General features: G+C 39.0%; 1 pseudogene across 1 annotated transcript; it reads right to left on the reverse strand.

Annotated features, from left to right (window-relative positions):
- Positions 1 to 35,411: 35,411 nt before the first annotated feature.
- LOC309959127 (UDP-N-acetylglucosamine--peptide N-acetylglucosaminyltransferase 110 kDa subunit-like) lies at positions 35,412 to 38,566 on the reverse strand (annotated as a pseudogene). The gene has a single exon. The product of its transcript is annotated as a UDP-N-acetylglucosamine--peptide N-acetylglucosaminyltransferase 110 kDa subunit-like (transcript).
- Positions 38,567 to 72,089: the final 33,523 nt, after the last annotated feature.

Genomic DNA, 72,089 nt, shown 5'->3' on the forward strand with positions numbered 1-72,089 from the left:
GCGCAGATAAGTCTTTAGTTCAATCAGACTGAAAGGTGAGATCAGAGAAAAGCTGGAGTGTCAGATTTCTTCTAAAAGGTCCTGCCTGATTGTTACTAATAGGGCTACTACAGTACTAGTTAGTTCATTAGTCATGGATTGGATGTTAGAGGAGTGAAACAATGAGCAAGATGTAGCGTTGGCCCTTTAGCAGTGGAGTGAGAGGGAAGACGCACAGCAGATGTCTCATCCTGCACGTGACATGCTGTGACGGGCATATTCAGGGCGTTTGGTCAGTGTTTGTGGAAGAAGAGGGGGAGCTGTGAGGCAAAGAAAAGTCATCGAAAGAGGCAGTCCCTAAGCTAAGTTGAAAAGGACTCATGAAAAACTGGTGAGTCAGCCGGTGAAGGGAAAGGACACTCAAGGCAGAGAGGACAGAGGAAGTCCAGAGCCGTGAGTGTGCGAGGGGTGTGTTACGGAGCCACAGGCACAGGCTCTGGAGGATCAGTGCAGTGTCCCCAGGCAGTGGCAAGTGCCCCTAAAGGAGGCAGCGAGGAGGAGGAGAGTGGGTCTTAACCACCCATGTGTGTGGAGCTGGTTTCCTCAGAAAATAGCTAAGAATGGAAAGGACAAGTTCAGGTGGCATTTTAGACCACTGACGTCAGCATGGATGAGGAATCTGAAGAAGCCTGGAGACAATTATGCCCCACTCTTCTGAGGAGCAGCGTTTTTTATTTTCAAGAGGGACTTTCACACTGCCACCTCCTCTCCCGTCCCTACTGAAAGGTTCATAGGCCGGCAGAAGGGAGAACCTGGCTTAAGTAAAGTTAATCAGGTTTCTTTACTGTACAGCTCCTCGGGGCTGCTGTAGGCTAGTGTTCATTCTGGATCGTCACAGCAGGCGCATGGTACACAGCCATCCTCAAAGCTATTTGACTCTAAAGTCTTCTTTAATAGGAGTGTCTAACAACTGGTTCCACCAAACAGCAATTTGGTAACTTCTAGACCAGGTAATAGCAAGAAGAAAGGGGTCTGAAATAAGGTATAGATGAAGGGAGGATATAAGTTCTAATTGTATTTGGGAAATTACAAGCAAGGCTTGATCTTGGGAAGTAAGGAAGAAGTAGGAGGCGGAGGCTGAACCCCCATCTGTGTGACTAAGGTTGGGTGGTTCTATCACTGAGTTTGGAAATAGGGAATAAAGAACTGAATTGGGGAAAAGACTTTAGTTCTGGACATGTAGAATTTTAAAGCACCTGTAGAATTCAGGAGACAAACTGGTAGATAACTGGACGTGCACGTGAAGACATGGAAAGATAAAAATTTGAATGTCATCAGCACATATCAGCAGTCATTAAAATCATGAACATGGATGAGATTTCAGAGAATTGTGAGTACTGACAACGTTTAAGTAATAAGCAGAGAAAGAATTCTGGGAAGGAGAGAGGTGATAGAGTTTCAAGAAGGAGGAAGTAGATGACAGCATCATCCTTCAGAGAATGTGAGTGTCCATTGGATTTGGGCAGTCAGGTCCCCAGTGACCTTAGAGCAGTTCAGTGAAGTGGTAGACAAGAAGCCAGACTGCAATAAATTGAGGGCATAGGGCTGCCTGTGGGGGCCAGGCGGGCCTAGTGAAGACAGTGGGAATAGGCTGCTCTGAAGGAGTTTGGATGAAAAGAGAAAATAATTAGCAAAAAAGAATTTTTTAGAATGAGAAGGACTTATATTTTATATGTTGAATTGAAGGAACCGATAAAGGAGATCCTGAAGATGTAGATAATAATTTAGAGAATTGGGGAAACATGGACATATGAATAAGAAAAAAACCTTGCACAGTATATAAAAATCACTTGTATCCTTCGAGTTGGATGGATACTGGTAAGTTTGGGAGGAAATAAAGGTAAGAAGAGATAGAAGTTAAATGAGTTTATACTGATAGCCTCAGTTTTCTTTGACACAGATTTTCAGAGACACATATATACACATACATAATTACAGTTTTAAAATTCTTTCATAGTTACATATTTTATTAATCACGTCTGAGAAAAGTCATTGATTTTCATTTTGTACAGCATTATCTTGTAAGGACAAGATACAGTGACAACTTCCAAGCTTTTTGCATGTCAGAGCTGAAACTGAAAGTATCTCCATAATTGAAATTTCACTTATTTGTAATAAGTTTATCCTTAGGAGGATACTTTCATAGTGTTTGATCACAGGTGAGTTTGGGCATTGCTATCACTCAATAATGTTAAGCATCTGCCAGGTTCTCTCCTATACTATATATTAATTTTTTCTCTGTTAAGCAAATATTTTTTGGCGGCCTGTGGGAATAAGATACACCTAGGTCCTCTTTCCTTGGTATATTCACAGAAGCCTCTGAAAGTAAATTTCCAAGTCAGGCCATACTAAGGCCTGGCATAATAAGTTTTCATTGTTAACAGTTTTTTTTTGTGTTTGTGGGGTTTTTTTGTTTTTATTTTTTTGAAGCAAGGATAAGACACTGTCTTAACTCAGTAGTTGTCCATTCATTAATAAGTCAAAGAAGACATTGATGAAGCATGGTATTTTGAATATCCTTTCCACAGAATAGGTAATGGGCCATCCTGAAACTCTGGTGAGATGTTTATCATTTTCAGATTTTGGAGTGGCAGAGAAAACCCTATTACACCTTGAATTATCACTAGAAACATAAATTCAGCCAAATAAAAACAGTGCCTCTGCCTACTGAGGTTGTCAATTTCCATCTCAACAAAAGTGAACATTTCTCCTTTAGATTAAAATCAAGAAAATCCCCTCTGTCCAGGATGCAATAATGGGGTGCAAGAAAGAGGAAAACTGAAGCTACCCCCTCTTTACACCTGAACAGTGAATTCATTCTGATATCAAATATTTTTTATGATTCTGTTATGACCAGGTGCTTTATTGTTTAGAGATCAAGTTACTGTTCATTCTTTGTAAGTAAGAAAAATCCATGTTTTAGGACTCTGAATAGTACCTTTAATATATTTTATATATATATTAAAAATAAATATATATATTATATGTAATATATATTCCATCTATTCAACAAAATTGTAATTTTCATCATCTCTTATGAATGATGAACTGTATTCACTCTTTGGAAAGGGCTTATAGGGAATTAAGTTCTCCATTTACTTTTTATATAAGACCATGGAAACCAAATTCTCAACTGGGAGCAAACTTAGGTTTTGCTATGAAGGTTTATGCTTGCCTGGCCTTAGAGTGATAGGCCACGAACTCAAGGTGGAGTATTTTTCCTCTAAGTTACTTTCATTGATGCCACCCTGAACAAATTTGGAGGGAGTATTTTTTGAAATAGCTTTATCTCAGTAACCCTTTAAAAATGCTTCAGGGTATGGGGAACATAACTGTCAAAATGTTCAAGCAACTCTTGTTGATTTAAGTGTAATTGATCAGGAGCAATACAGGAAGGAGCTGGGTACAAAAGACAAAAGGCCCGAGGCTATTTCATGTATTGTTTTTGGCTTATTGTACAAAACAGAGAAAGTCTCATACACTCAAGCAGCCAAAGTCCCCTACTGTTCCCTCCTTTTAGTAGAAATAAAAGAGAGCTAGTTTCTCAATAGCAGCATTCTATCCTTAAGTGGGTACACAGTGATATTCTAATGGTCTCTGGAGCAGAGAATAATTCCGTGGCAGCTCTGACCTCCAGTCACCGGGTTCTCTGTAACTTAGTCTTTCATGGCCAAGGACTATAATCATTATTTCCATTTATATTTAGCATCTCAAAATTGAAAGGATTCCATGAACAACAAAACAGTAAGTGATTTCATGAAGTGTTTTAGTATGGATAAAATAATAAACTATAAAAATACAAATCATACTAAAGCTTTTTCTTTCTGGAGAACTATATTCAGAAATTAATGTAAGCATCTAAGGTGCGCATGTGTGTTTCTTCACCCATGATGTTTGTGTGTGTGTGTGTGTGTGCATTTCACTGCTACAGGAGACATGCAAAATAATATCAGATTTGCTACTATATGAAGTTCTGCTTTCTCACAAGAACTGTGTCCTCGCAGGGTTTGTTCAGGAAGGTGAGTGCCCTACCACCACATCGCAGTCATATCTCATCACCTTCGGAAGGAATAATTTACACTTTAACCTTACATGCTGGCATATTAAATTAGTATTACTCATCAGAACTTGCTTATTAATAAAACAAGCTGAATTAGCCACTGGAGAATCATATTTGGAAATTCAATGACAATTTTACATTTTTAATAAAGGCTCAGAAATATTATTGCAGAGCAGGTAGTACAGAAAACTGTGGTCAAATTTGACATTCATTAATAATTGAAGTGTGGAACGTGACAGGTGAAAATTGATATTGATTTCTTTCCTCTAATATTTGGAAGAGTTCTAAAAGATAAATAAAATGAGATAACAAGACATATCAAGTCTCACTGATTTCTTTGATCAACTCCTCCCCACATATCACTCCTTCGCCTACCATGTTTTCAATAATTCAATGCCCATAGTCTTTCCAGTTCAGTGCATTATAAAACACACTCAAGCTCGGTTTCAATCATATTAGACTGAAAGCTGAACTTTTTATGAAGGATTATTTAAAACCAAATGCATCTTGAGCCCAACAGCCTTTGAAACCAAACAATCCTGGGAGTTCAGTAAGGAAATGTCAACACTGTGGAGAACTTTTAGATTCAGAAAATTCAGTAATCCTATTTGATGTATGTTAACCGTATCAATATTAACAAACTTCTGCTTGATTTCAGCACTGATTTGAGAGCTGAGTTACTACTGGTCTTGTATTTTAACTAGTTGTGAAAGCACTGAGAGAGTTGTTTTTGGGTTGAACTTGACCTGCCTCTGGGAATGCTCTCTGTTCTATCCATCTTGAAAAGCTGTATAGAGGTGCATGTCTCTGCCTTCCTTCTTCTCATCTGCACCACTTGGGAAAACGAAAGATGCTCAAATATAGATGTGAACACTGCAGATGCTCTGTTTGGCAATGGTGTCTTTCAGCTTCCCAATAAAATTTATATTGCTGACCACCCATTTGACTGAAAAGTGACTCATTTTACTAACAGGTAACTGGCTTGAGATGCCTAAAGAAATAGGTCATTTCAAATTTCCTTTTTAAGTCATAGCTTTGTGTTGCAACACTACTTGTTCAAAAGTTAGAGCATGAAGGTTCCTTCCTATGACCTCCAAATAATTAATCAAAATGTTCTGCAATGGGCTATATAAAAAGCAAGCAGAATATTCCTAATTATCAATCTTTCTCTTGAGTCATATAGTTCTTGTAATTTCAAGGAAGAGAAACTCAAATGTAAAAATGTAAAGTGTTACAATAGCCAAGCCTACCAGCACTGTTATCTAACCATTCAGCAATTTTTTTTTTCATTCAGCAATTTTCTCTGCCAAGTCACTCTGAACCTTCGACTACTGAGAATGTGTTTTTAATTAATTTTTAAGGTTCTCCTCTTTTGAGTTAAAAAATGGTCACAATTTTTATAAGTAAAATTAAAGAAAAAACACAAAATAGAACATCTGAGATATTTCCATTAGGCATTATGTATATATAAACATATATATGTACATAATTTTAATATCTATACATATGCACTGGTATAAATCTCCATCTTCTGTGTCAGTCGGACATAGGTCCATTTTCTTAGGAATAGGGAACTCTTTTCACAATGGAAGTGAGGAAATTGGCTGGACCATCCTTCTTGAATATAATTCCATGAAGCTGCCATTTAAGGTCATCTGGATCTTGGTTCCTTCTAGCAATCTACTACTCCAACAGTGTGTAGTTAATCAAATTCAGGTCTTTCTGAAGCCAGGCTAGAAATACAAAGTGAGGTGGACGACTAAGGTAACTGACCAAAAAGGAGGAAAGGAAGACGAGCAAAACAATTTCCCAATTTCATTTTTTCCCATATTCTCTGTGCTTGACAAGGGAAAAAATATTCGGGTCTGAGTTCCTTTCATTCTTAGCCATTGTTTGTTCAAAGTCTGAGAAAAAAAAAAAAAGGTAAAAATGAAAATATGGAGTCCAGAATTCCGTTAGCTCTCTTGCATGTAATATCACAACTTAAAAGGCCTTCCAAAATGGAGGGATAAACTTTTAAAAATATAGCCCAATCTTTTCAATCTAAATAGGTAAACACTAAAAATATATTTTAGAAATCCAGCAAACACACTCACCACAGTCAAAGCAAAGGAAGGCTTATGGCTTACCAAATGACAGTGGCTGTTTACAAGAGAGAGAAAGAGAATACTCCAAAATTCTATCTGACCTGGCAGAGCTCAGCACAGCTACTATTCTTCTTTCCTAAAATCAAGGCATAAAGAAATTGAATAAAACTTGCCAAAATGTCACCCGCTGCCTCCAAAAGCAGATTAAAGAAGGGAGTGTCCAGAAATCAGGATGAAGAAAACTGCTTAGAGAAGACCCTTCTCCTATCAGTGGGCCACCAGGGTTTATCTGGGTAATAAAATGATAATAGGCCTTTCTGTCATCTTCTTTTTATAATTTATACATTTAAATTTCAGTTAACATTTTAAAAATATCCAATCAGAATGACAGGCATTTCCAGAAGTGTCAGTTTTTTTAATCCTCACCCTTTTACAAATGTGAAAACTGAGGCTCAGTATAGCTGTCAAGGGATTTTCCTAAATCATTGAAACTGTAAATTTGGGACCTAAGTCTAAATCAGTTTCTCATTTTATCTTGGCTAACTTCTTAAAATTCTGTTTAGGGACATGGCGAGGGGGAAGGGTAAACTGGGATGAAGTGAGAGAGTGGCATGGACATATATACACTACCAAACGTAAAATAGCTAGCTAGTGGGAAGCAGTCAAATAGCACAGGGAGATCAGCTCGAGGCTTTGTGACCACCTAGAGGGCTGGGATAGGGAGGGTGGGAAGGAGACACCAAAAGGAGGGGATATGGGGATATATACATACGTATAGCTGATGCACTGTTATACAGCAGAGACTAACACAACATTGTAATGCAATTATACTCCAATAAAGATGTTAAAACAATATATATGAAAGCTATATTATAAAACAGATACAGTGATAATATATCTGAGAGGTGGAATTATGGCTGCTTTTTTATCTATTTTTGGATTATTTGATTACATGATTTCTCTATAAAGAATATGAATCTCTTGAGTAATAAAAGTTACTGAAAACCAAAAAAAACAAAACAAAACAATTCTGTTTAGGAAGAGAGGATAGAATGAAGGCTTGAGCATAGAAATCATGTAGAAATCACTGAAGATAGTGGGTCTGTAGTGCAGTTTCATTTGTAGTGGGTTTGGCTTACATTCTTATATTTAGTTTTATTTCTATACAACTATCAAAGAAGGAGAAAGAAGTTGGGTAATATTTGCACTTGCAACTAATCAAAGCAGCATTGCTTTTAGCTTTAACAAAAAGATCGTTCTGTGATCTCAGATTAACATCTTTATTCTTTTTTTTTTTTTTTTTTGTCTGTGTTGGGTCTTCGTTTCTGTGCGAGGGCTTTCTCTAGTTGCTGAGAGCGGGGGCCACTCTTCATCGCGGTGCGCGGGCCTCTCACTGTCGCGGCCTCTCTTGTTGCGGAGCACAGGCTCCAGATGTGCGGGCTCAGTAGTTGTGGCTCACGGGCCTAGTAGCTCCGCGGCATGTGGGATCTTCCCAGACCAGGACTCAAACCCGTGTCCCCTGCATTGGCAGGCAGATTCTCAACCACTGCACCACCAGGGAAGCCCAACATCTTTATTCTTAAATGGAGCATAAATAACATTTATTGCCTAAGATTATTTGCAATAAACAAGACTGTTTACTGTTTACCACCTAGCAGATGACTATTTGTAAGTCTCACTGAGTATGATAAAAGCTTATACTGAGCTCTCATTTTACCAGAGTGAATTTAAATTAACTGCAGCAGCCAGAATTAATGAAACCGGGTAAATGATGCAAAGATATTCCACAGGGTATTCTGCTTTAATTAGAGATAGAAAATGTGAATCATTAGAGGTTTTTAAAAATGTGGTATTGTGGGCTTCCCGGGTGGCGCAGTGGTTGAGAGTCCGCCTGCCGATGCAAGGGACGCGGGTTCGTGCCCCGGTCTGGGAAGATCCCAGGTGCCGCGTAGTGGCTGGGCCCATGAGACATGGCCGCTGAGCCTGCGCGTCTGGAGCCTGTGTTCCGCAACGGGAGAGGCCACAACAGTGAGAGGCCCGTATACCGCAAAAAAAAAAAAAAAAAAAAAAAATGTTGCATTGTATTACTTTCTCATATTTTGAATCTAGGAATACAGATGAAAACTAAAAAATGTTAGCCACTTCAGTTCAGGTTGTAATGTATATCAGCTCTGAATTTATATTGAGTGAATAGTAAAGAGTCTGAATGAAGAACATAATCTGGAGGCATTCAGGTACAAGTAATAAACTTTATTAGAAGTTGAGTATCTGTTAATTAGCAGGCAGCTATATAACTTAACTGTAAAGCCACTACAATTCAAACATTGTAGCATTACTACATGAATGAGCACATATACAAATTAAACAGAAAAGAATATCCACAAATAGTTCTAAGTATGTCTGGGAAGTTTGATTGTGACAAAGTCAAGGTATAATCTTTAAAACTGATGCCTAGAAAACTACACACCCATTGAAAACTAAAGTCTGTACCTCATACTACATACCAAAATAAATTACACCAGTTGCACATGTAAGAAGCTTGCAAGTTGCCACTTTACCCTAGCAAGATGCGTCTTTTACAAATGTTTTCTCCCACTCTGTGGCTTGTCTTTTCATTATATTGATAGTGATTTTCACAGAGCAGAAATTTTCTATTTTAATGAAGTCTAGCTTATCAATTCTTTCTTTCATGGAGCATGCCTTTGGTGTTATATTTTAAAAGTCATTGCCATACCCAAGGTCATCTAGGTTTTCTCCTATGTTATCTTCTGGGAGTTTTACAGTTTTGTGTTTTACATTTAAGTTTGTGGTTCATTTTGAGTTAATTTTTATGAAGGATATAAAGTGTGTGTCTCGATTTTTTTTTTTTTTTACTGGGGACATCCAGTTGTTTCAGCAGTATTTGATGAAAAGACTATCTTTCCTCCATTGTATTGTCTTTGTTCTTCTGCCAAAGATCAGTTGATTGTACTTATGTGGGTCTATTTTGGGGCTCTTTATTCTGTTCCATTGATCTAGTTGTTCTTTCACCAGTATCACCCTGTCTTGATTACTGCACCTTCATAATAAGTCTTCAAGCTGGGTAGTGTCATTCCTTCAACTTTGTCCTTCAATGAGGTGATAGCTATTCTGGGTCTCTTGCCTCTTCATATGGACTTTAGAATCAGTTTGCCAATATCCATAAAATAACTTGCTGGGATTTTGATTGGGATTGCACTGAATTTCTATAGATTAAGATGGAAAGAACTGACATTTTGATAATACCGAGTCTTCCTATTCATGAACATGCGATATCCCTCCATTTATTTAGTTATTCTTTGTCTCCATTCATCACGGTTTTGTAGTTTTCCTCCTATAGAGGTTGTACATATTATATTAGAGCTATACAGAAGTATTACATTTTTGGCAATGCTAATGTAAATAGTGTCGGGTTTTTTTAAACCTATTCCACTTGTTCATTTTTGGTATATAGGAAAGCAATTTCCTTTTGTATATTAACCTTGGATCCTGCAACCTTGCTATAATCACTTATTAGTTACAGGAGTTTTGGGTCAACTCTTTAAGATTTTCTACATAGATGATCATGTCACCTGTGGACAAAGACAGGTTTATGTCTTCGTTCTCAATCTGTACACCTTTTATTTCCTTTCCTTGCCTTATTGCATTAGCAAGGACTTGCAGCACAATATTGAAAAGTTATAATAAAAGAGGACATCCTTGCCTTGTGTTTAATCTTAGTGGGAAAGCATTGAGTTTCTCTCCAGTAAGTATGATGTTAGCTATTGGTTTTTTTGTAGATTGTATTTATCAAGTTAAGAAAGTCCCTCTCTATTCCTAGTTTACTGAGAGATTTTCTCATGAGTACATGCTGGATTTTGTCAAATGCTTATTCTGCATGTATTTATACGTTTTTTTCCTTTTTTTGTCTTGGTTGGATTATATTAATTAATTTTCAAATGTTGAGCCAGCCTTACATACCTGACACAAATCCCGTTTGGTCATGGTATATAATTGTTTTTATACTTTTTTGGCTTCAATTTGCTAACATTTTGTTGAGAATCTCTGACACACTTTTTATCACATTTCTACTATAAAATGTTTGGGATTCTAATGAATTTAAGCTATTAATTAGTCTTATCAAATTGTGCTTTTCATTCAAAGATACACCATAGCAGAACCCTGAGGGAATGGATGGTGAGTGGTAAGGCCTGAATTTATACTTCTTTTATTCTTTATACCCTGAACCTGTCTCTCAACAAGTGTTTATGGTTGATGTTTATTTTTTTGGAAATTAGACATAGCTCACTCCATTCATTCATTCAACAGATTCTACAGCAGAAGGGAGGCTTCTAAGGACGTAGGGTGTATTAGTGGGGCTGCAGGTTATTACAGGGAATCCAAGCAAGGCCTCATAATGGAGATGGTGATATTTGAGAAAAGACCTAAAAAAGTGAGTGGATGAGTACTGTAGGTAGTAAAGACAACAGCAATTCAGGAAAAGGGAACAGCCAGTGAAAATGTCTGCCTACTATACTTGTTGAACATCAAGGACTGAAGAGTATAAGGTGTTTGGAAAAGAGTGAGCAAGGAGTAGAGGTGGAGGAGATGAGATCAAATATGTAATGTGGAGGGTAATCATGTAGCAACTTTCCAGCATTTTAAGAACTTCAGCTTCAACTATGATGAAGGGGAAGACACTGAAGTCACATAATTCTTCTGACTTAGGTTCTTGAAGGGTTCTCCGGCCACTGTGTTAAGGACACAGTTCAGAGGGATAATAATTAAGATGACAGACAACGAAATCTTAATCCTGAGTGGTAACAGTGGAAAAACCGAGAAACTGTCAAATTCTGGTTCTATCTCAACGGTACGGCTGACACATTGTGCTTCTGTACTGGATGTGAAAGGAGAGGGAAAGAAAAACGTCAAAGATGAATCACATTCTGTAACTGAGCACCAGGAAGAACGGAGCTGCGCTTTTCTGTTTTGGAGAGTCTACAGGAAAAGCATGAGTGACTATGTGTGTATTTGATTGCAAGGTATATTAAGTTTGGGATGTCGATTAAATGACAAAACAGAGGTATTCTGTTAGTAACCAGTCTTGTTAGGTGGATCCAGTCCGTAAAGGACAACCATCAACCTACCTAAGCTGCTCAATTTGAAGACCCATAAAGGACTTTGGGGCATCAGTGTGAAGAGGGCCTCCTTTTGCGTTTGTGTGTATGTGTGTCATTTGCTTTGACACTGTGGTTAGGCTAAAGTAGCACTCTTCTGGGCTTTCATCTTTGGCAACTTTTTTCTCACCAAGAAGCTTTTTTATTGGGTTGATGCCAAATGAGTATTTGCCTGATTCTTCATGTCCTGATTCTTTAATTATTTTCCTAGTTTGGACAGCCACAAATTTGCTTAGTGTTTGTTAATTTCACCCTTCAACTTGGACACACTTGAAGCTAAGTGAAGTCCCACCACACTGATGGTAGACTCCATCTAAGCATGCTCAAAAGAGCACAGAAGGGCTTCCCTGGTGGCGCCGTGGTTGAGAGTCCGCCTGTCGATGCAGGGGACACGGGTTCGTATCCCGGTCCGGGAAGATCCCTCATGCCGCGGAGCGGCTGCGCCCGTGAGCCATGGCCGCTGAGCCTGTGCGTCCGGAGCCTGTGCTCTGCAACGGGAGAGGCCACAACAGTGAGAGGCCTGCATACTGCAAAAAAAAAAAAAAAGCACAGAAGGTTGTCCACGGGGAGGGTACTATCAGAGGCTGATTGACAGTCTCTGTGTTGTAGACCAACTTAAGGGCAAACACATACGGTTCTTACGCTTTCCTACTCCTGATAATAGGCAATGGCAGGCTCTGGATCACAATGTTTGAACCCAGCAGGAATAGTGCCGCACTATATGTGGCATGACTATGATAAGGGGTATGTATCTTATCTAGCATGTATCTTCTTTTTTATGCTACACAAATACAAGGCTGTCACTTTCTGAGACAATAAACTTTCTCTGGTTGTGACAGATTCAAAGCAGATGCCAAGTTAGAAACATTTCTGAATTAGGTGATTTGGGATCCTTGACCAGGTTAAAAAAAACAAAACAAAACCGTTTTTCTTCTTGGTTTCACATTTAAACAATATGAGTTAGTCTAAACTATATGACCAAAAAATCGAACTACTAAAATAACAGGCTGTTATCATTATTGTTTTGATATAATAAATAATAGAAGGATATTGTTTTACTAATAATTACCAGCATTTAGTAACGACAAGCCAAACATTAAGCCTTTAGGAAATTTGTGAACTCCTTCATTTCTTACAATAACTGTCAGATTGGTACCAGTATTTATCCCCATTGATGAAGAAACTCAGTTTCAGAGGAAGACACTGAGACACAGAGAGGATAAATGTAACTTGTCTATAATTGCCCTAGCTGCTATGCTAGTCGGCTTCATCAACCACTATCACCACTATCACATTTACTTAATTGGACTTTAGATTCAGATAAACAATTTTTCCTGGTTGCAAGGAGATCATTTAACAAGCCCAGATTGCAATGCTTGAAATCCAAGTCTGAGCCCAAATCTTAGAACCCTAAACCATGTGATCACTAAAAATACTGAGTATCTATTCTGCGCCGTATAATAGGAGGTTGTTTTTTTTTTTTTTTTTTTTTCGGTACGCAGGCCTCTCACTCCTGTGGCCTCTCCAGTTGCGGAGCACAGGCTCCAGACGCACAGGCTGTGCGGCCATGGCTCACGAGCCCAGCCGCTCCGCGGCATGTGGGGTCTTCCCGGACCGGGGCGCGAACCCATGTCCCCTGCATCGACAGGCGGACTCTCAACCACTGCGCCACCAGGGAAGCCCAGGAGGTTGTTTTTAAAATAACAGGTCCTATTAGGAATAAGTGTACAAATGGCATTCTAGGAGGGAATATATCCAACAGGTGTTTTAAATTCCTTTAGTGGCAGTGAAAAAGTATGAAGGCATTTCCTGCAATACTAAATGAGCTGATTTGCTTTTGGTGGGTGAACACTGAACTTTGTTTACAAAACTTAACCTGAAAGCATTTTCTAAGTATCCTGCTATTACTCTACTCAAAGTTAGCCTTGTTATCTTCTTTAACAAACAAGAATGGTAAGACACAGTCTCAGTTAGTATAGTATGGATAAATCATTTTCAGTCTTGGGTAAACTTGTACCTTAACGAGTGTCTTCAATTTTGGGAAGACATGAATTCAGAATTGCCATTCTCTATGCATATTATTGCCATATAAACTAATTCCAGCAAGACAAAGCTATAGTTAGGTAGATCCTTTCATAAAGTGATGCAGTCACTCAGGAATACTTTATAACCTAAACCGACTGGACAGCCAGTAACCAATGAATTATCCTAATACTGATTCATCTGAGAGGTCCTTTATTCCAATGACTTTTGCTGCTATCCTTCTCTTTTCCTTTTGGGATTAAGAACTATGCATAAAGTCTTACTTACTCTAAGGTTCACCTTGTACCTCTCCTGTCATACAACTCGTCAGTTTCCCCATCATATGCCACCAAATGCCAAAAAAAAAAAAAAAAAAAATCTGAGTACTCTGCGGTCATGGCACAGGTATTTCTAAAGAGATGAACACCTGTTCGAAAATCACTAATCTGAGAATAAATATATGGGGAAATGATTGGAATCAACTGAAACCGTGAGAGGCCAGCAGGCCAGATATGTGTGTCTGTATGTGTCTTAAAGAATAATGTTCTCTATGAGAAAAAATGCTTTAGTGCCCCAAACTTTAATCCAATTAATATGCTGGAATATATTTCAAGACCACTTGTATATATGTGTATGTACATAATTTCAGCATTATATATTGTTTGTGTTATGTTCTCCCTTCTATTCATGGGAATATGTTGCCTTTAAAGCTTAACATTTCTTGTCGATTTTGTACATGGATGAATGTTCACACAAGGATAAGTTGTTCAAGGATTTCTTTCTCCAATACCATTGATATGAATTCCTGTTACTTAATTTCTTTTTGATAGATTTGCAGATGACAGTCCAAGATAGTTCTGCCAATGGAAATCACAGGACTACCAAATATGGCAAAGACTTTGGAACACTTACAGTGTGTTTTCATGGTCTGCATCAGAATTCTACAGAAGGCTTTTGGCTGAATTGGCAGTGAAATGAGAATGGAAAGTTAGTGTATCATTTACTTTTCAGTTTGGTATTTTTTCTTTTCTAGTACTCTACTATGTATTAGAAATTACATAAAAATCAGGAGAAGATAAATGGTTAAGAAAAATATAACCTGTCATGTTAAGGACATTCAGCACTTACCTAGACTCACAGGTACCATGAGAGAATGTGAGACCTGGGTTATGAGAGCTAACCTTGTTCCAATTCCCTCATTGTATTGATGAAAACCTTTGAGGCTCAAAGAAGGAAGTGACCCTGCCAGAAGCATACCATGAATCAGTGATGAAAGGGAGACTCCTTGGCTTCTGTAGATCCATGCCTCTGTGCACAAGGTATTAAAGAAGCATTAATTAAGTGCCCCTTTACCTAACAACGTGGAGCTTAATCATAGGGTTTGGGCTTCTTGTCTCTTCTTTTCTTTTGCTTTCTCTTTTACATCCTTGGGGGCCTTAGTTTGTAGTTGCTCTCTTGAACTGGATTTAGAAGACATTTATTTTCACTAGCCCTTATTTTTTTGGATTGTAGGCTGAATTTTTAAGAAGTTGGGGAAGGATATTGAACTGCCAGAAGTTAACAGATTATTGGCAAAGAAATAACAATAATTATAATGCCAATTTCCCTGGGTATTCTCTGTGTACTTTAGGTGTAGAAATAGTATTTGTAAAGTGATTTCAAAACGTGCAAATATTACCTGTGGGATATAACCTACTGGTTAAGAGCACTAACTCTGAAATTAATTTGCCTGGATCTTTTTTCCCCAGCTCTACCACTTATTAGTGGTGGGACTTCAGGAGTGTTTCTTCTTTGTGTTTCACTTCCCTTTTAAAAATCAAGGGGTTAATAACCTCACCCATTTTACAAAGCTGTGGCATGGAGTTAATACATGTAGAGTGGTTAGGAATCTATGCCACACTTAAGTCTTTGAAAATCAACCTTACTATTGTTGTTACTATTATTATTATTTCGTTAGCTGTCCTTGCAAACGTTTGCCAGCAGTACTCACTTGCTTTTCTTTTTGTTGTATATTCTCTACATCCCACTAAAGCTTTCTACCAAACCCTAAGAGGCTGGTTTCAGATATTTTACACCTCTTTACCTGTTTGTCACAGCAAAAGTAAAAGGAGTTTGGCTCACCTTGATTAAACGAACCAGAACTTTGGTTTTCTCCCATTCATACACACTGGTGAACAGATGTGAAAAAGCGACTCCATGGGGCTTTCAGTCTGGAGCCAAACATCCAGGTTCTGTGTAACTCGACACTATTATGCACACATGTTGGTCCCTTAGGACCCAAAAGAATCTCAACTAAGCCCATCATTATTTCAGGAATATGAAGAATGCTTTTTGTGAAGTAGTTGAACATAACAGAAATACAAGAAAAGGCAGAGGTGTTTCGTATCACAGCTTTTTGAGAAATGCCCAGAGCTCTAAGATGTAGCTGACAATTTCTGCATGAGGTAAAGCTTTCAAAGTTAACATAAATTTCACCATAAATACATTTTTTCATCAATGGCAATAATGCGGTGACTATATTGCTCAATTCTACACAGCGTCAGCATTAAATACATTAAAAGAGTAAGTTAAAATATCTGTGTGATTGCTTCTGACATAACCCCTGGATCTCTTTTACTTCTGTACTCCATAAGTTATAATGTGGAACATTAAGACAAATTATTTCTAAACACTAACAAACAATGTAGCAATAAGTGGCAGACAATCAAGGGGAATTTTGCCATAGCAGGGTGTTTATTTTGGTACAAGCAGGAATGCAAATCCAAAGAATGTAATTTAGAGGAAACTCTGTCCTGTCTATTCTCTAGGAACTAGAACAAGGAGACTGAGAGAAGATGATTGTGGGTAAATCAAACCGTTTTCTCCTAATTACAGCTGAATAACTGGGAGCAAACTCCCACGGAAGGTTGTGATCTGCTTGAAGAGAGCTAGGAGGGTGCCCTGGTTAGGGTCTTCCATATACAGTTATTTAAGCTCAGACTTGATCATCTGTCAGGGATGCTACAGTAGGGAGAGTTTTGCCATAGCTGTGAGACTCAGCAAGATCACTTCCAACTCTAAAACCTACAATTTTAATCACCAACACCAGCTGTCATTAAGCGCGACCTCAGATAACTCCAAATCTGTTCATCTACTCACATATTCTTTACACGGTCAACAGACCTCGAGTGATTACTACATGTCAGACACAGTTCTAAGACACAGAATAAGGGATAAGAAAGGTAACAACCTCTGTCACTGTGGGGCTTGAGTTCTTTGGGAAGAATTTCATCTAAATACAAATAGACACAAAAGATAATATTTGTTTTTATTATTACCCTGTGAAAGAAGTAAGGTAATCTGATAAATTGGGACTAAGTTAGGCTAGTAGGACAATCAAGGAAAAAATATCTTTAAGAGATGAGTGCCAAAGAATAGAAAGGAATCATTTACGGAAAATTTTTCTGGAAATAATATTTCCAAAACATGGGAACAGCCAATACAAAGGCTCTGAGGCAAGATGAAGCTTAACTACAATCAAGGAACAAAAAGAAGCTAAAAGGTTAGGTCAGGAGATAACCACACAAATTTACACCAGCTGGTCCCTAACTTCAAGACTACGTGGATATATTCTTGAGGTGAGTTAGATGTATATATCATCCAAAAAACAAAAAAAGTTCACTCGAAAATTACCCTGGAAATTCTGAGTGAAACTCTTGACAATGGCCCCACCATCTTAAAGGTCACAGCCATCATTCTCCACAGCTTCACTCTGGCCATCACTTGCAGGCATTTAACGGGGGTGTTTAATATCCGCTCTAAAATATTGTGCAGGAAGCACAAACATCCTAGCATGTCTGCACAGTGCATCTAGTGTCTCGAAATTGAAAATTGGCTGGAGCTCACCCTGCTGACGGCTTTGCCAGCAGTCCAGCATTTAAAGACCTGAGTTCCTGTCCCTTCATCTGGAGTTGTATGTCTCTCACTGAACACACTTCCAACAGTATGTCAACACACTTCTGTGATTCTTTTGATAAGTGAACGTGCAGGTGTATGTTTGACTCTGCCAGGGACTGTGTCCATATCTGGTGTTTATTGCTAAAACAGACATCTTTGAGTATTTGAATCATGGCATATGCCATATTTACTCTTGTGTGAGTAGGCCAATTTTCCTCCAGCTAAAGATTTCTCCCTGCTTACTCCTCCACTTTCCCCCATTGCCCATGCTAAATAATTCAGCTCACTACTCCAGAAGTGACTGTGAGTCACCCAACCCATCTATATTCTTTCAGGGTTAGAGAGGTCAAAACATGAAGAAAAAGGAGTCGACATGCAACAGACATAGAGAAAAACTCTGAAAAACTCTCAACAGATTAAAATAATCACTTCGACTGTACCAAGATTTCATTTTTATTTTGATCTCATTTCCTGGAAAAGGCACACAATTTGGGAAGACTAGCTAGGCAAGGGAGTGAACAATTCATTGCAGCTAGCCTGTTTCTAAAGTCTCCTCTGAAGCTCAGGTTTTGAAACCTTTGCAATTATGAACTGGAAATCCATGTGTTACATAATGCATTTCTGGAAAGATGCCCATGACACATATGTGCTCTACAAAGCTCTAATACTAACATTAATCTAATGAATGGTATGTTACAAAAGTGAATTGTGTTCATCCTAATGGAAAGCATATTTTCTGAGCAAAGCTTGTGGACTGGAATAGCCAAAAAAGAATCCATCCCCTAAACAGAGCTTCCAGCTAGCGCATCAACCAATAAGATAAGTTGGTGCACCTTCACAGAATGCTGCTTTCTGTTGTCCAGGGGAAAGCATTTTCTAAATCTTGTGCAGGTGTCTGAGAGAGACTACCTAAAAGGAAAGAAACTGAATTCTCCTGTTTGAGCCTCTGGATGACTCTTTTCATATAGAAGCTTGTTTTTTAATATCAGTTCAGTTTTCAAATGCAGCAAACTCCAAGCCCCTGTTTATCCCAGGGGGTTAATTGGGTTAAACTTGATCCATCACATTGTGACTGCCCTCATATTTTACTCCAAAAGGCATAGCATCTTTTATTTATAGTGATCTTCATATTCATTTCTCAACTGAGGCACGCATTTCAGGGTGAGCTTGCATTGATCTCTAATCTTTTTTTTTCTCTCTCTTTGTAACGTATACTTTTTGGGTCTTAAGAAATAGCTCTGATAGAAGTTTGTTTTTTTGTTTTTTTTTAAGGAAAAGCAAGAGTTTGAGATTGCTGATTTCTTTTTAACCTCCTGAAGAGACAATCAGCCTTTGTCACCCAGTAGGTGACTTGGCTTTAAATAAAATCTGCATCCCACTATTTTTTTAAGTGCATTTGTCTTCAAGAGATGGAGCCTGACTTGAATGTTTCATGTAGCTGACTTCTGATTATTAACAGGTGAGAATGAGGACGGATCTAAAGAGAGGCTTAAATGACGTAGGAGATGAGAAATTTTCTTTTCCAATGACAAATGAGTTCGTGGGTAGAACCTAGAGTCAAGGCCAATAGATGCATAATTGCATTTTAAGGACTCTAAATCCCACCTAGTTGTCCTGAGAAGCAGCCAGAAGGAACCGCAAGTCAAGGTGGAGACGTAACTCAGCTGTGCGGTGCGGCCACCACAGCAGCCCCGTGTCCCCTATCTCACGCTGTCAGTAGGGGTGGAGTCCAATTTACAGCTGCACATCCCAGGACTCAGTCACTTTGGAGTTGAGCCATGCAGATTAATGCACACCCATCGTGCACCAGAGCCAGCAGCTGAATTTAGGCTTTTAGATTCAAACGAAATTAAGCCATGACTCTTCAACTTCAGCTCCCATTTCGAGGTCAAGTTGCTCCCCTTAAGGCCTTATTTTCTCCTCAGCCAGTGTTCTCCTAACACAAGAGGCATTTTTCTTTTCTTTCCCAAAGTCCTTCTTGGGCTCCACATATCTTTTTGAGTCTGATCATCTGTTCCGTTTCCTCTTCCCCAGGAGAAACGTGGGTAATGACCTCTGTTATACTTCAGAATCAAAGGTGCTCTGCAAATTATCTGTCTAAAGTTATTATCACGCTGCACGTAGATCTTTGGTCTTGAGTGCATATTAAGAAATACCCTCATCTTTCACTGTTTCTGGCATGATTACAAATTAGCGCTCTTCTAAGGGAAGGCCTAGAGAGCACAAAAATGATAGCTTTATGAAGAGACTTTGTGATAGGAGATAGCTTGATAAAAAGGATTGAGCATTGGAACTCGGGTCCATTAGCAGCTCCGTCACTGGCTAGCTGCAAATATTTGAGCAAACCACTTAATTCTCTGGTCCTCAGTTTCCTCATGTAAAATAAGGTGTCTAGGGATGAATAATTTCTGCCATTTCTTCTAGCCCTGAGACACTCTGACACAGAAAAGAGAAGGAAAACTATTTTGTTAAGTCTTTCTCTAGTAAGAGATCCTTGCCACATTCCAGCACCATCTCTCTTTCTCAGACTGGATTTCCAGCAAGGTGGTGGAAGGCCCTTACTGGGCTAATTTACTTTGCTTTTCGTTTAGATTCCTCTGGCACATTGTGTCCAGCCTGAATATTTTACATGGTAAGCCATATCATCTTTTATCTTTTATTTATAGTGATCCTCATATTAATTTCTCAATAGCAGCTCGTGAGGCAGGAGGGACAAGTCATTGATCTTCCAATTTATCTGCTACTCTTACATATCCTGAGGTCGAGGCAGCCTGGGGAGATTGATGGAGCCCTGGCACCTGCCCAGCATCTGTGTGTTCCTCATGCATGAAAATCAACCACAGGAAACCGAAATTCGACAACTGGCAGCAATATCAGCCACCTCTGTACTAAATATAACAGGCCATTCTTTAATAATTGAACGGGTGTCTGGGATTCGGCAATGAAAAAGGGCCTGTACGAGAGCGCCAGTGGAATTCTGGACTGGCCAGAAGCTGGTAGATTTGGGGAGGGGGGTGGAAGTGGGGAGGCTGTTTGCAGATGTCAGCTTCTCATACGGCAAACATTCTTATTCCTCGATTCTCAAGCAAGTCACGATATAGAGTAAGCAATACTTCCTTCACTTTTTGTAAAGCCAAATCCTTTTTATGAAATATTTTTTTAAATTCTGCGAGAAAAACAACAGATCCTCCTCAGGTCATGTTATTGCCCAACAATGGGAAAGGAAATGGTCCATGGAGCTGCATACACTACACTGGTCACCGATCCCAGGTGAACAGTTGTGGCCAGAGCTCCGAATCACTTACAGGTCCTCACAGGGACAAACCACTAATCAGTTCTTAAAGGAAGGTCCTCATTCCTTGTCATGGCTGAGCAGCGGCTTCCATCAGGCCTCCCTGTGGTCTCACTTGTCTCGAGCCCCCGACAGCAGGTTAACCCTGAGCTGGTTACCTCTTCCCACTGCCTGCTCCTCAGGTAACCTGTCCTGTTAAGCTCAGGTGTTGCAGACTTATTTGATCATCAGCTTCGTGTCTGTCTCGATGAAACCCACCCGCTGAGGCTTAGCTCTCTCTTTCATAATCTGTGGCTGGGGAAACAGGTGCTAAATGTGAAGGCAGAGTTTCCCGTGTGAGGCCACATATATGATGTTGTGGTGGCAGGTCATCAAAGAGCCCACGTGTGGGGCTGATGCGGAGCTGTGTGCAAGCAGAGCTTCCCCATCACCAGCCTGTAAACTACCCTGTGCCCTTGGTTATTACACAGCATGCATACTGTATAGACACTCATATTATCTCTGCTTTTTTTTTTATAATAGAGTGATTAATGATGTCCTCCAGGGCTAAACTGGAGTGTCAAGCTGCTCAGAAATTTCAGGCAAGCATTGCCAGGAAACTGTTTACATCGAACAAAAGGTGTTACGAAGATTTGGAGTGTACATGGTGTTTGAGCAATGTTATGATTTTCACGGATGGAGCCTCACAAAGGGTTCCGCCCAGTGTGCACTTTCTCTTCCACTGATAAACAGAGGCTGAGTGGATCCCTTTGAGTGTTGAAATCACAATAAATATCAGATGACTAATCTCATCTAGGACCATTGTCTGATATAAATAGACAATAAAAATATAGAATTCTTCTAGCAGGTTTGAACCCTTTATACATTTCTTGATTTTGATTCTCTTTGCTCCTTGAATTTAAATACCATTTTCCTTTTTGTTCTCTAATCAGGCTTCATTCCACAGTCATTTATAGGTATTGATACATAAAAATTCAAGTGGAAACTAATTCCTCAACAAAAACGAAGACATATAAAATGTCATATCATCTTGTGCAAAGCAGGTCAGACTCACTCAAGATGATGAGCATATTTTCCGGACAGCACCTCACCCAGTGTTATTATTAGCAGTGTGGTAGAAACAGGAGGAAGAATAATATAATAAAGTAGTAGTAATGATAGTGTGTGCTCCTACGGCACACGACCATCTTCAAAACCTCTGTAAGTGCATTGTTTCCCTTGACCTTCAAAATAATCCTATATGTTAGGCAGGCCTGGTGTTCTGATTCCCATTTTGTAGATGAGGAAACTAAATTCCAGAGATATTAAAGCAATTCACCCAACTAAGAAGCCCAAGAATCAGGGTCTCTAAGTACAGGTCTAGGCTCCTCCTCATGGACTGGTGAGACATAAAGTAACAACACTAATAATCGAGAAAGAAACCAAGAACAACACATCCCCAGAACTCTCCTGGCAGGAGGAGTTTGAAGGTAGCTATTGTTGCATGAGGTTTATTAGAAACTAAACAAGAATTCTGGGTTTCAGTAAAATGTGTCAATCCATGGGGTAAAGTGTAGGTAATTACAAAATGGAATCCATAAGATGTCATACAATTTGAAATTTGCCTGAAAATAATTCATATTTGGAGAAGTAAAGGCCAGATATGTCTTGAAACTGTTTAAAAACATAATCCCTAAAGATGTATCCTGCTTGCCTGTGTTTTATAGCCTTAGCTGCAGAGATTATGTGAACTCTTTGGCTGTTCCCATCTAAAATACTATTTTTTATGAGAGGAGCACTGCAACCTATGACTATTTTATGGAAGCAGAGTTCTGGAGTATTTGGGGCCCATACACAGGAAAATCACTTCATAGTAAGCACATGAATGAGGAATAATGTAGTGTGGAGGGTCAGGATAATTGATGTCAGTCATGAGGAAGGAGGTACTTTCCAGCCATAACTCTCCCTGCTGGGAGACTGTCCATTTCTAGGTGCCTGCTCAGCACTGGCTTCATGCAGTAGAGCTCAGAGGCCCTGCGGGGGAGGGGGGGGGGTGGAGGGGTGGGGTGAGGGAGGTGCTGGACCTGTAAAAACCTTCTCTCTACCTCTGAGAATCAGGAGTATCAGGTGAATGATTTAGGCAGCCAGAGGTTTCTACTCAGTAAAAGTTCAACCATGTTAGCAAATCTTTGAAGCGTGACCAATAAAAATACATAAAATGGCTGGATACAAGTGTGCAAACAGCCTAAGCTTACTGCACACACAATTATCTTTGGTTTATTTACATGCCCTTCCTTAAGATGCAGCCTGATGTTACCAAATGAACAAACTGTAAATATGCCAAAGTGAATCAAGCGGTATAGAGGAGACAAAAAACGAGAAAAGTGATAATACAAATTCAAATGATAAAGAACAAACTCGATGTGCCTTTAAAATGGCCAAGTAGTCCCTGAAGAAGAAAATGAATGAAGAATTCTAAGGCAGAACAGCAAGAAAGAGTGTTTACTACCACTAAGAATATTAATAAGAACCTGAATCACTGGTTATTTAGGAACTCAGTAAATTTTCTTTATCTGAACGAAAAGCTACCTAACATAAATCCCAGAACTGTGGAGAAACATGCCTGTCAAACCTTTGCAACAGCTTGGGACTCTCTTATATAAACTTTGGGAGACTATTAAACTTGAAGTAGAAAGCCCTTTGAAAATAGATACTTATCTGTTCTAGCATATTCATCCCCTGTAGGACAGTTGTGATTCAAAGAAAATTAAATACTGATTTTTTTTTAAAGTAGAGAAAACACAGCACTTCAAAAGGCTTAAATCTGGAAGCATTTCAAATATGAGGTTTAGGATTACTAGTACAGTTGCCTAATCTCCTAATTACTTGAGAATGAGGGCACTTTTATGTATCTCTCTTTTTGGAATCACTGGAAATATCAATTAAACATAATAAATTAAGAGAATCTCCCTTGGGATATGAGATCATATTATATAAATGATGACCTTCTGCCAATGGTTAACAATTCTTCTTTATTCAATCCAGAGAGGTTTCCTAAGCCCAAGAAATTTGGTAGCAATAGTTTAGGGGTCTTTTAAGCATTTAAGAGATGCTACAATCATTAGAACTGCATTTATCTTTGAAAAAAGATGATTTCTGTATATGTCATGTTTACCATAGTGACACCAACAAAATCTTTCAATCTCCACAGAGAACTTCCAATTTTCTTTCCCTCCTGCTCTTGCTATGTTTGCACAGTCTCACTGTGCATGAAGCGTTGAGAAGGTATCTCACCAGAGTCACCAGCAGCCAGAGGCAAACCACTTATCACCAGATACCACTGTTGCCATTGGGTATCAGTGCAACCAGAGACATGTACTAGAGCCTCTGATGGGTTACAGTGGGGCTGGGATCCTCAAGCACAATGAAGCCATAGAGGTTCTGGGTAGATGTAAGGTAAGTTTTATTTTCTCCTTTCCTACAACATGTTGCTAGAGGGATATCAAAAACTATTGCTGAAATACCAGTGAATCCTTTTTTTTTTTAACCTTTTATTAAGAGTCCCATCTCTTTTAAGAACTGGGATATATTTTTTGGGGGAAATAAAATATAGGAAAATCCAACTGACAGAGATCATACTGTACTTGACTTTTCTGTTCTTTGCTACATTTATTTGTTGAGACACACGTCTGTTCTTAGCCTTTTTTTAATGGCTCTGTTAAATAGAATGGACACACAGTACACTGCACAAACTTAAAGACAATTTAAGTTCTGAAATATGCATATACCCATGGAACTGCCAACACAATCAAGAAAAGGAACATATCCATCACTTGCAAGTGTTTTTATGCCTCATTCATAAAGCCCCTTTTTATCCACACATTCCACCCCTTCATATCCCCAAGTGACCACTGATATGCTGTCTATCGTTAGACATGTGTTTGCATTTTTCTATATTCTTGTGTGGTTTGCCCCTGGGGTGGATTACCATAGTGGGGGGATATTTGAGCCTTTCCCCAAGTCATTAAAAAACCTCCAGCGAGTAGCCCCTTGTCCTCTCCAGGGAGTGGGGGGAAAGGATCTTTAATCATAACAATCCTGGGGGGAGAAATCTCAGAAATAAGACATCTGCTTCTGTGCCTTGTTGTTTTGCAGAATAGCAATGATTGCTTTAGCAGCTTCTATTGCCATGTGTGTACAATAAGTAAATGAACATAAAATTGAATGAACACATAAAAGAAGGATAAACCCACCCAGCTTAACAAATCCACTCTCTCACCTGCTGTGCCCTGAAACATGAAAGAAAGAATCACGGGATCATAAGGATTAATAAAATAACAGTCTCTGTTAACAATATTGACAGGAGGTATAAGGATAATTTGTCTGATGTGGGACCAACAGCTTAACTGCTTAATTCTTTTCTTTTTTTTTTTTAAGGGCAATTCATTCATTTATTGTTTAAAGATTGCAAGACAACATCTGAATTTCTGTAGCACAATTTAAATGTTTTACTTTTTTGATAAAGCAGAGTATAATAGAAAAAACAATTCGTTTCCAGTAATATCTATATCTCTATTCAGAATTAAGTCTTCCACAGACATGTAACCTGGAAACAGAAGCCTGTTACAATAAGCAAAGCTTCAACAGAGCTGCTACTTTTCGGGCCAGGGAAAGGTTCATCCCTACAGGAGGAGGATGTGCTATGTAAAATGGCTGCAAGGTCACAGCCTTGAGGGCGCTGGAAGTCTATTATCCTATCCCACATTAAGTAGTTTGGTGAACTTCAAACGTCCGTTCATCTGCAACCAAGCTGGCAAACTTTAACTGATATTTCAAGCAGGTAAAAAATAAATTAAAAGAAAGCCTTACACTGATGTTCCTTGATTCACACTGTTAAATGGTTCATTAACATGTAATTCTGGCTAAGAATTACATTTGAGACTCCTTGCTCAGATTTTGGTTAACAGTACAAATCTTTGAGAAATTCAAGTTCTTATTAATCAATAATTTGTCAGCTAGGCTACATTCAGGCATCAGCTGCAACTACAGAATAGGTGCACTGCCTCAGCGCTTTGGAAAGACATAATCTAGAACACTACTAGCAGACAAAATATCTGTTACTAGACAGCACAGGTGCAGTACAGCAAGACAAAAACATATATTCATGTGTGCCGCGGACCAGCCGGAGAAAGAGGATTTCACCGCCCAGGGTCAGAAGGGAAGGGGTAAGGAACTGAAGTAGCACCGAAGAATGGGGTCAGAAGGACCAAGACAATTGATGGTTGCAAGGCAAATTTTATTGCGCTACAGTTGCAGATTATCTAGACTAGAAAAAGGAAGGTTGCCAGATGGTGGTTTACATTACCTACAGACTGTCTCGGCTCAAGGTTAACTTCCCTGGGAGGAAACCCATAAACCCAGAAGCATCAAAAATAACCTGCATGTGCAGGGGGAAGACAGCTTTGCTTGTCTCATTTTACATTCTTTCTGATCTCTGGGCCCTGGTGATTTATCTCCCATGGAATGGAACAAGGAGGGGAACAAGTAGGGACAGTCCTTTCGAGCAGTGGCGGCATGGCTGGCATGTCTGTAGCCTGCTCTCAAGGCTGACTGCTTCCCACAGGTCCCCCTTTTTTATTTTTTAACTTTTGCTGCAAAATAATTCCATGAAGTTTAGTGCCGAGAGTAGTATACTGTTGCATGAGGATACGAAACAGACATGAGAAGATTACTATCAATAATAGACAAATTATGGCCAGGGTAATAAATCCTGACAACCTTCCGGTAATCCAAGACTGAGGGTTTAACCACTTTAAATGGTCCAGTAAAGTTTGAATGACATCTTCTGGCGAACTATCATCAAGATGTGCATTTTGTATATCCTGAATTTCAGCATTTAATTTCTTAAGATCAAGACTAATATTTATCTGACCAAACACTCAGCAGATGTATTTTTACTTTTTCCCATTCCCAAATATAGTCACTGTACTTTTAAGGAGTAACACACATCCATGTATACTTTGCATGACAAGCTAAACGCATCCTCAATTTTAATGCTGCCATCTGATCTCCAATCCCCAAAATTGCGTTTTTAAATTCATCTAACTTGTTATTAATCTGTAAATCTAGGTGACTTTGTAAAGATAAAGCAAGACTGGTATGTTGAGATAACTGATTAGGAAAGTGAGCATGATGAATACTCCGTGAAAGAACAAGACCGGAAGTAGCCGCGGTAGCAGACAGAGCAGCCGAGGTAAGTAAACTTACTATTAGCCACCCAAGAAAGCGTCTCCTTCTCTGCAAGGCTTTAGAGAGTTCCACCCATGCCTGTACTCCAGTATCTTCATACCAAGGTTCTCTCAGATGTACAGGCACCATAACATATATGGGTTGCTTTAGTATAAGCACAGATTGCGTTCCTGCAGAAGGGAACATACAACTGCTAAAAATACAATTATCACAGCTAATATTATATCCTCCTTTGGAAGAATTACCAATGTTAATAGAACCAAACAAAAGTGTATATGGAGGAGCAACACAAGTTATAACAGGTGTATTGGAATAAGTTAGAGCTAGTTTCCATATATCCCAGTTCTTTTGAAATGTGATAAACCTATCTATGATGGGAATAGAAGAGATAAGAATTGACATCTTGGTATAATCTATAGTACACCATATTTGGTTATTATTCCAAGATGCATTGCAATGTTCAAAATTGGATCCAGGAAAGTTAACGGTCATAAAGGGAGGAAATTGATTTTTTGATTTTCTCTTAAGAATAGTAACCTTATGTCCAGCTATAAGTATCGCTTGTCCTCCAAGTAAACGCTTCATACAGAAATAATTTCCTGAATCTTCACCTGTAACCTTGGCTATAGTAACAGCGGAATCCCTAAGTGGTGAGGCGTATGAGATTCGACCTCTAATATTAATAGGTTGCCCATTTTATACCAAATGATGGTATCCTTAAGATCCTCTCGTCGGCTGGTAGCCGGGCATGTAAGAGTAATGTTGGTTCCTGTAAAACGAAGGATCCCTGGAGAGCCTGACAAACTAATTGATTGATCCGTTCCCTCATAAACATCTGTATGCTCATAACTAATAGCCTTTACACATCCAGTTTCCAGATTCAATGGGCTAAGACAGACAGGATGGGTACTAAACCAGTTAGTATAATTTACAGACATATTGGTTTGTTTTATATTCCCAATAAGAGGCCCATAAACAGTTATCATTGTAAAATACAGGAAACTCTGCTTCAGACCAAGATATGGGTTGTAATAGTGGAGGATCAGGTACATAGGCCCAGTAAGTTGCTGCATTAACAGAGGGAACACATGAAATGGTTGCCAACATAACCAAAAATAAAGTTACAGGTGTAACAGGATTATTCTGTTGTTTCACTGACTCTTGAGCTCGTGAAACCAGTTGTTTAATTTGTCCCCAAGTTGGAACATCACTCCTTTGAGTCGTCCTGGCAAGTGGTCTTCTCTTCCTCTTCTCTTTCTGAATCAACACTGTCAAATTTTCGAGAGAGATGCAGAGCTTCTTCATCTTCTGAACTAGTTGTGAGCTGTGGCGAGCCATCTATTTGCTTGACTAAGCGCTCAGGAAACCAGCAACGTCCAGGCGCTGATCTGGGAAAGATAAACACGTAACCACGTCCCCAAATCAACACAGGATCAGGACCACGCCAAGTGCTGGTTAACGGATCTTTCCAGAGGACCTCCGGAGATTGAGAGGCCAATCTTGGCTCAGCCACCAACCTTCCCCCTGCAGAGCAGCCAAATTTGTCAACAGTGAGAACATTTAAAATAAACAGAGTATGATTTGTAAGGTTATGTGGTGTTGTTCTATACAATTCCCCCCTTTTTATTTTTTCAGTAGTTAGCTTTAAAGATCTATTTGCACGTTCTATAATACATTGTCCTTGAGGGTTATGTGGAATGCCTGTAATATGGGTAATTTTGTAATGAATTACAAAATGTTGCAAAAGCAGCACTAGAGTAAGCGGTCCCATTATCTGTTTTAATAATTTTGGGAAGGTTCATGAAAGCAAAACAGTGTAATAAATGAGTGATAACATGTTTAGTAGCTTCTCCGGTCTGTGCTGTAGCACAGAGGAAACCAGAGTAAGTATCGATAGTGACACGAACAAACTGTAATTTCCCAAAAGACGGGATATGAGTAACATCCATTTGCCATAAATGTCTAGGTAATAATCCACGAGGATTAACAACATAATGTGGAACAGGAAGGTGAGGTAAGCACTGTGGGCATTGCTTAACAATTTGTCGGGCGGCTTCACCAGTAAGGGAAAATTGTGTGTATAATGTAGCCGCCGACTGACGGTGTAAAGCGTGCAACGGCTGTGCTGCTTGTGAAGCAGTTTGATCATAACTTACCATAATATGAGGGTGTCCAGGACATGGACCATGACTATCAACAGTATGAAGATAATGAATGCAGTACATTAGCCATTCTTGACAGCATGACGAACGGAAAGGAGGAGTGTGGTAAATTGGGACATGTCCTGCTTTAGGGAAAAGAGATTGAGGAGGAGGAGTAACTTCAACTCTATTCTTGGGAGGAAAATGTACAGGATAAAGATCACGTTTAGATCGAGTTAAAACATCTGCAGTCGCATTAAGTTTAGTCAATGGACAAGGCAAGTTAGAATGAGCACGGATATACAGACCTGCAACAGGACCATCATGGGAACGAATAAGCTGTTGAAGCAAACGAAAAGAGGATGATAATTCAGGGTTATTAGTATGTCCTATGGTCGCAGTCTCCAGAAGAAATCATAAGCTAATAAGATATTTACTATCAGAAAACAAATTAAAGACATAGAAGGCAAATGTTTAAAAGACATAATGACAGCATACAGTTCAACATACAGTTCAACTTCCTTCCTGAAGTCAAGGAAGTTTCTTTAATGAGGTTTGTTCCGTCGTCAATGATTACAGTAGCCACTCCTGAAGAAGAACCGTCCGTAAAAACCAAAGGTACATGAGGAACAGGCTGTTGCCTAATTATAGAAGGAAAGATATGAGTTAAGTTTGCTGAATTGGATCAATTTATCAGCAGGGTAATGGCATTCCAAGGTACCTGAAAATCCTGCAAGAGCAAGACCCCATTCATTACTATGTTGAAAAAGCCAATTTTGTTGACTAACTGAATAAGGGATAATAATTTGAGAAGGTTCTATACTTATAGGTTGTAAGCATCTAGTTCTACCTTGCATTACTAAATTACTAATAAGTTCATAATAAGGGTTAATAACTTTAGAGGGTGTAGTTTTCATATGAATCTATTCAATAATTCCAACAGTTTGCCATAAGACGGCAGTAGGCACATGAGGAGTTGGACAAATTATTAAGAAAATTGGAAGGTGAGTATGAATTCTAGTTAGATCTATTGACTATTTGTAAAGCTTGAAATCCTTCTGGAGTCATAGAGCGTGAAGAAGGAGGATCTGAGTCACCTTTAAGAATATCAAACAAAGGCTGTAATTGAGCAGTAGTAAGTTTTAAGGAAGGCCTTAGCCAATTAATATCTCCAAGTAATTTTTGTAAAGCATTTAATGTTTTTAAACTATCAACTCGAATTTGCAGTTTTTGAGGCCTAATAGTAGTGTTATCAATATATTTTCCCAAATATAAAAATGGAGATTGTCTTTGAATTTTTTTTGAGGCAATGACCAAGCCAAATGATTGTAAGGACTGTTGTAAAAACTGAAAAGCAGTCACTAATAAAGAAATATTATCAGTGGCTAAAAGTATATCATCCATATAATGTATGAGATATAACGATGGAAACCTTTTTCTCACAGGAGTCAAGGCCTGAGCCACATATTTTTGGCATAATGTAGGACTATTTGCCATGCCCTGAGGCAATACTTTCCATTGAAATCTCCTCATGGCTTCCTTAAAATTTAAGGCAGGCAAGCTAAAAGCAAAATGTTTTCTATCTTCAGGAAACAAAGGAATAGTGAAAAAACAATCTTTTAACTCTATAACTAAAAGATGATAATTGTGTGGTATGGCTGTTAGAGAGGGTAGGCCTGGTTGAAGAGCTCCCATTATTAGCATAGTTTTATTAACAGCTCTTAGATCCTGTAATAACCTATATTTTCCAGATTTTTTCTTGATAATAAAAAATAGGAGTATTCCAAGGACTACTGGAAATTTCTAAATGCCCTAATTGTTCCAGTACTGATTGTTCTGCAGCTTCTAATTTCTCCTTTGTGAGGGGCCATTGGTCCACCCATACAGGGTCATCAGTCAGCCAAGTAATTGGATCAGCAGTGAGTGGAGAATCCAAGGCCCCTAAGAAAAACCCAAACCTTGTCTATCATTTTTTATTTTCACATCAATAGGACAGACAGTTCCTTGTTGATTTGTTCCCAGCCCTTTTGTGGGAAGAAATCCTTGATCCAACATCATATTAGAGACTTGAGAATTTGGACTATAAAGTAATACTCCCATTTCTTTTAATATATCTCGGCCCCAGAGGTTTAAAGGCAGCCCAGGCAAAACATGAGGCTGGAAGTATCCTGAATGGCCCTCACTATCTTGCCATAATAATAACTGACTACTTTGCATAGGAGAAGAACTTTGTCCTATTCCTTGAAGTTCTGTAATAGTAGGACTAATGGGCCAACGTTTAGGCCAGTGTATCTGCGTCATAACAGAGACATCAGCTCCAGTGTCTAACAAACCTGAAAAAACCTTTCCATTAATGGTTCATTTCATTTCTGGACGTTCTTTCCCTATCTTCTGAATCCAGTAGGCAGCATTAGACGATCCAAAAGCCTTTGTTTCTCTCTTTTGATGTTGTAAAATTTGTCCATGAGGTTCAAAGGGCAAAAGTAGCAATTGTGCAATTTTATCACCAGGAGAAATAGTTATTATATTTTTAATAGTTTGTGCCATGACTTTTATTTCTCCTTCGTAGTCAGAATCTGTGACTCCTGGCATAACAGTTAAACTTTCATGGTGACACTACTTCTTCCCAATAATAGTCCCATCAAACCCTTGGGTAAAGGTCCACAGATGCCCGTAGAGAGGGCCTGAGGACCCATTTCAGGAGTTAATACATATCGGGCGGAGGTACTGAGCTCCAGTCCTGCGCTTCCTGGTGTTGCTCTGGAGAGCGAGGATATTGTATGTTTCTGTTTTTGGTTAATGTCTGATTGATAATTTGAGGAGGATACACAGACATTGCCCTTATTATTTGTTGGGGCCGGGGAAGGCCCCGGGAGGAGTTCCCCGACAGTGGTGGCCCATCCTTGTGGGCCACTGAGCAACAATCTTGTGCCCAATGTTTTCCCCTATTGCATGTAGGGCATAAACCAGGGATTTTCTGACCATCTGGAGGTTTTTGAGTAGGGAAGGAAGGACTAGGGTTAGAATTAAAAGATCTACATTCTCAAGCAAAATGACCTGCCTTTCCGCATTTAAAACAAGTCTTTGTTTTCTTTTGATTGTTTTTGAACCCCACTTTAGTTAATGCTGCAGCCAAAGCAGCACGCTGTATATAAGTAGGCCCAATGCCTGCACAAAGGCGAATATAATCCTCCAATGTTCCCCGTTTTCTCCAAGGTCGAATCGCAGCCTGAGACGCATTATTAGCATTCTCAAAAGCAAGCTGCTTAACTACAATTGTACCAGTGAGTCCGTCCACAATGAGTCTCCCCACCGCCTGTGACAACCTATCTACAAAATCAGCATATGGTTCATCAGGTCCCCGTCTAATTGCTGAAAGGTCCTCAGTTTTGGTGTAGAAGGTCATTTCCTCCAGGCTTGTAATGCCAAATGATTTATTTGAGGATAAGCAACAAAGGGATAAGTTAATTGATCTTGTAAAGAAAGATATTGTCCTTCCCCAATCAGCATATGATAATCAACTGGAATATTATGGGCAGCATTCTTTTCTGCTTGTTCAGCAGCCCGTTCATAAAAATCAAACTTCCATATTAAATAATCTCCATCATTTAAACAAGCTCGTGCAATAGACTTCCAATCAGCGGGGGGAAGAGCTTCTCCTGTCAACCATAGCAGCAGTAAAAGGAGCAGTGGGCCCATATTGAGCACAGGCAGATTTTCAATCTTTCAAAACTTTAAAAGGGAGAGCCTGATGCTCCCTAGTAGCTTGTTGAGGATTATTAGGATCAGGTCTTTCTATGACGGGACAACAGAAAATAGGATCTTCTCCTCGTTTTATGGCTCCTTGTACAGCGTGCTGCAAGGGACTGAGCATTTTTACAGATGTAGATTTTTGAGGAAGACAGTCCTTATTAACCTGCAGCTTTCTCACTGACTTATCTATCACAGCCACTAGAAAATCATCCTCAGGACATTTCTCTCTTTTATGTTTACAAGCCTCATCTGTTAAGTCAAAATGTTCCTCTTCATCTAAAATATTTAAATTAATTAGCTCTTTCGGTTTAGGAAGCGGCGACACAGTAGCTGATAATACAGTCTCTCCTTCTGTCAGAGGCTTATGTTTTTCTGACTTTACATTCAAATCAACACTATCATGAGAAGAATCTAAACATATTTTTATCAGATTCCACAAACTATATGTAACAACAGGAGTATGAGTAGGCCCTCGACACTCATAATAATTCTTTAAATCTTCTCCAACTTTCTGCCAGATTTCTATGTCAACAGAGCCGCCATCAGGAAACCAGGGAGATACACCATGGATATGCTGTAAAAATTCAGTCAACTGTGAGGTAGAAACTTTATTACCCCGAGCTTTAAGCATCGAAAGTAAAACCTAAGCAAATAATTCACACTCCTTTGAGCCCTTTGGCCCCATCTTATTTTACTTCTGACTATTGCCTTATGCCTCTATTAGTTTCACTTTTACTGGTGGCCACACATATTTTGCATAAGGGTTCTCTTACCTGCACTTTCTTTTTCTTTTAATTGCCTTCACGCTTCAGGTCCCTGTTCGAGTGACACTTGCTGAGGACCAGCCGGAGAAAGAGGATCTCACCGCCCAGGGTCAGAAGGGAAGGGGTAAGGAACTGAAGTAGCACCGACGGATGGGGTCAGAAGGACCAAGACAACTGATGGTTGCAAGGCAAATTTTATTATGCTACAGTTGCAGATTATATAGACTAGAAATCGGAAGGCTGCCAGATGGTGGTTTACATTACCTACAGACTGTCTCGGCTCAAGGTTAACTTCCCTGGGAGAAAACCCATAAACCCAGAAGCATCAAAAATAACCTGCATGTGCAGGGGGGAGACAGCTTTGCTTGTCTCATTTTACATTCTTTCTGATCTCTGGGCCCTGGTGATTTATCTCCCATGGAATGGAACAAGGAGGGGAACAAGTAGGGACAGTCCCTTCGAGCAGCGGCCGCATGCCTGGCATGTCCTTACCTGCTCTCAAGGCTGACTGTTTCCCACACATATGTTGCCTTGTTTAAGCCTCAAGCCCTCGATCCTTTGTTGAAATACAATAATTTCATTCCTATGGTTTTCAATACCAAAAACTCAACCTCCAGGAGGGCTAAAGTCTAATTTGTACTCCAAACCAAGTAGCAGTGCAGTTCACTACTACTGAGGCTGGATCCATAAAGACTTCAAGACCACGTCCAGAAGACAAGTTATTATATATAATACCCTAGAAGGTCTGAAACATAATTATCATATACATAGCTGGTCCTTCAGAGCTTTTTACCTATAACATGTTTTTTGATGAAAGTTATTTAATGTACTGGAGATAACTGTGACTTACTGATCAAATATTTGAATACTTATACTCACCTGGGATTTCATTTCTGCTGAAAGAAAAAGGAAGAACAGGACTCACTAAAAAAAAAAAACAAACTTTAGAAATGAAAGTAAAAATCTTAACACACACCATCACTTTTGGAAGCAGCATAGAGGGGCAGTCAACGGTAAAACACTGGTGAAATAGGTCAAAACTCTAGGCCAAAAATCCATTATTATTATCATCAGTGACAGTACCACAACTGTGCCCTTCAGAATTAATAATCTATCCTAAGGATCTTCATTTGGCACCAGATGATGCGTTTAAGAGAAATACTCTGGGAGGTTTTGAATCAGACTTGGTTTTTTATTAGCCAAGTTACAGGAGAATTTTTAAAGTGGGGGGAGGGGAAGAAGGAAACGGACCAGGAAAAGAATTTAAGCCATCATCTATAAACCAACAAAGCACTGATAGTTCCAAACATTATGTCAGAAACTAAAATGACTGATATAGGCTCAAGTGGTTTATAAAACCTATAAAAAGACTACACCAGCAAAGTCCCCATTTATCTGTAGAGTTCAGAAACTAAAACAAGGAATATTTTAGCTTAAAATCTTATCTCAAGAGAATCATATACACTTCACATGAATAAAAATACCTGAAACCAAACATTTTTAAAAGCTCCAATACCCAAAATATAAAGAAAAATATTAATCCAGAAGACTCAATCAATCCATGATAATCACAAAACGGCTGGGCAATCTCTATCTCCCTTCCACACTAACCATCCATCCCATGGAAGACCAAGGGAGATCAGACCTTCCACACTTACCTTCCAGACCTTCCAGACACCTGGCTGCTGCAAAATTCTATGGAGGCTCCTTGTGGAACAGCAGTTTCCCATCTCTTGTGTCTCTCCCTATCGTGATCATGATCATGCAGGAAGCAAGTCTGGCTGTGCTATTTCTTATCATTGTCTGTCACCCATCTGCAGCATGGTATTGTACAGATAAGGAAAAAGTAGTTCCCTTTCCCCCAGAAGGTTGAGGCTCAGGTACAGGGTAATTCTCCTGTGCACACAGTCATTATTTAGGCCGACTCAGTGACTTCAACAGGCTTAATCATGTGATCAGGTTTGTTGCCAGCTGCGTAATGCTCCCACATCTGTAGATAGAGCCGCTCTAGGTCCGCTGTGTATTGTTTGGTGTTGAACAGAGGGCTAGATGTTCTCTGCTTCCAGACTTTGCCACGAATTTTCTTCAGGTATTCTAGATCAGTTCCCAGTTTCACAGCTATGTCTTCATATTCTTGTCTATTTTTAGCAATAAGCTCAAGACAGCCTAAACAAGTGAGCTGGGAAGCTGCAACTCGGGAAGCAAGAGTCTCTCCTGGCATAGTCACCATGGGTGTCCCTGACCAAAGGACATCCATCCCTGTGGTGTGTCCATTACAGAGTGGAGTGTCCAAGCAGACATCAGCCAGCTGGCCTCTCCGAACATGTTCCTCTTTAGGAGCAACAGGTGAAAAAATGATACGGTTCTGGGGAAGGCCCATATTTTGTGCATACTGTTGAATATTAGGTTCTCCTACTGCTGGAAAACGCAACAGCCACAGTACACTATTGGGAACACGCTTCAGAATATTTGCCCACATCTGCAAAGTAGATGGGTCAATGTTATATAACTGATTAAAGTTACAGTACACAATGGCATCTTCCGGTAACCCGTACTGAGAACGTGTGGTTACAATAATGGTATGGGGAACCTCCTCTCCAGTGGCAGCCTTAATGTTGATCTGGGTAGTTGCCAGTCCATTGCTAAGACTGAATCCATTAACTGTTATCTGAATTTGTCCTCTGTTAATCATTTCAATAACTGCCTCTGCAATAGTATTCATAGGAATGACAGGCATATTAAGAGCGGCATATTAAGAGCCGTATTACTGCTGTCTGCGTTGTCTCCTCCATCAGGACATTTCATCTTGACAATTTGCACATCTGGGAGACTATCAAGAAATGCTTTGAGGTCGATGCCATTCAGCACAATCCGATTGTCATAAATGTGCCCATTGGACTGAAAATCGATGACTGCTTTCTTCTTCAGGTGAGGGAACATATTAGCATGATCACCAATAAAAAAAGTATGGGGCATATAAGCCAGTTTCTCAGAATACTGCTCAGCAACTTCAGCAGGTGAAGTTTCCTGATCAGTGATGATATAATCCATGAAAAGCACGCCACTGGTCCCAGGGTAGCCCAGCCACATTGCCTGAATAGGAGCTGGCCTGAGAGCAAAGAGTTCATTTCGAGCACCCCTGGTATAACCATTCATATTTACAAGGATGTGTATACCATCTTGATGGATGCGATCAGCTGCTTTCCCATTGCATGGAATCTGAGAAAGATCAATGAAATGATGGGCTTCTGCCATCACCTTCGCTCGGAAGTTTGTGCCATCATCTGGGCTCAGGGCATAACAGAATACCTCAAATTTATCAGGATTGTGCATGCCTGGAATAGACTGCATAAGATGAGAAGTAGGATGATTCCCAAAGTCAGAACTCACGTATCCTACACGCAGTCGACCATCACTGAGCTTCAAGTCTTTTGGATGTTCGTACGGTGGTTTATGAAGGACAGTGATCTCATCCAAGCAGAGGTTCCCGTGGCTCTCAGCAATAGCCTTCCTGAAGCCACGAGAAAGAGGATAGAGCATACTATGATGAGGCTGCACAGAAGGCAACCTATTCTTCTCCAGCTGGTCAGCCACAATGCTGACCAACTTCTTCATTCGCTCATCATAGTCTGTCCAATCACAGACAATCTGCAGGCAATGAGCCAAATCACAATAAGCGTCAGGAAAATCAGGTTCAAGCTTCAGAGCAGTGCGATAAAAAGCAATTGCTTCTGGAATATTCCCTGAATACTTGTGAATGGAAGCCAGATTGCTGTGGGCATCCGCAAGTGCAGGGTTAATCTGAATGGCACGAGTATAACACTGCAAGGCTCCCTGAACATCCTGCATCTCCTTTAGAGTGTTTCCCATGTTACAGTAGGCATCAGCAAAGGTAGGACTGATTCGAACAGCCTCCTTATAATGCATCAGAGCTTCCTGCAGTTTTCCCTGCTGCTGCAATACACTTGCTAAATTTGAATGGGCAACAGCAAACTCTGGGAAGACTTCTAATGCTTTACAATACAAGCGAACTGCCTCTTCAATGTTTCCCTGGTCTCCTTTGATATTGGCTAGGTTATTCAGAGAGTCTGCATGGGTGGGACACAGCCGCAGAGCTGTATTATAACAATCTTCTGCTTCGGCAACACTGCCCTTCTCTTCCAGAGCGTTGGCTAGGTTGCAGTAAGCATCAGGGAAGTGTGGTTGCAATTCAATAGCTCGCCTGTAGGTGTCTATTGCCAGATCTATCAGGCCTTGCTCATAGTATACACAAGCCAGGTTGGCACGTACCACTACATGATTTGGGCTCAAGCTTAGGGCACAAAGGTAAGCTGCCACAGCTCTGTCAAAAATCCGTGCCTCTTTCAAGACATTTCCTAAATTGATATAAGCATCCAGAAAATTGGGGTCAAGGGTGACAGCCTTTTCAAAGTGATGAATTGCAAGCCAAATCTCCCCTTGTGCATTGAAAACACAGCCAAGATTACTCCAAGCTACTGCAAAGTTCGGTTGCGTCTCCATTGCTTTCAAATAACATGCCTTGGCTCCTTCCAAGCGACCCAGGGCTTTGAGCAGGTTCCCCAGGTCACTGCGAACACAGTACAAATCAGGATTGCACTGAAGAGCAGAGACGTAAGCTTGTACTGCCCCTTCCATGTTGCCTGCTGCTACCAAAGCGGCTGCCAGGTTAATATAAACATCGATGAAATCTGGCTTGAGATGCAATGCATGCCGGTAATGCTCAATTGCTTCCTGCAACTGCCCTCTTTCCTTGTACACATTCCCCAAATTCGAATAGGCTTCTGCCAGAAGAGGGTTCTGTTTAATTGCCAGAGTACTAAAGTGGGCAGATCTGTCCAGCCTTCGACACTGGAAGTGTAGAGATGAAAGTAATAAAAGTACTCCAGTATTGTCTGGCTCTTGTCTCCACAGCTGCATGCAGTGTCTCTCAGCTGCCTCAAAATCTCCTGCCTGATATTCTCGATGTGCCAACTCAGCTAACCCTTGGAAGGAAAGCATACGTTTCGTTGGTTCTGTGCTGTCGGCCACGTTGCCCACAGAAGACGCCATCTGGAGGGTCTGCAGAGAGTGAGAAAAGGGGCTAATTGAGTCCCGCTGCCGCCACTACTGGCAAGAATGTTTCTAGAGGTAGCAAATACGAGGGCAGCAGCCATACCACTGCTTTGGCAGGCTTAAGCGGCGGCGACAGTTACAGGCACCGAACCTTAGGAACTCTGGTTGGTCATCTAACTCTCACGCTCTTGAAATCTTCATTCTTAACCCTGCCCTCTTCCACCATTTTTCTCTTAATCAGGGAATAAAAATTACCTATACACTTGCTTTAGAAGAAATCAAAAGTCAGTAGTCCAAACACTTTTCAAAATTTTGTTTTCTGCCCAGTTGGAAAGGAAATACATGATTGACTTTACTTCATCATTCATATAGTCAATGTGGAAAACATTAGGGCCGTGAATTTCGATACAGTAAGATCAGAAAATTTTAAATTGGCCTTCCCAAACCACTAATAAGTAACCGATGTTGTATATAATGCTAAAATCTTAGAGACTGAGTTTGATATTTTAAAAGTTCTGAAAGGATTAGCTAATTTCTCCTCATCATATTTCTCATGCCTCAAACCTGAGTATTACTTTTTTAAAAATAAATTTATTTATTTTTATTTATTTATTTTTATTTTGGCTGCGTTGGGTCTTCAATGCTGCGTGCAGACTTTCTCCAGTTGCGGCGAGCGGGGGCTACTCTTTGTTGCGGTGCCCGGGCTTCTCATCACAGAAGCTTCTATTGTTGTTCCACAACTCTATGGGTTCCTTTTTAGGTCCTATGAAGAACCCTAGAAATTAATTCACGTAATTATAGGTTTTTGCAAAATTGTCAAAAGTGAGATATTTTCACTTCCATCAGGTAAGACCAGCGTCTCTTTCTTTGCCAATTTTCCTTCTATCATATTCCGCTATGTTGGATCATATTGGAATGGCCACAGGCTTTTTTGAAATCTGGCTAAAGAGATTTTCTTTTGTTCTGTGGTACGCGGACCTCTCACTGTTGTGGCCTCTCCCGTTGTGGAGCACAGGCTCTGGACGCACAGGCTCAGCGGCCATGGCTCACGGGCCTAGCCGCTCCGCGGCATGTGGGATCTTCCCGGACCGGGGCACAAACCCGTGTCCCCTGCATCGGCAGGTGGACTCTCAACCACTGCGCCACCAGGGAAGCCCTAAGGAGATGTTTTAAGTGAGGCTATTATGTGATTTTCAGACACCACCATATGTAATTGACTATATACTATCCCATTACAGGAATAACTTCCAGTACTCATACTGACTACTCTACTGACTTAACTAGCACAAGACACAGAAGCATAAGGACAAAAACCACCTTACAATATAGCCATGTCTTGCACGTCACAGCTCTCAAAGCATGTGCGTTTGAAGAAGAAAAAAAGAACTGAAAAGTACAAAACCAGAAGCTATTCTGTGGAAAATTATTTCAATCATCAGGCATGTGAAAGATAAGTCAAAGATTCAGTTCTCATCAATGCTTAGTCAAAACGGAAATTTTCTTCTGTCAAGAATATACTCCAGGGGCTTCCCTGATGGCGCAGTGGTTGAGAGTCCACCTGCCGATGCAGGGGACACGGGTTTGTGCCCCGGTCCGGGAAGATCCCACATTCCACGGAGCAACTAAGCCGGTGTGCCACAACTACGGAGCCTGCGCTCTAGAGCCCGTGAGCCACGACTACTGAGCCTGCGAGCCACAACTACTGAAGCCTGCGTGCCTAGCGCTCGTGCTCTGCAACGAGAAGCCACCGCAATGAGAAGCCTGTGCACCGCAACAAAGAGTAGCCCCCACTTCCTGCAAGTAGAGAAAGCCTGCGCACAGCAACGAAGACCCAACACAGCCAAAAATAAATAAATAAATAAATAAATAAATAAAAGAATATACTCCATCAACAATGTGTGTAATGGAATGGTGTGAATGAGTAATTTATCAGAATTCCTGTAATGCACAAACCTATAGCAGTACTGAAATCAGTAATGCATTTATAATAGTAAATATTTATGAGGAAGTAATCCATAGAGGTTTTCTCAAAGTTAACAATGAAAATTAATGTGACATTATCAATAATAAATTGTGAAGCTGAAATAAACTTTTCTAAACTATTAATAACTAGAAGCAAATTCTAATCAACCATGTTACAAGAAATCTATGTCTATAAACTACAAAGTTTATTTCTTAAAATTTTATTTTGAAAATATATAAACTGTCGTATGAGGAGGCAGTTAAAGAATATATAGCTAAAAGAGTGGGGGAAAAGTTTTATAGAGACACATCTGGCAGTAATTTTTAAATGTCATTTTTCTAGATTTTGTGACACCTATAGTATTGATATTTGAAAGCATTTAAAAAATTGTAATTTGAAGATTTGCTACTTCCAGGTAGAATAAAATATTTGGAAGCAAAACAACATTTCCACTGAGAAAAACAAAAAAAGCCAAATAAAATAGCCAGCATTCAATCAAAAAGTTCTAGACAAACCAAGAGATAGAATCATATGACTAAAATTCTAAGAAAAGAACAGATAATACAAAAATATTTATATAAGATATTGTGTATCTTTATCAGGAAAAGTCTTTATCAAGAAAAGACTTTAAAATCATCAGAATTAATATTATATTTTATTTGTATATTTATATATAGATATTTATATATTTATATAAAGAACTTAAAGATAAAGCCCTAGTTAAGGCAGTGACAATAGTAGCAGTGGGAGTGAAAAGAAATGGTTATATTCAAGCACATTTTGTCAGGAAAAGTCCAAGATCAAATGTCTGACTGCATACATGGGATGGATAGACAGAGTTGGAAAAATCAAAGTTAACTATAGAGGTTCTAGTGAAGATGGGGTTGCCGTCACCCAACCCAAGGGGCTGCGATCATCCCCAAGGTCTAGGAGACTCAAAGGGAAGGTCATGGTCAGAGGCAAAGTTAATTGGTGGGAAAATAAGACTCCCAGTCTCTCCATCTCCTTCTACCAGTTTTTTTTTTTAACATCTTTATTGGAGTATAATTGCTTTACAATGGTGTGTTAGTTTCTGCTTTATAACAAAGTAAATCAGTTATACATATGTCCCCCTATCTCTTCCCTCTTGCATCTCTCTCCCTCCCACCCTCCCTATCCCACCCCTCTAGGTGGTCACAAAGCACAGAGCGGATCTCCCTGTGCTATGCGGCTGCTTCCCACTAGCTATCTATTCCTTATACCAGTTTTGTTTTTCTGCTCATATACGTAGCAGCATTTCATTCAAGGGGAATGTCATTGATCTGACTGGTCAAATTAAACAACATAGTTCAAGGCATATTTACAGTGGTTAGTTCCTCCACAATTTAGAAAGTCACATTCACAATTTCCCTCTTCCTACGCCGTGGAACACATTGGCCATTCCTCCGAAGTTTCCACTCCACAGAGTGGACCAGAGATGACGTGAGCCCAGAACTGAGAGCTTGGCATGAGATGGTGTCAGCCCCACATAGAGCTCTGGCATAAGTTATAACCCAACCCAGCTCTACAGAGAGCTCTGCATGGAATCCTGGGAGTAAACTCAGCCATAATAATGGGATTCTGTTTTTCATTTGCTTTTCTTCCTTGCTTAACTTTCCCTGGCCACTCTGACAAACAAACATTCAGGCATTCCTGGGCCACTCATTAACTTTATTCCATTTAATCTCATCCAGATTCCCAAGAAAATTACTAACTATAAGGAGGGAAATTTGGAACATGGTGAGTTTTAGATGCCTGAAATATACAGGTCATTGAATCCAGTTAAGTAGCAAATTATCTGGATCTCAAATATGCCAGTAGAATAGCAGACTAAGCTCAATTTAATGTACTCTTACTGGAGACACATGTAAATTCTGGGTCAATTTTGAAAAAGTTGAAAGCACATAGCTGAGATTAAAAGAAAGAAAGGAACACCTGCATGTTTCAGAAAGTAACAGAGAAATTAAATCCAGAGAAAGAAGAGCGGACTGATGTCTGTGGGTTCCGTTCCTTAGTATAGGCCTTATGTAAATAGGGGCTGGAGCTAGAAATCTAACATTACCTTGAGGACAGGAATTTAGACTCAGGATGGAACAATATTGAGAAGTTGGTACAGATATCCTACAGAAATTTCATGAGGAACTGCTTAGTCCATTAAGAGGGCCAAGGGAGGTGGTGAGGAAGATTGATATCTCTTGAAAACCTTCAGGTACAGAAAACATCAACACCTCTGAAAAGTAGGCCTCTCCTTCCCAGCGTTGTGATGGCCAGGTTGTCACTAACCTGTAAGGCCCTGTATGAATCAGAAACTGCAAGGAGAGTAATTCAAAGAAAAACAGATGCAGGATGGGTGTGGCAATAAATCCTAGGACCCTATCAGAAACAAAATTAAAACCACTCTAAAGGGAAATTTTAACAAACCAGAGCAGATATATCCTAACCAGAAGAGAATAATAATTCTGAGGAAGTTACTTTAGTTATTTAAGTAATATTCAATGCATTTCCATGGCCAGGCCCTTTTGAAGAATTCTAAAACATATACAAACAATTCGTTTACATCTTATATATCCCACCATCCAGAGCCAAATTCACTTAAGTACTGTACTGGTGGAAATTGGGCAGCACAGCACTATGGAGACAATTAAAAGGTGTTTACCATCAAAAAACGTCAAGGTAAGAAAGATAATGTCTAATTTTTAATTATCCTGTGGTTTACTGAAGTCTTTTGGAAACCCAAAATAGAGAAAACCTAGGAGGCAATGAAGACTTAAATATTTAGAGATTTATCAACTCATCTATAAAAGCTTTATTAATCTCTTCTTTTAATACCATTTCTGAGAGGTATAAATGTGTCCAGAGATAGGGTTGAAGAAGCCTGAGAGAATTTCAATTGTTTACTATTCTTGGTCAGCTATTAAGACCTTTCAGGAGCATCTTGATTTTCATGGCATCATCCAACAAAAAGCAGGATATTTTACAGAAAGTCCTGGTCCACTTTTTGGCTTGCTTTTGTGTTTATGTTTTTGGTTTTCTCACATTGGGCGGTACATTAGGCTACCTATTGCATACTCCCTCATTCATGCATGCATTCATTCAAACAATATTTACTGAGTTGAGATATTTAATTAACACCCAATAAATGATGTTTAGATGAATGAATGAGCTTTTTATCAAAGTAAGTGTAAGTTCTGAGAAAAATTACAGAATGTATGATCCCAGCCCCACAAAAGCGTATAATTGTGTTGAGGATATAACATATGCTGGTGAAATAACTAATATATCATATTGGACAGTCTCTAAGTTCAAACATGAGTTTTTATAAATAATCAGAGCCTAAGGAGGACAAAGAAGGGACAGTTCATTATGGGTTGAATCTATCAATAAATGTACATTTCAGATGAGATTTGAGATTGACCTTAAAGAAAGAAGAGGACTTAGATATATGAACAGAGAACAAAAAAGGCATGGTGATGCATGTGCATAGATAGTGTGGCCAATATTTATGTTCTTCATTAAAGATAGTCAGAGATAACCCAAATGTAACTGTTCCCATGGGTCCATTCTCAGTATCCAAACAAAACGGCAAATCCTATCTTAGTAAAACTAATGAAAAACACAGTGTTTAACAAAGACATTGTGAAGGAAAGGGGGAGAGAAAGGCTTGCGTCCCATACCACACAACAAAACTTATTTAATTATTTGTTTCATTTTCTCCCTCTGAAAATTTCCTCTCCCTCTCTCTGTACGTCTCTCTTCTCCCACATCCGGCCACACTCTACCAGCCACCTTTCCAGATCTTTCCAGAACTCTCCATCCTAGTTTCATTATGCCACAAGTTAAACATCTCACAGGTCTCCAGGATGCATCCTCATCACTTATTCCACAAAGACAAACAAAGGACACTTCTCAGGATCACGTTTCTTGGAAGGAAGAAGTGACAAGGAGTGATTATAAATAATATAAGGTGGAGAGCAGTGACTTAAAATACCATTTTTCCTCTTAGAATGTGAATACAGGGAACTTTGGGAAACTAGAAAATCTAGAAAGGATTCATTGATAATTATTTATTTTCAATGAATAAAATAAAATGTAATAATACGGCTAAACTCTGACAGATTAACTTTTTCAAAAGTTGCTTTCACACACCTTCACTATTGGGATGTTTGATAAACACATCTTTCTTCTATCTTTGCAGATACTGGCACCAAACTTCCAAACAGTAAGAACCTTCCCATAAGTCCCTTGCCAGGCAAGATTAAGGTATAACGATCCAAACAGATTTTTGAAGAAGATAACTGGTTGAAAGCACAGGAAAAGAGCTGGGTTTCTCTTTTTCAACAGTCACATAATGAGTAATGTGGGAATTGGTTTACAAAGTCTCTCTCCATGAGGGGCTAAGGTTAAGATTGGAACTTCTGAGGCCAGAAGAGCAAAATAACTACAACAACACACATATTTTCAAGAGCCGTCCTTTGGATGTGAGGGACTGATTTTTCCCACTCTTTTTTCAGCAGCCCAACTGGTGTCTTTATTAAATGACATAAGAGAATACAGTGTGGCCAAGAAGGCTTAGATTTCCTTAGCCCCAAGTCAGATATTCTCAAGTGACTGTCCACTCAAATTAAAAAGAGAGATTTACAAGAGGAAACTGGATACAACTGAGTGTACTTTAATTTCAGCCCTTTACCTGAATGTTTTGTTTTGTTTTCAGTTCTCCACTGAAGTTGCCTACATTAATATATTTTTAAAAACATTTCCTTACGTTGAAGTATTCATTCAGTATATTCATTTACTATAATTGAGAAAAGCCAAATGACTTAGGCAAATTCATTTCTAAATTGCCACAGCAGTGTATTGTGAACTAAATGACACCTGGCAGTTCTTTACTCAGATACTAACTCAATTAGAATGCAGAACAAGGATACCTACCCATTCAGGGAAGGAAAGGTCACTTAGCCTCTGTAGCTGTCTTAGGTCTCTTATCATCACAGTAACAAATTGAAGACTGAAAACCATACGATCATCTCAATAGATGCAGAAAAAGCTTCTGAAAAAATTCAATATCCATTCATGGTAAAAACTCTCCAGAAAGTGGGCATAGAGGGAACATACCTCAACATAATAAAGGCCATATATGACAAGCCCATAGCTAACATACTCAATGGTGAAAAGCTGAAAGCATTTCCCCTAAGATCAGGAACAAGACAAGGATGCCCACTCTCACCACTTTTATTGAACAGAGTTTTGGAAGTCCTAGCCACAGCAATTAGACAAGAAAAAATAAATAAATAAAAGGACTCCAAAATGGAAAGGAAAAAGTAAAACTGTCACTGTTTGCAGATGGCATGATACATAGAAAATCTGAAAGACACCATCAAAAACCTATTCGAGCTCAAACATGAACTTGGTAAATTTGCAGGATACAATAGATTTCTATATATAAATTTTGTATTTCTATACACTCACAGTGAACTATCAGAAAGAGAAATTAAGGAAACAATCCCATTTACAATCGCATAAAAAAGAATAAAATACATAAGAATAAACCTGCCTAAGGAGGTAAAAGACGTGTACCCAGGAAACTATATGACACTCATAAAAGAAATGAAAGATGACACAAACAGCTGGAAAGATATACCATGGTCACAGATTGGAAGAATTAATATTGTTAAAATGACCATCATACCCAAGGAAATCTACGGATTCAGTGCAGTCTGTATCAACATATCAAGGGCATTTTTCACAGACCTAGAACAAATAATTTTAAAGTTTGTATGGAAACACAAAAGATCCTGAATAGCTAAAACAGTCTTGAGAAAGAAGAACACAACTGGAGGAATCATGCTCCCTGGCTTCAGACTGTGCTACAAACCTACAGTAATCAAAACAGTATGGTACCGGCACAAAAACATCCATCACTGGAACAGAATAGAGAGCCCAGAAAGAAACCCATGCACTTATGGTCAATGAATCTATGACAAAGGAGGCGAGAATATGCAATGGAGAAAAGTCTGGGCTTCCTTAGGGATGGTTTCATCAATTAATTTGTTTTCTTAAATGGACCATACTTTTCCATGTCTTTGTATACCTTGTGAGTTTCTTGGTTGAACATTTGGCTTTCAAATATTATAATGTGGTGTCTATGGAAATCAGATTCTCCCACTTTCCCAGGGTCTTCTGGGCTTTTGATTGTTGAAGGCTGTAGTAGTCTGTTTGTTTAGGGACCTTTCCAAACTAGTTTTGCAATGAGTGTACTCCTTATCGTATGTAGGCACTGAAGTCTCTGTTCCTTTAGTTCATGTTTAGCTAATGTTTTGACAGAGATGTCCTTGAATTCCTGCACCTAAGACAAACAAAAACAAATATACACAAGCACATCCACATGCACACTCAAAACCACACACCTCTCCCCATTGTGCAGATTGCTGGATCACTCCTTCAACGTTTAGCTGACCTGCACTGAGGTCAGGGCTCAGCCCATGGTAAAAGCTTAGAGACTCCTATGGTGTTTTCAGAACATGCATCTGATCTTGAGTATGCATGTGGTTTTCTTAATTTCTCTGGACACATGTGTACTTTTTGTATGTTCTAAGTTCCCAAAGAATCTCCCCCAACTTTTGCTCCTGCATCTTATGTGGTCTATTGTATTTCAATGCACAATCTTCTGCCCCAGCCATCTGTGCTTTGTTAGTTCACCTTGCACTTTTTTTGAGCAATGACCGCTGCTTTTCCAGACTGTGTTCCAGGTTAGCTAAGACAGAGATAAGCATCTTGTGTCAGTCCTTCAGGTAGCTCCCAGACAGGTTAGAACAAATACACATAATAATCCGAGAGTATGGTCTCTTCTGCTCCCTCCTGAAGCAGGATTGAGGGTCCCATACTAGGAATGGTCTGCTGCTACTTTAAGACTATCACTGCATTAAGACCCCACCACTTTAAGACCATCACTACACTAACAGTAGATGGGGCAAGGGCAAGTAAAAATGCCACAAAGCTTTCCTGCCATTTTCAAATTGCCTCTTCCCTGGTTCAGTATGTGTTTGGTTGCTGTAAATCTTTGCCTGATTTCAGGACTAAGAGAAACTCAAGGAACGCCACAACAAGAAACAGTATAATCAAACTCTCAGATGCCGAAAGACAGAGAAAGAATCTTTACTCCCAAAGGAGAAAGAAAAAACAAATTTGTTACAAAGCAGGGATCCTCAAAAAGATTCATAGCTAATATCCTATCTGAAACCACGGAAGAGGCCAGACATATTTAAAGTGCTGAAAGAAAAAAATTGTCCACCAAGAATTCTATATTTGGCCAAACTGGTTTCAAAACTTAGGGAGAAATTAACACATTCCCAGATGAACAAAGGCTGAGGGCGTTTGTTTTACAACTTCCTAACACTGCCCTATGACAAATGCTAAATTGAACCTTCAGGTTGAAATGAAAGGACACTAGAAAGCAACTCGAAGCTGTATAAAGAAACAGAAATCTCCATGGGCAGATACTAAAGCCAGTATTGTGCTACTGGCTTGTAACTCTACTTTTTATTTCTTACATGATTGAAAAAACAAATGCATAAAATAATCATAAATCCATGTTATTGGGCTCACAAAATATAAAGGTGTAATTTGTGACAACAATAATGTAAGGAGGAGGAATGGAACTGTAGAGGAACAGAGTTTCTGTGTGCTATTGAAGTTGGTTTCAATTCAAATGATATTGGTTGAACTTTAGAAGGGTGAATGTAATCTTCTTGATAACCACAAAGAAAATATCAATAGACTATATGCAAAAAGAAATGAAAAAGGAATCAAGAGTTCACTACAAGAAAATCGGCTAAGCACAGAAGAAGTCAGTAATGGAGTAAATGAAGGGCAAAAAATGCGTAAGACATACAGAAAACAACCAGGAAACAGACAGAATTAAGTTCTTCCTCATCAGTAATTTTTGAAAAAGTGGATTAAGCTCTCCAATAAAAAGATAAATATTGGCAGAATGGACTTTAAAAACATCCATAATCCAAGTATATGCTGTCTGCACAAAACTCACTTGATTTCAAGAGACACAAGTTGGTTGAAAGTTAAAGCACAGAATAAAATATCCCATGCAAATAGTAACAAAAAGAAAGAAAGAGAGAGAGAAAAAAAGGGAGGAAGGAAGGAAGGAAGGAAGGAAGGTAGATCTGGGATGGCTACGTTAATATCACACAAAATAAACTTTAAATCAAAAACTATCACAAGAGGAAAAGGAGGCCACTATATGTTGATAACAAGTGCAATCTATCAAGAAGATATAACAACTATAAACATATATGTACCAAACATCCCCCAAGTATGTGAAGCAGACATTGACAGAATTGAAGGAAGAAATAGATAGTTCTAAAATTATAGTTGGAGATCAATACCTTGCTTTCAATAATGGATAACACATCTAGACAGAAGATCAGTAGAGAGGTAGGGGGACCGAATAACACATTTAACCAACTAAACCTAACAGCCATATATAGATCACTCCACTCAACAACAGAATACACATTTTTCTCAAGTACACATGGAACATTCTCCAGGAAAGACCATATGTTACGCCACAATACAAGTACCAATACATTTTTAAGAAACTGAAATCATACAAAGTATCTTCTTTAGCCACAGTGAAATGAAGGTAGAAATCAATAACAGAACCATTGGTAGCCATTTCCCATCATGCCTGCCACACATGATATAAAGCAATGAAGGGAAAAACATACTTGACCATTTAGAAAAGTAGGAAAGAGGACATACCATTGACACAGAGTGTGTGCTGTTTCCCGTTGTCAGGGATAGAAATAAATTAGCATCATTTATTCATTAGTGTGTTAATTTCTTGGTCAATCATTGCGCAGCCAGTGTTTCTGCCTGATGGGAAGATTTCCTATACTCAGTGTTGACTGGAGACAACCTTGAAAGAGACATTTAAAAGGATTATACTGTGATGGGCCTAGCAGTACCCTTCCTCCTATGCCAGTATTTAGGCTGGGGTATTTCCATGCAGTGTGTACAATCGTAGGCCCCAGGTCACCAGAATTTAGTTGGATTCGTTTTGTTAATACATTCCCTCAGTACTTTGTCTTTTATTTCACTGTTGCATTTACTTCATTCTTTATTATCACTGCGAAACAACTGTTTCCTGTTCAGATGCCAGAAAGTGGGTATCAATACCTCCTGAGTTTTACACATCACAGATCTGTTTTACATATCAGAGACAGAGACAGCAACTATTTCCAATGACTTTGAGACATGCTTTGAACATGTGATTAACATGTGGAGTGCTGAAATGTGTGTCGAGCTCATTATACTTGCTCTAAAAGGTTTCAAACTGCAAAGATTTAAAAATCTTTATCTTTGAATAGTTTTCCTGTGCTGTCCCTTTGTGTCAGACTGTTAATGTGCAGTCTGGCACCTTCAAATAATGTGGCTTTGTAACCAATTATTTACATGTTTTATCCACAGAGAATCTTTTTTTTTTTAATAAATTTATTTTTTTTTGGCTGTGTTGGGTCTTTGTTGCTGCACATGGGCTTTCTCTAGTTGGGGCGAGTGGGGGCTACTCTACATTGTGGTGTGCGGGCTCCTCATTGCTGTGGCTTCTCTCGTTGCGGAGCACGGGCTCTAGGCGCTGGAGTTTCAGTAGTTGTGGCACGCGGGCTTCAGTAGCTGTGGCTCATTGGCCCTAGAGCACAAGCTCAGTAGTTCTGGCGCACGGGCTTAGTTGCTCCGCGGCATGTGGGATCTTCCCAGACCAGGGCCCGAACCCATGTCCCCTGCACTGGCAGGAGGATTCCCAACCACTGTGCCACCAGGGAAGTCCCCACACAGAGAATCTTAAGGTCAAAATATACAACTCGATTAACTACACTTCCTCCTGTTCACATTTCCCTCATATCTTCTTCATCTTCTGTCTATGTTTCCTTGGCCCTGTTTATATTAAGTGCTTTTGCCATTATATTTGATTGTCTGTATTCCGGTGAGTTACCACAATGCTTTATGAGACATGGTAGGATATAAATGCATTTAAGTTATATATATATATATATATATATATATATATATATATATATATATATGTAGTTTGCTTGAGTGCAGTGTTTTTTGTTTTCTGTACTGAATTCATTAGCATGGGTCGGTATAAAATTTAGCATAGGTCAATATGTAATTTGTAAACTAATAAGGTCTTAAAAGTGAGGAATTAAGTCTTTTAAATTTAATTATTTACTGTAAAGAGCAGAATAGCATACATAAACAGGTGCCTAAGGAAAATTTGTATTCTAATATGGAACTCTCATGAACACCTATTTTTTTTTCTTTTAATGGTATGATAGTAGGCCATTTGATTATTTCTATTTTTATGGCTTTAACTTCAGAACAATGAAATATTCGTAAATTTTAAAAAGTATTTCTCTTTATTTGATGCGGCTGGGATACTGGAGAAATGAAAGGTCAAACACCTATTGAGGAATCCATACTTGTCTATACATTGTGTACTTTTATTTCAATAACTGATTTAAAATTCCTAAAAGGATGCTATAATAAGTTATTATGCCATTTTACACACTGAATTAAGTGAATTTCAGGGAGGTATGAAACTTGCCTAAGGTTATCCAGCTGCCAAGCGGTAGGAGTGAGAATTAAATCCAGGTATACCTATCGCCAAAGTTTCTGCTCATCTCTTTACATCATCCACTTTTAATAGCCAATGCTTTCCTGCTTACAAATATGACTGAGGTTTCCAGACAGTCAACATTCCTTTGTAATCAGATAGAAAAATTACTGTTGATTCTCTAAAGACATATTCCTTTTCCATTAAGTGACTTTAGTTGTTCAAATGATACTTCTAGACAGTAGTAATCATACAGTTGGGGACTAAGAACAGAACTCAGGGATGTGTCTAGCAGTCAGTAAAGACCAACTGGGCTCACTGATGATATTACGGTCATTTCCTCTAGACTAACATAAGCTTATTAATAAGACCCTAATAATTCACAGTACTGCCCTTGCCTGATTGTTTGTTCTTCTCCCTCTATCACTCTCTCTTTCCCCATATTATTATTATTTTTGGCAATTTTTGGTGAATTAAATTCAGGGATTAGTATTCAGGAGTACTAGTCACAAAAGCAGAGAATCTTAGCTCACACCAAAGGAAGAAAATAGAGAAAAAGTATAAATTATATGAATACACACACATACACACATGCGCCAACTATATGCTGCACTTCTCCAAAATCTATTCGGTATCTGCACATTTACTGTATATTAGCAGTAAGACCAGAAATGAGCGTAACGCTCTGTTTACAAGGCACAGAAAACAGACCCAAATATGGAAATTACTAGCAATGAGAATGGGGAAGAAAGACTACAACAAGGAATGTAGATGATATTTTTGTTTCCTAGCTATGATGCCAAATATTGAACTTTCAACTGGAGACAAGGAGGCCATAAAAAGTTGTATTAGTTTCCTAGAGCTGCCATGACAAAGTACCAGAGACTGAGGAGGTTAAACAACAGAAATTTACTCACTCACAGGTCTAGAGGCTAGAAATCTGACGTAAGCTGTCAGCAGGATTGATTTCTTCTCAAGTATCTCTTCTTGGTTTGTAGATGCCATGTTTTCCTTTTGTCTTCACATGGTCTTCTCTCTGTGCATGTCTGTGTCCTAATATTTTCTTTTTATAAGGACACCAGTCATATTGGATTAGAGCCCACCCATTTGACCTCATTTGACCTCAGTTACCTATTTAAGAGGCTTATCTCCAAATACAGTCATATTACGAGGTATTGGGGGTTAAGACTTCCACATATTAACTTGAGCAGGCCACAATTCAGCTGATAATAGAAGATAAGAGTAATTTAAGCAAGTAAGTAACTACTGTTTACAGTGAGTTGCTTAAGGATATGAATTTACTCAAGAAGAACAAGAAGAAATTACATAACACTGTACGTTATACAAAGATATTAAATTAATCATCATAACATCCTGTGAGATGGGCATTAAATTAGACTAAGCAAGATGAAGCAACTTATCCAGAATTGTATAGTTGGTACTCTCCAGAATTTAAACCAGGTATTTTCCCACTTCCATTCCACATTATATATTCCTTTCATTATTTGAAATGAATTTTGAGTCTTCATTTTGCTTAGTTTCTGAAGTTATATGGGGATAGAATGGAGTTGGATATTTTCAGTGACATTCACACATGGGGAAGGAAATTGAGTGCAGAAGCTTCAGCAATGTTTCCATGGAGAACACTAACAACAGAACCAGAAACACCGTTATCCTTTTGGTTCAGTGATCTTTCCTGAAGCACTACAAGAATCAATTTTAAGAAGCCCAGTGTTTTCCAAACTTTCACCAATGGGCTCTGTAGGGTCCTCTAACAGTATCTAAGAGACTAACTAGTTTCACATCCCAAGCCACTTAAGACAAGGAGTTCTGATTGTTCTCTGTGAGGAAATCAAGTGACAATCATAGCTGGTGATTTAGGATAGTTTCTTCAGGGCCCAGGCAAAACCTAATACACAGTAATCATCATTGTTAACTGCATCTTTGACAAGGATTAATCAGGTATCAAAGAGGTCTATAAATTGGGAGAAATTATGATCAAAGAGAAACATAGACTACAGATATTTAATTAATGCTCAATTTTTTATGAGTTTAACTTTGGTTAACCTAATTTTCCTTCTTCTAGACAATTTCCAATTCGTCTCCACAAAGAGACCAGAATAATCACCTTCCAATACAAGATTTATTGTGTTGCTTTAATTTAAAGCATACAGTGACTTCTACATTCACTCCACCAAGTTTTGCCAGGAGAGAAAAGGAGACGTTATATTTTGTCTTGAATTAGATATGCCACCATACTTGACTTAGCTCATCCTACTGGAAGCACTTTGAGGGCAGATTCTACAGTCTTGTCTTACATTCTCTACGGAATCAAGCCAAGGGAATCACACACAGTTACAGCTGGAAAAACATTTGTTCTGGGTTAATACTTTTAGCCTTTACCACCAAGACTTTATCACCAAGACCTATCTTTACAGTCTCGAAACAGGAGACCTTCTTGCCTTCCCTTTTCATATTGACTAGGAAGGTAAAGGGAAGAACTGAGAAGTACCCAAAGTCAGCTAGCAGCCAGCACAGATAAATCATCGGTGGAGATAGTGTTTCTTTCAAAAGATATAAACATAAGAGGAAGTCCTAGTGTTTGAAACAACTGTGCATAATAAAATTCCATGAAAACCTAGAAATCCAGATGCAGATCAGTAACATATTGGTTAAATAAGCTGTTATGTTCATGCAATGGACATGTGTACATACATTAAGAAGAACGAGATACTCTTCTATGAGATTCTCTTTTCACTGAACTCATCAGTGCTGCAAACACAATGTTACATAATACTTTTTCTTTAACATTATATCAGGCATCCTCATCTTGTCCTGCATTTATTGCCAGTGTTACTAAAGTCTATCACTTACCTCTTTCTCTTTTAGACATATAATTTCTTCTTATTTTGGAAGCATTCATCAATCCCTATTTTACTCTTTCTTTTAAATTACAAATGAATATTGAATTCTATAAAATATCTTTTGGGGGATATTTCAAGTGATTGTATACTTTTGCTCTCCTTTGACCTTGTTATATGGTAAATTATATTTTGTTATTTTACATTATGCTATTTATTACATATTGTCTTGTTTACTAATGACACTTATTATATTATAATTACATTATTTTTAAGGTAGCATTTTGTTTTAGATAGACAAAACAACCAGTGGAATAGGAAGCATCTTAAAATTAGATGCAAGAGCATAAGGGAATTGAGATTAAAATAAAATTCACGTTTTGGATCAGCAGCAAAAATTATTCAACAAAAGTGGGAAAATATGGCTATCATAGAATTACTAAATTCTAGATACAGCAACCAGTTAAAAGTTAAAAAATAATGAAAGTGTAAAAGTATCAGAAACCTGGGAGACTTGAAATAAATTATTCATGAGGAATACCTTTCTAAGATACAAAGAAAAAAGGATACATTTAATTATATAAGAATTAAAATTTTCCTCATGGCAAAATGCACTACAAAGGTCAGAAAACAAGCAAAAGAAATTGGGAAATATATTTAGAAATGGATATGCCTTCTGTACAATTTTTGAGAGAAGCACATGTTTCTTTTTCCTCTAACCTGTTATGTGGGTATTAATCTATAATGTAAGTGCATGGTTCCTTTCCTTTAACCTGTAATGTGAGATTTAATCTATATGGTAAGTGCATGGTTCCTTTCCTTTCATCTGTAATGTGAGTGTCAACATCGGGCACTGCTTCCAAGCACAGACTTTGGATGTTCCTGTACTGGTCCCGTCACTGACCATCCACAAAAACTTACAAATGTTGCTTTACTTTCCTGGGGGTTAGAGTCTTAACTAAGAAATGGAAGCAAAATAGAACTTTCCCCCAGGGATGATAGAAGGTTTAAAGGAGTAAATATGTAAGTGACTTGGCACAGTGCCTAGTACAAGAGAGATCAATATAAGTACTTCCCAATTTGTTAAAGAGACACATGAAAGAAATAAAATGTGGTGATTTCAATCTATTGATATATATTCTTGACATTAAACTACATTGGATGACCTAACTTGCTCGTGCTTTTTCTTACTCTAGTGAACTTGGGTAGCTAATATCATAGTTTAAAATTTTTCCTTTTATATTTACAAGTAAATTTGACCTGTAAATTTCTTTTTCCTTACAGTCCTAATCTATTTTCAGTATTAGGATTATATAGACTTCATAAGATGAATAAAGGAGCATTCTTCCTTTGCTACTCCCTAGAAGTTTTTCTTTGTTAATATTGATGTTATCTGTTTAACAGAAGTTTGATAGAATTCACCTCCCAAATGATCTGGCCGGGTCTGGTATTTTCTTGGTGAAAGCTTGTAAACTATTGACTTAATTCCTTTACTGGTGTAAGAACTCCAGCTACAAATTTCCTCTTGTGTCAGTTTTGGTAAACTTTAGGAGCTAGGAAATTGTCCACTTTACAGAAATGTTCAAATTTACTGGCATTTCATATATTCTCTGTTTGTACTCTCTGCTATAACATTGTCCTGATTCTTTCTGTATATTGTTTACTTACGTTTTTGTTTTGCTTAATCAAAGTTTGTTTTTTTAAATCTTTTCAAAGAATATTCTTTGACTTACTAAATCACCTCAATTTTATACTTTCTTCTGTTTTATTAAGTTCTGCTCATATCTTTACTGTCTATTTTTCTATGTTCTCAGGGTTTATTGTTTTACTCTTCTGATGTCAATTAAAACACTTGGTTATTAATTTTAATAAATCTTTTGACTTATAAACAGTTGAACTTTTTGAAGGTTCCAGCTTAGTTGTACGTATCTAAGGGTCAGCTCCTCCTCATAGTTGCTGGCCTAAGGCTTAGTTCACCCTATAGCCATGTATATATTGACATTTTTTCCCCTCGACTTTCTGTGTTTTGCTACTTCTCACTTCTCTTTTCAGAGAAGCCCTTTGAAATACCTTTAACTTATTTTACAGCCAGTAAGTCTTTAAAATACTGTGTATTTTTTAAGATAAATCAACTTATATAATTAGGCAGGAAATCTGACCTGCCATATTTTTAAAAACAGCATAATTTCACTCTTCTCCACGATTAATCTGCTGTATTACACGACCTTCAAGTTTTTAGCTTTAACAATGACATGTACTCTAAAAATGTTTGAAAGATCCTACTCAGTCTTTTAAAACATCCTTGCTCCTTGTTTCAGTTCTAGTTTTATGTATATTTTCTGCCTGGCACCTGATTATTCCAACATCTGATGGATGGCCTTGGGAATCTAATTCTGCTATTGATTGGTTTTGCTGATTCTCTCCACTTGTAGCTGATTTCTTCATTATTGTGTAAATTTAGATCATGAGCTCACGTTTAGCTAAACTTTATCTGTGGGAATGCTATAGGCCTGTGTTGAAGGTCTACCTCTCCAGAAAAGGTTTAGTTTTGTGTTTGGAATACCACCGATTTGGGAGCATTGTAAGTTAATTTCTTAGCTTCTGTTTGCAAGACCGCAAATAAATTTGCAACCCAAACACTGTGAACACAGATCTGCGGTTCAGAATTCTCAAGATTTCCTACCTGTTTCCTACCCAGAGCAGAGGCCAAGAGAATTTGCTCTTAGTCTCCCTTTGCCAGCAGATATTTTTTTCTCCTGGCACACCCTTTCATTAAAGGTGAAGCCAGGGATAGATAGCTTTAGTTCTAACTTCCCATCTAGTAGGGATGGAGTCTTACCTCCTGCCTCCCATGTGGTCATGGCCATTTAAAAACAAGTCTCTATACCAGGTGTGTCATTCAACTACGGCCTGTATTCCAAATCCAGACAGTTGCCTATTTTTTATGGCCTATGAGCTATGAATAATTTTCATGTTTTAACTGGTAACATTTTAAATGGTTACCTAAGTACCTAAATAATATCCTCAATTTTGCCTCTTTGGTCTACAAAGCCTAAAATATTTGCCATTTGGCTCCATAAAAACAGGAGTTCCAGCTTCTGTTCTAAGCTATCAAGATCTTCAATCCACTCTTAATAGAGCTATAACTCTCACACATGGACCACCCTTCCTTCATGGGTCCTGCACATTTCGACTGCACACTTCCAAAATCAACCACGCACTTAAAAATAAGTTGTGTACATTTAACCTAGCATACCTAACCCTTTTCTTTTAGGAGAGTTTTTCAAGTAATCTTGCCCACCGTATTCTTCAGAACTTCATTAATAATGGCAAAAAACTGGGCTTACCTGGTGGCGCAGTGGTTGAGAGTCCGCCTGCCGATGCAGGGGTCACGGGTTCGTGCCCCGGTCCGGGAAGATCCCACATGCCGTGGAGCGGCTGGGCCCGTGAGCCATGGCCACTGAGCCTGTGCGTCCGGAGCCTGTGCTCTGCAACGGGAGACGCCACAACAGTGAGAGGCCTACGTACCAAAAAAACAAACAAACAAAAAACAAAAAAAGGCAAAAAATTAAAACAACTTAACATTCAACAAAAATGGGAAATGCTCATAACAATTATAGAAGCACATACAGAAGAAAACTATAAACTGTTATTGAAAGAGTGAGACATGACTTTTTATTCTTGGAGAACTATGTTTATTTAGGTCCCTTTTGTTTAAATAAGTATATTTCTGTGTATGTATGTATACAGTCATGTATTTATATACACATACATTATTTGTATGATATATTTATATAAACATATGAAATACATACCTATACACATACCTTTGATTTATATTTGTATACATACACAGGAATATAATTATATATTATATTTTTATATACATTGAACTGAAAACTGGTAGTATACATATATATCATGTATAAACGTGTGTCTATGTGCATGTGCAGAAAAGCAGGTTGAGAGATATGGAAGCATGAGTTAGACAGGGTTCAAGATTTTAAAAGTAGTTATGTGTAGGTAGTGAGGTTAAGGCCCATTTGATTGAAAATATTGCATATTTTTACATCAATTGTTATGATGACCAGATTCCTATGTAAATAAAATTATAATTAGCTATACATACTCGTATGTGTAATGTATAACCAAAAGATATATAGTTTTATATATGTATTATATTTATATTATATAATACAATTATACTAATACATTATATATTGTGTTATATAGAATATATTAACTATAGTGTATTATATCAGATAATAATAATTATATATTTATATATTATGATATAATTGTTTTATAATCAATATTACAGGATATATCATATTAATATTATGAACATATTAACGATATAAATACATTTCATTACTCATATATTTTGTCTATAATATATGCTAGGCAAAAAAATATATTAATATAATACATAATTGTTATACACTAATATAAATATTAGTATATTACATTTATACATCAATATAATATTTAATATTGGTATATTTATATTATTTTTAATATATACATAGCTAATGCTCTTTAAAGCCATCTGCTACAAGTAGAATAAGACCAGGAGTATGGCCAAAGCAAATTGTAAAAATATTAGATTACTTATATTCATTTATATGTCATTTTCCTGGAATCTGCATCTGGCTACTAGAGAGGACACACAGCAAAATCAACAAAAAGTGCCCAGGACATAGGATCCTTTCTTCATTGGAACCTCAAAGGAAACACAGTGCTATTTAGTCCCCCTTCAAAGAGCCAAGAACAAACCTTGAAGCACCCAGTAAAAGCCAATTCAAACAAAAAAGCTTTTCCACTTAAACTGGAAAACGTTAAGTTCCCAAGAGACCCCCTACATCAACCACTGAAGCTCATTTGGCAGTAAAAACAATAATGTTCACCGAACAACAAGAAACGCAAAACAATAGGTGTTTTACCAAAAACACAAAAAAGCAGCTAATTAGTGTCTTTCCTGTTTGAGAGAAGGGGGTGGGAAGTGGGCAGAAGACCTCATAGGAAAGATAAAAAGAAAAGGAAAAGGAAAATAACAGTTTCCAGTTTGACACTCAAGCTGTCTTCTGCATCCATTTCGTCAAGACCACCAAGTCAATGTGGAGGCTTTTTCCTCCTTCCCTTTTCTTTTCATGAGACCGATCACAACCAGCACTGCAGATTCCATCCAATTAAGGAATGCTGTTGCCTACAGGTGTGAATGAGCTGTGAGTAAAGTACTGAAATAGAGGACACCTAAAGTGAAACGATTTCATGAATGTCCACGTGGCTGAGCAGCAAGTTAACCTTTCATAGATGTGCTAAAGAAGAAGAGTTGGGTTTTATTTTATTTACTTTTCCCTGGACTGTGTTGAATGACTATCATCGACAAGTTCAGGCTACTTTTTGCTGAGGATTAATGCACTGGGAGAGCTGAGAGAACACTGAACAGTAGAGCTGTCTTTTTCTTGACCAGTTCACCTTAGTTTCCCAAAGTCTAAGTCTTTCCCTAATTCTTTCTCCTTTTTATTGTAGTAAAATGAACATAACACAAAATTCACCATTTTGATCATTTTACAATTCACTGTACCATTCAGTGGAATTTACTACTGTCACAATGTTGTGCAACTATCACCACTGTCCAACTACAAAACATTTTCATCACCCCAAGAGGAAACATACACCCATTTTGAGGAGTCATTCCCTATTTCCCTCTCTTCCAAACCCCTGGAAACCACTAATGTATAATATTTTCCGTGTGTATGGATTTGCCACTGCTGGACATTTCATATAAATGGAACCATACAATATAGAGCCTTTCGTGCCTGACTTCTTTCACTTAGTTGCATCCATGATGTAGCATGTATCAGTAATCCATTCACTTTTATGGCTGAATTGCCTGATCCTGTTTTCTTCATACTGTTTGAATACAAAATTTAAAATAAGTTGAGAATGAAGCTCTGTTTTAAGGGCACATCTACGAGGCCAATTCTTTTAAAGAAGGTGAAAAGGGAGATATTGTTGTGAAATGATAATCGTTGAGAAGCCTCAGCCAATTTGATAATGAAAAGTTTGGGAAATGTTGCAAAAAATTATCTGCTTTATATTAAAAGCCTTTTAAGCAAGGATTCAGGAGATTGTCTTTTTCTTGCAGGTAACTTAAATGAGTCAGAAGGAAATAACTGCGCTTTAAAACAGATTTTGAAAGGATTCTATTTATTCTTAATAGACGAATGGGAGTACAGGTAGTTCACATCCAATATGGACTCCCTGTGCAAACACTGTTTATCGTTTTAGCCACCACTATCGAATTATATTTCTTGAGAGTAAGGCAGCTCAATTCCTACATATTACTTTTTTTCCTGCATATTACTTTTTAAAATTCATCTATCAAATTATCAAATTCATCAATCCATTAATACAGTATAAACAAGAGATGTTCATGTTTCAGTGCAGTTCAAATATCAGGTATAAAGAACCACCAGCAAGAAAAATAATCCTATATCTCTTGCCAGAATGTGGTCAGCTCTGGGGTGCTTTGCTAGCTGAAACACACTTTCATTGTTAAGAGGATAGAGGCTGTTTAAGAGGGATGAGAGCCAAAAAATGTTAACTACGTGTATGTGTTAAGAACAGTGCTAGGTTATCTCATATTCTATATCAGCCAAGGCTCACCATTTTACATATGTGAAAAGCGAAGTTAAAAGTGTTTTAGTAGGGCTTCCCTGGTGGTGCAGTGGTTAAGAATCTGCCTGCCAGTGCAGGTGACGCGGGTTTGAGCCCTGGTCCGGGAAGCTCCCACATGCCACGGAGCAACTAAGAGCATGTGCCACAACTACTGAGCCTGCACTCTAGAGCCCGTGAACCACAACTACTGAAGCCCACACACCTAGACCCCGTGCTCAGCAACAAAGAGAAGCCACCACAATGAGAAGCCCGCGCACCGTAACAAAGAGTAGCCCCCGCTCACCGCAACTAGAGAAAGCCCGCGCATGGCAAGGAAGAGCCAACGCAGCCAAAAATAAATAAATAAATCTATTTTTTTTTAAAAAGTGTTTTAGTAACTTACTAAAAGGCACGCAATCAGTAAATCTGAGCAAGAATTCAATCCCAAATCTGTTACACTGAAGTTTAAGCTAATACATGAGATTAATAAAAACAGCACTAAATTAAAAGTTCAGAGATATTTTTAATTTCATACTCTTTCACTAACGCTCTTTGGAGATAAATCATTTCTTTTATATGGGCCTTAGTTTTCACAACTATAATAGTTGGAAGCTTGACTAGATGATCTGTATGTAGTCTTCCAATTCTAAAATGTTCCACTCATTTGGATTCCTACAATAATTGCCCTTGCAATACATGCATGCTGCCACCAAGTAGCCGTACAGACTATTAGTTCCTTTTATATCCCTAGTGGGGAGTGCATTTTGACATCAGACTTACCGGTCAACAGTACAACCTGTTACTATAACTATAAAATAACAAAGTAATCTGGTATTATTTCCTGTAAAGCAGAAGCTTTACATTGTCTGTGAATCATATCAGAATCACCTGTAGGTTTGTTTGGTTGTGTTTTAACATCTTTATTGGAGTATAATTGCTTTACAATGGTGTGTTAGTTTCTGCTTTATAACACCTGTAGGTTTTTAAACATAGAGGAAATCCATAACCCATTGAATGAGAATCTTCAGAGACAGGACATGGGCATCTGGATTTTTGGGCTCCCATCATCCGTATATTTTATTTTATTTTTTGCCTATGTACAATATTTGTCACATCCTCTTGAATCTTTAAATGTTTCTTTTTGTTTTAAATTTTAGAATATTCCATAATCTTCACCTACTTTTCATAAGGTGTTATCTGTTATGTTTATTCGATCTTGTTCTTCTCCTGGTTGTCTTCTTTTTTTCCTTTTTTTTTTTTGGCGTGGGGGGGGCCCTGCCTCATGGCTTGCAGGATCTTAGTTCCCTGACCGGGAATTGGACCCCAGGGCCCCAGCAGTGAAAGCGCCAAGTTCTAACCACTGGACCACCAGGGAAGTCCCAAGACTTCTGTTTTAAATGACTTTTTTTCCCACTCTAATTCATTCCTGGGATCAGTTTCATGTTTGAACATTAAACCAACCTTGCATTACTAGAATAAAGCTACTTTGATTGTGATATATGATTGTTTTACATACCATGGATACAGTTTGTGCTTCTGTTTACACATTTTGCATGCATGTTCAAAAGAGAAACTGGCCTGTGATTCTATTCTTGTAATATTCTTTTTAGTTTTGATCTGAAGCTTATGTTGGCCTTATAAATATTTGAGCAATATATACTTTTCTGTTTCCTGGAAGATTTTTATGTAAGATTACCAATATTTCTTCCCTAAATATTTGGAAGAATTTACTTGGAAAGCCATTTATCCCTGGAAATCATTTTCTGTAAAGGTACTTAATTATACAAACAACTTTTGCAGTAGATATAGGTTTTTGAGATATGTTTTCTTTCTTGTGTTAGTCTTGTTAGCTTGCATTTTTAAAGAATTTGTCATTTTCGATGAATTTTCAAATTTATAAATATAAAATTGTCATAATTTTAACAGCTTTATTGGGATGTAATTTAAATACCATAATTTCAACACTTTAATGTATACAATTCAGTGGTTCTCAGTGTAACCACTAAAAGACTTGGGTAAGCATCACAACAATCCAATTTTAGATTTCTGTCCCCCCACAAAAAACCCATTACACATTAACAAGTTTTTTTCAATCTCCTCAACCGTCTCAGCCCTAGGCAACCACTCATCTACTTCCTGTCTCTACAGATTTGCTATTCTGGGCATTTCATATAAATGGGACCGTACAATATGTGATCTTCTGTGAGTGGCTGCTTTTACTTTACATAATGCTTTCATGGTTCATCCATGTTGTAACATGGATCAATAGATCATTCCTTTCTATAGCTGAATGCTATTCTATTGTATGGATATTCCACATTTTGTTTATTCATTTATCCAGTTGTCATTTGAATTATTTCCACCTTTTGTGTTTAGAAATATGCTTCTATGAACATTCACGTACAAGCTTTTGTGCAGACATAAGTTTTTATTTCTCTTAGGTATATATTTAGTAGTGGAACTGCTGGGTCATAGGGTAACTCTATGTTTAACACTTGCAGGAACTCTCAAGCTGTTTTGTAAAATGGCCGCACCATTTTACATTCCCACCAGCAATGTATGTGCGTTTCAATCTCTTCTCTTACAGCCTAGCATGTCATCTATGCTGGAAAACGTTTCACATGTAGTTGAGCAGGATGAGTATTTTACTCTTTGGTTGAGTGTTCTGTAAACATTTATTAGGTTTTGTTAATTCATAGTCTTGTCCAAGTCTTCTATATCGTTGTTGATCTTCTGCCTAACTGTTCTATCCATTATTGACTGTGGAGTACTGAAGCCTCTACCCAATGTTGTGCAATTATCTATTTTTTCCTTCAATTCTTCATGGATTTTGGTATTTTCTTCTTCGTGTATTTTGGTTTTACCTTATTCAGGGTAAATAGGGTAAAGATTTTTGTATCTTCCCTTTCTTTATCATAAAATGTCCCTTTTCATATCTAGTAACTTTTTTGTTTGTTTTAAAGTCTATTTTTTCTGGTATTAGTATAGCCACTTCAGCAATGCTTACGGTTGCTATTTGCATGATGTATATTTTTTCATCCTTTTACTTTGTACACATTAGACTTTTGAATCCAAGGAGTGTCTCCTATAGAAAACATTTTTTAATACCCAGTTCGACAATATATGCCTTTTGATTATACTGTTTAATTCATTAACATTTAGTTTTTATTATTGATATGGTAGGATTTATTTATGTCTATCATTTTACCTTTGGTTTTCTACATGCCTCATGTTTTTGCTTTTTTGTTATTGTTCCTCCAGTTTCCTTTTATAGTAAGTAGATATTTTCTACCGTAACATGTAATTCCTTTAATGATTTTTAACCACATTGTTTGAGTAATGGCTGCACTAGGGCTTATGTAATACATCTAAGAATCTCTTCAGATTTTTACTAGGTTCATTCCAGATAGAAACAGATACTGTACTTTTATAGAGCTGTATGCCTTCCCCTCTTTTTTGTTTTTATTACATTTATATATGTTACATACTTAACAACATATTATTATAATAATTACTTCTCACAGCTTATTTTTTCAAAGAGCTTAGAGAAGAAAGTTGAGCAAATAAATATTTTTGAGTTTGTCGGGTTAATCTGTTTACCATTTCTGGTTCTCTTCCTTTCTTCCTGCGGATTCAGCTTATGATCTACTGTCATTTTTATTCTAACACAGCTTTGTTCTCACTGCCTTCATTGTGCCATATCATTAAATATATGATATGTTTTTATGTTATATAGAGAACAATCCAAATATAGTCATATTGTTTAGGCACTTACTTTTAAAATTAGTTAAGAGAAGAAAGGAGAAGAAATTTGAAATTACAGTATCTTTTATAATTCCCTCCACAACTGCTCTAGTCAGCATTCTTTGTTTTGTTTGTATGGCTTGAGTTACTGTCTGCTATCATTTGAAGAACTTCCACTAGTCTTGCTTGTGAAGCCCGTCTGCTAACAATGAACTCACTCAGTTTCTTTTTCTGTTTCTGAGTTATGGTGAAGTATTGATGATAAGTTGTGGAGCGGTAGGAAAAACTAAAATGCGATGTGCTGTATGATGTATGTTTCACTGAAGTGTCTTGGTCAAATTCTAATGATTTATGATAGAAATCACATAAAGCAAGCATCACAATTCTCCAGGAATGTTCTGTAGAATGCTAATGTTAATGATGAATATGTGATCCCAAATCTTTCACTTGTATTGACCTTATCTCAATAATTCTTCTCCCAACAATGCCATAACTAGAGTTGAGTTCTAAAGTGTACCTTCCTCTTTTCCAATAGAAATGGTCCCACAATTTCAGAAAGTTCTCAAACGTGAAAAAGTGCACACGGCGTTTATCACGTTTGCAAATGCCAATGAAAATGCTAAGGTAACACTGTCCAAAATGCAATATTCTTCTGTGAGGGCACCCAACTTTAAACAAATACACATATTCTAAATACAGCTTAGATCTGTGACATGTTTTGGCCAAAGAAGTGTGAGCAGACATGATGGCCTTCAATGAGCAGCAGAGGCCTTAAATGGGCTTGTGCACTTGGGCTCACCTCTTATGTTTCAGTGAACTCTGTGAGAAGACAGGGCCTGGGAGCTGCGGCCTCACAGTTGGGCTCCAGAGGAAGATGTGTGTTACAGACCTCAAACTGACCCAAAACATGGAGCAAAACCAGCCATCTAGAGGTCTAAAAGAGAGACACTGCAGCTAGCCAATAGGTCCAAGAAAAATCAATCCTTCTTTATGGAACTGAGTTTTGGGTCGATTTGTTCCAAAGCATTATCACAGCAAGAGCTGACTAACACAACATCCTCCAAATCATTGTTATGTAAATGGCTGCCACCATGCCTACAAGTAAGGCAATTGTGTACTCAAATTGTGAGAGTTCTTGAACTCTTGGTGCCTCTCCAACACAATGTACATGGCTGAATTTCCACAACTAAGTTCACTAATATACCACAAAGATCTCCCTAAGCTTTTATTAAATGTAATGCAAAGTTCTTTCTTTTCATTTTCTGCTTCTACGTAGTTAAGATGCTTTTTATCAATGTAAAATGGCTCTTACCTTTTGGCTTCTGTCGTGAGAGTCTTTTGAACTCTGAAACACTGTAGGATATCACCTATAAATGGAATCTAAAACATACAACAATTGAACGAATATAACAAAAAAGAAGGAGAGTCACCGATATAGAGAACAAACTAATGGTTGCCAGTGCAGAGGGGGAGGAGGGGGCAATACAGGGGTGGGGAAGTGAGAGATGTAAACTACTGGGTGTACAACAGGCTCAAGGATGTATTGTACAACACAGGGAATATAGCCAATATTTTGTATTAACTGTAAATGTAAAGTAACCTTTAAAAAGGATATAAAAATTTTTTAAAAAAGAAATCATACTTAAAATTCGAAACAATTTAAATGTCCATCAACAGGAAAATGCACATATAAATTATTGTATTTCCCTACATGGGAATCCTACGTAGCGAGGAAAGTACATGAACTAGACAGATCTTTACGTGTCAGCATGGATGAACCTAGCAAAGATAACGCTAAATAAAGCAAGTAACAAGAGAAAACAAAATAGAATACGATATGCAGTTTAAGACTACTTAAACATGTAGCCTACATAGAAAGACATCCATGCCACTGATGGAGACCAAGTTCAGAAGAGTGGTTACCCAGGATCAGCTGGGGAGTGGCTGTGTTTGGGAAAGTGGTCACACCAGAGACTCTTCAACAGGAATGGTAATGTTTCACTTCACACGCTGGCTGGAGGACGGAGGAGTGTCTGCGATGTTATAATGTGAGCACGCTGCATGTAAAAGCCATTGCTGACCACATCTAGGGGAACTGATGCGTGGGAGCTGGTAGTGGGTGGAGGCATCCAGAAGGTGGTGGTAGAAGAGGAACGTTTTACACGTAACGCCTAAGGCCTGAACAGAGGACGACCACTGCTCTAGAAACTGGACACAAATCCAACTTCTACGGCCAATCTTAGAAGACAAACTGAGGCATATTTACAATTTTAACACTTTATGTGCGCAAAAATAGATTCAATTCACGCACCACAAAGCGGAAGAGGTGAGGAGCACTCCAGCCACAGGAGCTGCACAGATGTTTATTTTAAAAGGGCAGAAGCAAAGCAAGGAAACGAGTGATTTGCTATGGCTTTAACGCCTAGTTGGTGGTTTGTGACTGGGTGTCCTCAGCGGTGTTCGTCACCCTGAGGCGCTGACAGGCTTCGATTTGGGTTGGTTTAAGTGGGCGGCCGCATCGCTAGAGCCACCGCAGGCTAACGGCCTCCTTGCAGGGTTAATTTACTAACACCAATTGTCTGAGTCCTTCCTCTTACTCAGTCACTTCACTTCCTACGCCTCACTTTCTCTTCTGCAAAGTGGATATTCAGTAGTAAATTCTCTGTGGAGGTGTCAGGACAAAACAAAGTGATTATTAGGAACCACGATCATGTCCTGAATGCACGGAACACGTCACCGTTTGCCAACCACCGTGTCAAGCCAGCAGAAACGACAGAAATTAAGAGCTCTCCGTAGAAATTCACACACCCGTGCACCAGGTAAGGGACCACAGGCAGACGTTCACTCAGCCTTTCCTGTGTCCCTCACGGAGTTCACGCTCTCTCCTGGGCGGGGCGAGCACAGACACTTTGCGGGAGTTTAACTACTTTTAAAATGCGCTGATACAACTAGTCTCACTTTTGTTTGGATCAATCAGCACACGCTTTTTGGAAACCCCAAATTCTCCACACCTCCTACCTTTCGCGCTGCCATAGGCTCAAAGCTGCCGAGACGGCTCCTCAGGCCGCGTCGTCAGGGGAGGCGGGTCTGCGTGCTGCTCCTCAGGCCGCGTCGTCAAGGGAGGCGGGTCTGCGTGCGGACGCACGGCGAGCGCGCGGAAGTCCTCGAGCCCCGCCCCCACGGGCCCGCCCGGAGGCTTAAAGCGCAGCCCCGCGGCTCGGGAGGGCGTTGATGCCCGCGCCAACACCAGACCGCGCGTGGGCTCCGGAGCGCGGCATGGAGGGCCCGGCCTAGCTGGGGCCCGTGGCCCTATGTCTTCGGGCCGCAGCCGCCGGGCGGTGGGCGCCCGAGGGGCCTGGAGGCGAGCCGGGACCCACAGGAGGGTGTGGGCATCCTGTCTGCAGCCAGCGTCCCCGAGGCCGCGCTCAGGCCATGAACACTCGGTGAAGCTGCGCCCGGACAGCGCGGCCGACTCCTTCTCGCGCTCTGAGGACCTGTGCGCGCTGCAGGACTCGGTGCCTCTGCCCTCCGTGCGGGCTTCCCTGAGGGAGGGCCTGCTGGACTTAACGCCTTCTGCCTCCGCGGGTAGACTGGGCGCCGCTCCTGAGCACCCTCTGCCCCTGATCTGTATCCAGAGCTTCTTCCAGCCACGGCTTGTCGAGACAGGTTTGTACTTCCCGCTTCCAGGGGCCCTCGTGTGGGCGCTGAGAAGCGGGGTTTTAAATGGTTAACGGTGGAGGGTGGGCACTAGAACCGGTGCCCAGTGCCCGGGTGTACGTGCACTAGACGGGGCGTGCGGCCTAGGACTCCTGCCAGCTCGGTGACCCCGGCCGAGTGCCTTAAGGCTTCAAGGTCTCAGTGTTCTCATCTGTAGCATGGGCTTCACAGGACCCAGCCTCTGTGGCGGTTACAAGGATGCACTGTGTTAATGCTTCTAGACTCTACAAAGTAGAACACTTAGCACAGTTTGGAGCATCGTTAATTGTTGCACAGATGTTACCTGGTCTGTTGAATGACTTTGCCTGGTACACACCAAAGCGATTAGGAAATGGATATATCCCAGCTTCATTTCCTTTCCATTCAAACAGGGCTCAGGAAAAAAAAATTTTTTTCAATAGGTGTATCATATATAGTGGAAAGAGCACCGGTGTCAAGGCAGCTTAGGGTTTGAATTCCAGGGCTGATGCTCTCTGTGGCCTGGACAGGTTTCTTTTGCACTACAATCCCCACACTTGTAAAATGACATTAAAAATCACTCTTTCTGTGGGTTCTTAGAATTAATTAAGCAGGTTATGTGTGTAAAGTATCCTGGCACTTGAATGAGTTGTCAGAACCAAGGGCTGCTGGAGACCATGCTTCTGCCCTAGGTAATCTTCCCTTCTGCTGGGCAGCAAGTAAACACAAGCACAGGAGTCAGTGCTCTGGAAGAAGTGAGTTCTGCTGCTACAGAGCACAGAACCTCTTTTTTCTTTGATTTAATTTTTATTCTATATTGGAGGATAGTTGATTTACAATGTTGTGTTAGTTTCAGGTGTACAGTAAAGTGATTCAGTTATACATATATCCATTCCTTTTCAGATTCTTTCCCCGTACAGTTTGTTACAGGATATGGAGTAGAGGTCCCTGTGCTATGCAGTAGGTCCTTGTTGATGATTTTATATATAGTCGTGTGTATATGTTAATGCCAAACTCCTAATGTATCCCTCCCCGCCATCTTTCCCCTTTGCAGAGCACAGAAACTTGGAAGGGAAAGTTCAGGGTAGGATTCTTGGAGGAAGGGCTGTCCTCTCTAAGGATATGTAGAAGCTCCTGGGGTGGCAGGAGAAAGCAGTGTGTGTTGAAGTTTGAGAAATGTAAGAAAATATGGCAAAACTAATGTACAGGGCTGGAACTCAGGGTTTGGGAAAGAAATGAGAGTTAATACTGAAAACTTAGTGGGGCCCAACAGAAAGGCGCCTTGTTTGTCCTGTCAGAAGTTTGGATGTTTATCCTGAAGGCTGCAGGAAACACCAAAGAACAGTGAAATGGAATTCTGGTTTAGAGACTCACTTGGACCTCCATGTGGAAGGCAGTTGATTGGGTGCAGGGTGAATTGTAATCTAAGGGTCCCACTTAAGTTATAAAAGGTGGGACCGGGTTTTGCAGATCTGAGAGAGAATGGGTGAGACCTGGTGAGCAGTTAGAAAAGGGAGGGCAGCAAGCGTGGGTGATAGTTCACAGCTGCATCTTTTTGAGAGCTACAGAGCACAGTAGAAAGGGATTGGGGGTGGCGAGAGGATCTTCCTTCATCTTCAGTGCTTTAGAGGGGCCTGGTAGACAGGTCTGGGCCCAAGGTACAGATGTGGGCTTTTGGGAGGACAGGTGTTTGAAGGCATGGTAGAGACTTAGGTTATCCACAAGAATATCCAAAGGATCATAGGTCTGAGAGTTTTTTTAAGTGGGTATATTTGAGGATGTTTATAAGCTGAGAGAAAGTAGCCAGCAGAGGAAGGGTGTAAAGATCTAGGAGAGGAAGTGATTGTTCATTTGTTTTTGAAAAGCTGAACACTTGTCGTGTGCCTGGCCCGTTTCTAGGATCTGGGGTTCACACCATCTGTTATCTCTTCTGCAAGGACAGTTCAATTCATGCCCTGGTGAACAGAAGTCAGATTATTCTTTGCATCCCATCCAGGTGTAAGAACTGTTTTGTACCTCTGAAGGGAAGCAAGCTCTATCCTTTGGTCACCTGCTGATGATAATAGCATTGGCTGAGACCTGACCATTTACAACGAAGGCACTTCTGTAGGTAATAAGTTCCAGGAGGGCCCGAACTGAGTATGTCTGTTTCAGCATTTAGCATGGTTTAGCATCTGAGAGGCCGGTACATTATTGGCATATAGTAGACTTAAAAATGAACATTTGTGGATTGTCTGAATGAGTGGATTTGTCGATTCACATCCTATTTGCAGGTCCTATGCCCTGCAATGGATTTTCAGTGTCAGGTTGTGACAGTATTTATGATGGGGATTGGCATTGTTCCCTATCTAATGGATAAAGATTACACATGAAAGGACTTTACAGTGACATCTCAAAAGCCTCATAGGAATTACTTAACAAAAAAATAAAATTGGATTCTGTATAATTTTTAATTTGTAAGCTGGCCAGAACACTGGTATTTCAGCCAGTCCTCTGGTAGTTCCGATGATGTCCCCATGATCACCCAGGCATAATCAGAATGGCTTTAGGATTTGAGAGCCAAAATGTTCCTCAGTATTTACTGCTTTGCATAGTCCACTTAAGAAAATGGACTATTGAAAAAATAGCTTCAGACACAATATGGCATTTTATGATTTAGCATGAAATCTGAGAAATATAGAGGTTATCTGAAGCCTGCAATGGTAAAGTTCCCTCTGCTATTGAAGTTATTGTCTTTAAACAAAGATTCTACATCACTAATGCTATATATATATTTTTTATGATATTCAGGTTAATTTCCTGTTCTCTCTAAGGAAGTAATTGGTTGCTTGGTATGAGAGATGGTGTGGCTTCCAAAGGTGAAAAGTATTATTTTGTTGTAATTTCCAGCTACCTAAGGATGGGAGAGGCCCAGGACACTGCAGTCAGTATATTATGTGGAGCAGGTTATATTGTGGTTTATTTATGAACTTTTACATGTTTATTTTCTTTTTTGCGGTACGCGGGCCTCTCACTGTTGCGGCCTCTCCCGTTGAGGAGCACAGGCTCCGGACGCTCAGGCTCAGCGGCCATGGCTCACGGGCCTAGCCACTCCGCGGCAGGTGGAATCTTCCCGGACTGGGGCCGAACCCGTGTCCCCTGCATCGGCAGGCAGACTCTCAACCACTGCGCCACAAGGGAAACCCACATGTTTATTTTCTATGCAAGTTTGTGTGCTCCTTTTTGAGTTTTGGTAGATAAGTGTTTTGTAACTTTGGAATACTTGGAGTTATATATATATATATATATATATATATATATATATATAACTTATATATATATATTTTTTTAACGTAGTAGTTAAAGCCGTGGAGAGTGTACTAGTCTACCTAGGTTCAAATTCTGGCTTTACCCTATGACTTCCCTGTGGCTTCCTCTGCTCACCTATTAAAATGGAGGATAATAAGACTGCTGTGGTGAGTTCCTTACTAAGTGCTATTTAAGCATTTGCTATAATGATCCTGTATACTCGAAGGCAAGGAACTTGCCCCTTGATTGTCTCTGTATTCCTAGTGTTTAAGAATTCCTAGTGCTTTCCTAGTGCATTGTCTTAGGATAGAGATAGCTCAGTATAGTTCTTCTCACTATAAAGTACTGTTACGTTGAAAGTCTTTGCTTATGTACTAATAATCTATGACATATCTGCTGAGGACAAGGAAAGGAATAGTTTTAAAACTGCAATGGATAACAAAAGATTGTATGATGTAATGCCTTTATTATGTAATTATAAAACTAACAAATGATCATGGTAGAAAATTTGAAAAACTCCTAGACAAAAGAGGTCAACAAAATTTGGAGTAACTTTCAGAGTGTAGAGTTGTCCATGAATATTAGTGCTTTCATTTTTTCTAGGACTTTAAGTCGACTCTGCTTCTTAAGAGTGTATTCCTGATATTTTATTTTAATGATGTTTTCATCATGGGGACACAC

Source organism: Leucopleurus acutus (genome assembly GCF_964270905.1).
Source record: "Leucopleurus acutus genome assembly, chromosome: 3".
Classification (NCBI taxonomy): domain Eukaryota; kingdom Metazoa; phylum Chordata; class Mammalia; order Artiodactyla; family Delphinidae; genus Leucopleurus; species Leucopleurus acutus.